Raw genomic sequence first — 72,089 nt, 5'->3', positions numbered from 1 at the left:
AAGTATAATGGGATGAGAAGTCAGAAAGGCAGGACAGCTGAGAAAAAAAACCACAAACTTTTTTTTTTTTTTTTTTTTTTTTTTTTTTTTTGCTTTTAAGTAGTGAGCTATTCCTATGTTCATGTAAACAAGATGAGAATTCTTTAAAGGAGAGGTGATTTTAGGTTGGCAGAGTGAAGAAAATACAGACATTTTCTGGTACATAAAACCCCTTTTCAGGTCTGAAGCAGTGAAGATATAAGTATAGTGAAGCAAAGTACAGTTTCTAATCTGGTTATGTTATTTAATGAGAGAGGCTGATACAAAAAGTTCTCTGGTACCTAATGATAAGAGAGGGATATTATTTAGGGAAGAGAGGATAGGGTAGGGTGCTACTGAGTGCCTGGGAGAATTAGGCAATAAGCAGATATTAAAAAACAAAATCCTGAATATGAAAAAACTTCAAATTTAAGTAGTTATAAATTCAGAATTTGATTCAGTAATTTGTCTGGACCTAGTAATCCAAAATGGATCATAATCCAAATCCAAATCCATATCCCCTTTTGTGCCATTCAAGGACCTGGGCATATATCTGTATTTTGTGACTTCCAATATCTGTATTGAAAATGAAAGAAGGAAGATAAGTATCTATAAGACCATTAAAATTCATGCTGGTTCCAAATGTCAAGTATGGGATTAAGTGGAAACATTGTAGGTTAGATTTATCTAGACAAGATTAAATCTCTGGATTTGAAACATCAGTGTGTTCTCCCCATTGCTGGTTGTTTTGTGATCTGAGAGGAGCAAATGTGAATAGGAGACTTTGGAGATAAGCTGTACCTGAACTAGACTTTCAAAAGTGTGCTTGTTTTCCCCTCGACAAGCTGTGACAAGATGATATAAAGCAGCATTTACCAACAACTTGTAAGAGATTAGGCAGTTGTCAAAAAGATGTCAATACAGGCTTTAGTGATTGCTTCCTGAAAGATTTCGGAGAGAACTACCAAGCTGCGGCTGAGTTTTGATAGCTCTCTACAGCTGTGCACAGCTGGGCAGATGCTATGTTTACCTGTATCTTTAGTTCTGGCTTGCTACGTGATGGCTGGCGTGACAGTGAGGTATAACAACCATTTCTTATATACATATATTATGAATTTGGTGTCATCCATTATGAATCACCTAATCACTCTCTCTCATTTTTCTTTATAACTGTGTGTCTTGATTCCCACAACTAAAACCATAATTACTGCTGCTTTTGTTTAACATGATTTATAATTGCTATAATGATAAGGTCTCCCTTGGTAACAGTAAGTACTTACCACTGACTTGCAGTACGGTTCTTCTGCAACTTGAGACACAGTGTCTCTAAAATAAACCTTTTTCTACTCTATAACAACACCAAGAAAGTAGATGACCAATGCAGTTTAATTTTTCCAGATTATGACAATAGTCTTACAAACAGTTTAAGCAGTTAGCCAGAACCTGGGATTGTTTACATTAGAGGAAATGAACAATACAAGATACTCTTTGAGAGAGGATATTTATTTATGAAGGAAGCACACTAGCTTCTATTTCTCCAAACACAATAGAAAAATACACCATTTTGGGGCTTATTTTCTGATTTTCTTTTTCTTGCTCATGACTTCTAACTGCCTCTTCTATCATACCTGTGCCTAAGGAGGATACCTGTCCCCTCAGAGGATTACATTTACATCTGCATCTTCAACTTCTCTGCTGCCCTTATTTTCAGTTTGCCAAGCAGTCCCCTACTTCTGATATTCTCAGTCCCAGAAAAAAAAACAACCAACAAACAGATAAAGGAGCAACTGGATAATACAGCTAAGCCAATATAACAATCGGCTGCCATTAAAAGGACGTCCTGTTCACCTCACTCCCTACTCCCAATCATCTGTCCTTACCCCTTCTTTAGACCAACACCATCACTCATCCAGGCCTACAGTGAGATTGTTCATGGAGTCAAACCAGAAGAAAACTCTTTTTAATTTTCTGCTTTAATTTTCTGTCATTTTAAGTTCCCAAATCAGTTCACAACACGGCAAGAGAAATGTCAGAGATGAAAAAAGGAGATCCACGTGAACACATAGTTACAGTTTGAGGGTAGAGAAGCTCAACAGTAACATATCAACAGAATGAGTGACGGCTCGATCATCTCCCTCTGAGCAATAGACATTTTGTAGATTTCTCACTCCACAACACTCTTTTCATTTAATAGAAAGATTATTTAGTACTCATCTCTGCTTCAGCAACATCGCAGAGTATCAGGGGTTAGTTGGTTCTCAGCTGGGTTCATCTCTACGCTGCACTGATGCTCAGGTGTTGGGATCACAAAGATTTAGCAACAGAGGTAATCGGTGGGAAGGAAGCTAGAACACAGTGACTCACATTTTCAGCAGCACTGCCGGGGAAAATTGAAGCCTAAATATTATATCTGACAAGGCAAGAGATTAGATCAAAAGAAGATTTAAGAAATAGAGTTTGGAAACTTTATTGTAATAATTTAATTATTGAGTACAGGTATACCGAGGCCAAAATCATCATATTTGCAGGAAGAAAAGTAAATTTTATTATTCAAGCATAGATTCAAAGCCAAACTTTTGTCTTGGCTTTTATTACAGGCCCAAGCAATATCCTTAAATATCACATTCTTTATGTAGCAGGGATTGAAAGCCTACCAGTGAGCACAGAGCCAGAAACTGTGTTCCACAGCTTGCTCTTACCCTAAGGGCCATACTCACTAACTTTGTAATTAAAGCACTTATTTGGTTGTCCTATAATACGATACAGCAGAAAGGCCTGTGAGTTCCTTTAGGAGATTGGGTGCTCAAATAATCCAACATTAGCTAACAAGAAGTTAAATGTAATTCATTAGAGTTTTCTTATGAACATTATCCTTTTCTTAAGGAAATGCTTTGCCGCTGTGTGTGATATTTTTAGATTAAAGAGTGTACAGCAAAAAAGTAAACCATTTGTTGGGGTTTGTTTTTTTTTTTTTTTTTTTTTTAAATTTAAGGCTAGATTATGTCTTCAGGACCAAATATGGTATGTGAATGTCAGAAAGAACCCTAAAAATTACACTGGGCAGCTTTCCAGTTTCCAGGTCACTCTGTTTTTCCTTCCCTTCTCTTTTCCTTTTACTATTACTTGTCTAGTAGGTGAGAAACAAAGCATAAATTTCTATAAATCTTTGCTCGTAAGACTTGTTTTCTAGACCCTTCGCCAACTTCATAGCCCTTCTTTGGACATACTCCATCACCTCAATGTCTTTCTTGCAGTGAGGGGCCCAAAACTGAACACAGTATTCAAGGTGTGGCCTCATCAGTGACAAGTGCAGGAGAACAATCACTTCCCTAGTCCTGCTGGCCACGCTTTCTGATACAAGCCAGAATGCTATTGGTCTTCTTGGCCACCTGGGCACACTGCTGGCTTATATTCAGCCAGCTGTCAACCAACACCCCCAAGTCCTTTTATGCCAGGCAGCTTTCCAGACATTTTTCTCTAAGCCTGTAGCATTGCATCAACCTCCATCTCTTCTCTGCAGACAGATACAGCAAAGTGACTTCAGAAAACCCTTCCACTTTGATCCATGATCAGAGAACTTTTTAAAAGGCAGGATGGTTGTGTGCATGGAAGCAGCAGGGAGAGAGCTTCTCCATATGGCCCTGTGTAATGCAAGCCAGCACATGCATTTCTTGCACAAGCAATAAGACTCACCCTGGGGGAATAACAATTTGGAAGTTCAAAATGACACAGAAAGGAAACATTAAAGATTTTTTCAAGTAACAAAAAAGATAGAGGAGATGTTATGATTCTTTGTCACAGCATCATCATACAGTGCAATTTCATACATTCCTTTGGAGGTATGGTTATGGATTAGCTAAGCGGGAAAATGAGACATGCTGAGTCCTTTTCATTGCTGCATACCTCAGATATTTATTTTCAGTAATTATTGACTTGGTGTGACGGTTTGATGGAGGGCGGGGGTGGTTCTGGTGGCAGGAGAGGGAATTTGCTCCACCAGATTGGACTCCCATCCCCCCTCGGGGTTGAGCCAATTGGTGCCTCTGCAAATTGCCCTATTTATGTTGGGACAAAGGAATCGGAAAGGTGTGCTTTGTTCAGGAGCGAGGAGAGGGGAGGAGGGCACTGCCCTCGCTCCCTGGCCCCCGGCCGGGCAGCAGCCTGCGCCAAGCCAGCGCCACCCACTCAAGATGGTGGCGACGGAGCCGCTTGGGGAACTCGGGGAGCGCCCCGCTCCCGGGGTGCCCACTGGACTGAGTTCACCCAGAGAGGACTGAGATCTGAGAGAAACAGCCACACCGACACGAGGTCAGTGAAGATGGAGCGGGACGAGGTGTGCTGCAGCTGAGTTTCCCCTGCAACCGGTGGCGAGACGGCAGGCGGCCCCCCTGCAACCAGGACAGACTCGGTGGAGCAGAGACCCACTCGCAGCCCGTGGAGAAGCCCATGTTGTGGAAGAGATGCCTGGGCTTGAGGACGGTAGTGAAGCATGGCTACAACAAGGTAGAGAAGCATCTAGAGTCCGTGGGATGACACATGCTGGAGTGAGTGGCAACAACTCTCTAAGAATCCGAGACTGTGGTAAAGCCCGCACTGGAGCAATCCAATGGGGAAGGATTGCATCCTGCAGATGGCACTCACGCTGGAGAAGTTTGTGGATTTTCCTTGTGAGTAGGGGATCCACTGGAGCAAGGGAAAATGGTGTAAGGACTCCTCCTCTTTTAAGAAAGGAGCGGCAGTAACAACATGGATGAACTGACCTGCACTTCCCCATTCCCTGTCCCTCTGCACTGCTGGGGGGAAGGTAGAGCCGGGAACAAAAGAAAAGGGGGGTGGGGAGGTGTTGTTTTTAAGATCTGGCCTTGTTTTCTCTTTATCCTCTCAAGTAACTGGTTTTGTTTCCCTTTGTCCTTTTTAAGCAACTGTTAATAAATTGGTTTTTTTAAGAAACCCGAGTCTGTTTTGCCCGGGACCATGGTTGGTGGGTGCTCCCTCTCTGTTCTTGTCTTGACCCTCAGTCCTTTTATTATATTTTTCTCCTCTCCATTTCACTGGAGAAGGAGTGAGAGAGCGGTCGTGTGGAGTTTAGTTGCCGGATCAGCCTAAACCACGACACTTGGGTAAGATTTCAAAGAATGAATTGGACCCCAGTTTTGCAAAGGATGCACTGGCACTGTTTAAATTGTTGGTCATTAGTACTTTTTACTATACAGTCCTAGTTTCATTTCTTCACATTTCTGTTTCCCTCATAAAACTGTTGTATTTTGCTACCATTCTTGGAGGAGATAATGATGAAATTAATTCAGTTATTGAATTGCCACTCTCTGGAAAGATCATTTCACATATAGGAAGGAATGGGAACAAATCAATCTTCTCATCGATTGATTGAAGGTGGGTTTTCCTATGCAGCATTTTTAGAGGGCAGAGAACACCAAAAGGACCTTAGGGAAGTCAGCATCTTCATTGCTGTCAAAGTGTCTACTCTTGTACCCTGACAGAACTGAATTGTTAAGAAGCCAACATTTCTGTTCATTTATACACTTTTTAACAAAAAAACCCTGTCAGTACTTGCTATCCTTTTACAAAAATTGTGAGTTAATACATTAAAATAAAATGTATCTGATTTTTTTTCAAGAAAATACAAAATATTTAACCTAAGAGACTTAAAAAATGTTATTGTTCTTAATTTCAGCTGAAATTCATATTTAAAGAGAGACTGAATTTAGACACCTAGATTCTGTCTATAGTCATGGAGTTAAATAGTCTAGAAGTTAAGTGAGAACTTCAATGGGATTTATTAATCTTTGAAAGAGCAATATTAATTTCTTCTGTCAGAATGTGAAAGAAAACTACCTCAGACTAGCTTGGCTCTCATAAATGCTCCAGTAAAAAAAATATTTCTGATGAATTGGCAGTTCGTTATATGGGCTCACCTCTTCCCCTCCACCTCATCAGTGAATTCTTATCTATTTCCAAAAATGAATGTTACAACATGTCTGAGAATATATTTCTTTTCGAAGGACTCCATAAGAATAATTTTGATGCAATACTGTATCTGTTAGCAAACACATTTACAAAATATAGAAAACTGAACTTTATAACCAAGTTTAACAAATGGGAAAACTTTATTTTTTACATTTTTATATAATTATCCTTGAGTGATACCTTGATGATGTTGGCATTTTTGTGTCAGTCTTTTACAAATCGTTAGTGTGCCTGAAGAACAAATTATTCGGTGACCAAACAAGATGAAGAATTGCAAGCAGAGTAACTGGTTGAGTAGGATTGTTTGGGACTGTGAAACCAAGATATATTTCAAAACCAATATTATTTTCAACAGTGGTCAGACTATGCTACATATAATCAACATTCATAGGAAAACATGGATAAAATCCTTACTTTGCTGCAGCCAGTGAGAATTTTGCTAAGAAATGCAATGATGAAAAAAAAATCTAAATCTAAAAAAAAAATCTACTTATAATTTTTACTCCCTGTTTTCTTTTCTCATGGATGGGCTTTTGTCACCTGGACCTGAAAATATTCAGTTTTTTTATATGGAGCATATTGATTGTTGGAAGAATTAGTCTGCATTACAGCAATGCAACTGAGGTGAAGAGAATTGGAATCTAAAGGTGTAAAGTTTGGTACATAAGGCTCATTGTACACAAAATTAGCATAATCATGTATGGACAGCTACATTATATGTACTGAATCTGACAGGCAACCCTAACAATTAGACAAAATGCAGATCAGAGGGCTGATGCTGCTTCTGTATGTATTGCAAAAGGACAGATTTTGATTGTACATATTTTTTCTCTTTTTTTGTTAACATAGGACAGTATGCTGTCAGTTAACGAAAATAATATTCTTAACTCACTATAAGATAGTTCACATTCAAAAAGAAGACCCTTCTACTCACTGTATGTGAAAGTGAGAAAAGAACACAAAAATTAAAATTCAAGCATTCAGGTCCCCAAGACTATATTTTAACATAAAAAGATATTGTTAAATAGTCTTTTAATTAATACATTATCTTGGATTTTGTTTGGATTTTTTTTTTTAAATTTTGCTTTGGAAAACTGTTGGTTGCGAGAACTTCGTAATAATTGAAAATGTATTAAATGACTTTTAGAAAAAGAATATGCTGTGAAATTGAAAATAGATTCTCTGACCAAAGCTGAAAACCACCTTAAATAAATATTGATCATTTCCCAATGAAGTGGCTTTCAATAACATTCCACAGATAATTGACATCTATTGCCAAATGTCTGCGGAGGAAATTGTCTTTAATAGAAAGCTTATCCATGTTCTCAGCAGACCTTAAGCATATGCTTCAAATTTACAAGTACTATCTTGAGGGTGCATGTTTTCCTTAACAGTCAACTATAAGAAGAGAAGAGACTGCAGGTTTTTTCTATCATATTTGTAGAATGCATAGCAAAAGGTAACTGATAGCTCAATTCAGACTTTGGACATTAATGAAATGCAGATTAAAATATGAGTAACACCACCACTTAGAACAAGTAACCATAATGATCTTTAAAAACTGTATAATTAATAGTACAGTCTAAGATAAAGCATCATTTAAAGTCTCAAAATTGTGTCTTTCCTCCTAACTGATAGCTAAAATGGATAGCAAATACCCTCTGGCAAGAAAAAATTGTACTGGAGTCATAAACGGAACACATAGAGTAAGAATTGACAAATACTGATCAAAACACAAGGCTTTACCTGGAAGCCAATGACTGGTTGGGAAATCTGAACACTGAAAGCTTTGCCCCAGGCTAGCAACCTCCTCCACTCATTATTTCCCTCAGGAAATCTCTTGTTCCAGGGGATGTCAATCCTGGAGCGTGTTTGGGTTTCTTTTTTGATCTAAGATAAAAATTTTATATGAATGTCTTCACATTGGTAATGGCAGTGACACAAGGTCACCCACTCAAGACATGAAGTTTCTGGCAAAAATGTTATCTGAGAACATGTCACTTTTCCTTATTTATCGAAAAATTAACAAAATTGTTTGTTTCAAATAGAATAAAGGAAAACTCAGTGTTTATCAATGTCGAAACATTTCCAGAATCATCCTGATGAGGTAAGAGCTCAGCTGTTGCTGATTTTACTTTGAAGTAAATGAGATTAGAATTTCGACCACCTACTCAACAAACCTGGAATCCTGCTTCCACAAACTGAGTCTCTGAAAGTGAATATATTTATATATATATATGAAAGGCTCCATTTTGCAGAATAAAGGGCACAGTTCTGAGTTAATTCCACTATGCAACTTGAGGTCAAGCATTCCTTCATAATTTCAATAAATATCACTTGGTTACTTGGGCTTACTCTCCTTTTATCTTTCACAGCTTCCCCACAAAGGGCTCTGAACATGCCAGTTCTTGGAAGCATGCTGAAATATGACTGGTGACAGTAAACTTAGATTAATCCTGACAGAAATATTCTGCTTGGGAACGGAATTGAATTATGAATTTTGATTGTGATCCAAATTTGCCAATGGAAATAATTTTTATATAAAACCACTACTTTTTGACACACTGTTTTCACACATCTTTATTTAAAAATAAAACAAAACTGCATTTAGTCTCAAGACATTACTTTGAAATGAATGGCAAAAAGTTTTCCCTTTGAAAATGCAAATAAATTATCCAGCCTTGCTGCAGCCAAGTTTTAGTAATTGATTCAATGATCTCCTAAGTCTGTAAATTCCACACATTAACTAAAAATCACAAAACAAAGTCAAACAATATTTTGAGCCTAAATCTCAAACATGCTTATGGCATTTAAACAACAGAAAACTTCAGACGCCATTAAGAAGGGGAAAAGAGGGGGAGGGAAGATCCACAAAGATCTCTTCATCTTCTTTTCAGATTTATCTCTTTTTTTTTTAGTAATTCAGAATATGTTACTCTTTTTTTCCCATTACAAAAATTGAAGTAGAATTCACCACCTAACAAAAGTGAATTGACAAGCCCAAAACTTTTTGAAAATATTGAAAAAGTTGCTGAGAAAAAAAAAATCAAAAAGGCTATAAAAGCTGTTAGTACCTCGTTTAAGTACTGTTAGCAAGTACAGCTAAAAACATTATTAACAAAGGTAATGTTATCTAAAAAATAATATGTGCTTAAACTTTTTAATCAAGATATATAATACATATTAAAATGACTGTATAAATTTGTAACGCATTATGAAGCATTATATAAATGTTAATTATTATGTTTGCTGTAGCAACATAGTCTCTTCTAAAGCTCACTCTTTCAAATATTTTCTACTTTAAATAGAAAATTCATGCCAAAAGGTATTTATTGGTTAATATTAAGAAATGGAAAATCATCCCCCCTCACTGGCTATTACGTATAATTAACTTCAGAGATTACTCTGTTTAAATAGCTTTGTCCTATGACTTTATGTTTCTTTTGCCCTACTAAACCTGGATCATACACAGAATGTAATTAAAATATAATCTACTTCAAACTGAGACCTAACAACAGGAATTTAGTCACTGACAATGTGGTGTGGTGTTATTTCTAACTGATGAGGCATTTTGTTTTCATTTCAAGCCCCCAGTATACAGGTGAAGGATGCTTTATTGGCATCCCTGGATGAGGGAAAGCTTCTCTCTTTTCCCAGAACAGACACAACGGACATAAACGCTGTATAAACATTTTCCACATCATCATGTTTCCCAACAGGACCACTTCTGAGCTGAGAAGTGTTGTCTTTTACTCTCGTTTAGTTTTTATGCTAAAATTTCCTGTAGAAAAGGGTTGCCTGCTGTATGCTGCGTACAGGTGGGGGTCTCTTCTTTCCGGTTCAGATCAAGTGCACCAAATCCTAGGTCTTCTCACATTATAATGCCTCAGGCTCCCTCTTCCTCCAAATCCTTCTTGAAGAAAAAATATTCCTCTCTTTCTAGGAAATCGAGCATGGTTTAGTCCTGCTTAATTTTTAAATTTTAATTTAATTGAAGTAAATGTTTTTAGACGGGACTGTCTTGTCTGAGACTAAACAAGACTATGTGTCTCATTTACTATTTAATGTGTTAGCAGAGATTAACACCAGGTATTTATCTTATAGTGATTACCTACCAGGTGATAATAAATGTGGAATATTGGACTTGATTACCTGTCCAGTGGACAAGATACTGAGCTTCTCAGCAATTGCTCTTCTTGACCTCCCTTTTTTTTAAAAAAAAAAAATGTCCCTAAACATGTTTGTAAATTGAAAAGTTACTAATTTATATAATGTGAGATTATATCTGTGTCTCTTACCACAGTTTCCCAGTACCAGCATATAAAAAAATAATAATAATTATACTTGCCAAATCCAAAACCTACATTTTTATGTCCCCGGGTGTAAGCTGAGAAATGTAGAAACACGGCAGAAACATGCATCCTACCTGAGAGGCAATAAACTGGCTAATGCACGAGACTTCTGTTCCATAGTAGTAGTACTGCTGTGAGTAGTTTGCAAGTCTCTTTACTTGAAAGTGTAAAGATTTCCTCAGGTGTGCGCTGGAAACAGAATCCTTCACTCCAATGTTGCTGTTGCGTGTAGTCCATTCATGTACTTATCACTTACAAACATCAAATTAGTTTTAAGTATTCTTACCACTATGGTTATTTCAGCAGCATCTCACATTTCATGTACAAAATAGTTGTAAACTCTTTCATAACAATCACTGACTTTTTAATAACGGTGACTGCTCATTTTTTATATTACCCTCTCTTCATTTTCTATTTTTTATTTTCCAGGAATGGTGAATTGCTATGTCCTCTAGATTAACAGGAAAATACAGGAAATAAAATTATAAATAATGAAATCTTTGTAAAAATAAACCATATTCTGGAAGAAGACATTTTCAAAAATATAAATAACACTGAAGAGCCTGAATGATATGGAATGATAAGGATTTTAGCCAGTGATGTTTCAGTGATGTTTTCCAGCAGTCTCACAAGACCTCAATTAATCTTGAAGAGAACAAATTATTAAGTGTATTCTGTCACTCAGGATGATTAGTCAGATATCTGAATTCTGGGCCTTTCCTACAGCACAAAACTAAAGGAAAGTGCACTGTTAGGGACATGGTGAATGCTTTCCATATTCTATGGGCAGGGCAGGGATAGAATGCTGTCCTTTACCTTTCCACACTGAAAACGACTTCTGACTTTTCCACTGTAGGTAGAATACAATATCCACTATCAAAAAGCCCAGACTAATCTGATTTGGTGATCCTTCCATCGGCATAAATGGTGAGCCAGTCTTGACCTTCAAAGGCTCCACATAGTCAAGAGAGTAGAAGACTGGTGAACCATGGTTGAACTATGGATACTTCTGTTTCTCAGTAATCCATCTTTCTTCACAACCCAGTCAGCTGCCCGCACTTAGTGCAGTACAGTTTTATGCACTCCGTAGTCAAGAGCTGATGACCACAGTTCAAGGGACACCTAGCAGAGAGAGTCGGTGCTCCAAGGGGACTTGCACTATTGCACAGTACACAAACACTTTTGGAGTGGAGATAAAGGTGTAGAACTCCTCTACCATTAGTTTGTGCAGTACTTCTCCTCTTGTCTCTTGCTGGTCATTGAGCCTCAAGTCCCTCACAAAATGCTGCTTCTGATGCCCCGAAGAGTAGTCTCCTGCCAGAATATAGCTTGTGAATTAAGGTACTGTCATGGAGATGGAAGTTTAATGTGAATGGGAGCTCTCTAAGAGAAATAACTGAGCCTGGATCTCTCATATCCTTAGCAAAAAAACCCTGAGCACGAGTTATGCATCACAGTCTGAAAAGGATTAGATTTGCAAGCTCAAAGCATGTCACTTCATATCTGCTGAATGGGGACAATCTGCTGATATAATCAAGGACTTCATATTTTTTTCCTTCTTTGTGCCACTATAATAAATCACACAAGAACTCCTCTCCATGAAATCATCCTGTGAACACAAACCTCCTCTGAGTTACATTTCTCCGCATGGAGAACAGAGGCACCCCATTGACCCTCTGTTCCTTGAGACTCCGAACACCCACACTGCAGTGGAAAGGGAGGCAATCTCCTACAGGAAAACTTCATCTGTGTTTTCAAGGAAAATAGGAACTGCACTACATTTTGCCTGGAGTGCCACGACTAAATATGCTTGAAGAATGCTTTCCAGAGCAAATTCAACAGGCTAGAGAGCTGTGAGACAGAGTCCCAATGTGACTACACTAAGAGAGAAGCCAGACTTTTAGTCTAATCAATAGTGCAGCACTTCTGCTCATCTACAAAAGCAGAATTTAAGCACCTAGGAAAACATCATTTAAAAATTAAGGCACTCTTGGACTCTCAGCACCTCAAGAGTTACATACAGTTGATCAGACTTTAAACTGTTGCCTAAACCTGATCTAAGTTTCTTGTGAATCCTCTTGCAAATTTGGGTCCAAGTCCATAAGGTTATCCAGGAATTCCTTTGCAGAGCCAGAAACTAAATCCCAAGCTCCTAAAAACCAGCTATGAAAATACTGGATATTTTAGTTGGAAAACTGAGCACATTTTTCAGTTTATCCTGATAGTAAAAATAGTTGTTAAAGGCTTTCAGGGATGCAGAGGGGTGTGCATCATGCGTGTTGAGAGAGAGCACGTCTTTTGCTGATCCCAACCTTTTTTTCAACTGAAAACCAATTTTTCAGCCAAAGAAAAGGTTATTTACCATGTCTTATGACTTTAACTGATTTTAAAATTCAAAACAAAAATATCATTTTAAAGTGCCAAAATATTTTGTTTGAAAATTGTCAGAATGAACTATTTTGACCTTTCCTTTTTTTTTTATTTTTATTTTATGAAGCCATTTTCAAACAAGAAGCTATACCCACAGTGTCATTTCCTGAAAACTACTTCTCATTAATTTGGTGTTCTCTAAAGAAACTTCACTGTTCTATGAGTCCAAAGATAGCTTCTTACTCATTGAACTATTCTTCCTCTCTAATAAGTTGCTGATATTAGAGTTTTTCTCCCCCAAAAAAGTTCAGCTTCACTCCCATAGCTAATATTGGCCTTAAAGGCCTTTTAACTTTTAAATTAAAGAGAAGCTTTTTAAAATGAAAAGAAAATCACTCTTTAATGCATTTGAAATTTTCTCAAGGAAGCCTTATATTAATTAAGACGAAAGAGTTCTATTTTTTTTTTTTTTTAAATGAAACCTAATTTTAGTATCTGAAAGTACAGCTGCTTTGAACTCATTTCATGGAGGAAGGGAGGAAGAGATCCTCTGTACTTTTTTCATGTGAAAACAAGTTTTGATCTAATCATGTTTGGTTAACCAATTCTAATGGAGTTTGTGCTTCTCAGATGTTCCTAAGACATATAGGAGAAAAATATTAGGGTAGCAGGGAATTGGAAAAAAAAAAATCCAGAAAGAAATGCCGTCCTTACTGTCTAATATCCTAAGGTAAATTGCAGGGGCGGTGGGGGTAAGGGGAGTGGGGTGGGGTGGGAATTACAGTAGTATTTATGAACCTTAAAAGCATAAAATACTGCATTCAAATGAGGACTCTGAAGTTCCTGTTTTTCTAGGAAACCTCCTTGATCTGCATATCAAGAGGATAATCTCAAAGGAAAAGTGTTCAGTCTTATCTGAAACTTCTGGATCTAGTCAGAATTCAAGGGTGATTAGAGAATCCTTCTGCTGATACTTCACTGTATTTATAATTGACACTGTGTTATCATGGCTCACAGCTCTCCACACAAAGTGATTTTTTATTGTTGTTCCAGTGAAAAAGAGAATTCAAAAGGCAATATCTATCAGGTTGGTTGTGCATTGGAAAGCCTGTTGCTCATCTCTGCAAACACTGTGCTCAGAGCACGGCTGCAGCACAAGACGGTAGTTGAGGATAAGGCATTTTATCATAGAATTATAGAATGTTTTGGGTTGGAAGAGATCTTAAAGATCATCTAGTTCCTCAAAGGTTGCTCAAAGCCTCATCCAACCTGGCCTTGAACACCTCCAGGGATGAGGCAGCCACAGCTTCTCTGGGCAACTTGCTCCAATTTTTCACCACTGCCATTGTAAAAAATTTTGTCCTTATATCTAATCAAAATCTACTCTCTTTCAGTTTAAAGCCATTACCCCTTGTCCTATCACTACATGCCCTTGTGAAAAGCCCCTCTCCAGTTTTCCTGTAGGCCCCCTTCAGGTACTGGGAGACTGCTGTAAGATCACCCCGGAACCTGCTCTTCTTCAGGCTGAACAGCCTCAACTCTCTCAGCCTGTCTTCATAGGAGAGGTGCTCCACCCCTCGGATCATTGTCATGGCTCTCCTCTGGACTCACTCCAACAGCTCCATGTCCTTCTTTACTTGGGGGCCCCAGAGCTGAATGTAGTATTCCAGGTGGGGTCTCACAAGAACAGAGTTTTATGATCATGTACCAAATCACTTTCCTTGTATTCAGCCCTGGACCAATATCCCTTGTTGGCGCTCATCTCTGCCTCTGCTAAATATCCCACCTAGTGTCTTCCAAGACCCAGTGTGGTGATGCACTCTTTCTATCCCAGGCAGGAACACTCTCAAGCACTGCCACCAGGGCAAAGAGTACCATACAGATCTCTTGGGGAGCCACCACATGTTTACAATAACGTCTACACTTCTTATCTGTTAACATTATGAATGAAGGCTATTATTGAGAGCCCTGTCCCCACCAAAGACTTCCAGAAGAAAGAGTTCTGTATTAAAACCTGAAAGGCATTGAACAAAATGAACTGCCAAGTTTGAAACACTCTGCTGAAAAAGAGGCAGTCTGAGGAAGAGGGAAGTCTTCATAGTGGAATCTTTTAGCTGGTATACCTGACTTGTTAAAATGTCACCTCAGCCAAAGGCGGCAGTCTTTGCTCCCAGGGTGACAACAGTTATACTCCAGACAAGAAGGAAAAGAGGTCTGCAGAGGTCTTCAGAGAGGCTGCACCTGCCAGCAGCAAGGGTCCTTCTCTGAGCTGCAGATATGAGTTCAACGGGAAACTGAGAGAGACCATCCACTCACGTCACATTGGCATCTGAATAGCCTGCAAATTATAAACCTGAGTTACTAATGAACTTGAAAGTTAATTAACTTCTTCCAAGCCTGGGAAAAAAAAATGTTACATTTTGACTTATAAAGTCCCCAGATGAATTCTTTTGGTGACTTTTTCTGCTGTGAGGGAGCACCTTTGCCTGCATTTACTCACCTGTGTAATGAGGTTGATGTTACTTAGAAGTATATCCCCCAACAGCTTGGTCTTTTAAAATGCCACAATGCCACAAAAAGCTAATTATAATCATCCTCATGACTGTGTCCACCCCAAGTAATTATCACTTTGCAGGAAAAAGTACTCGTATTGGAATAAGAGCACAACTTATTTATGAAGGGATTGTTTTCTACATGTGTCTCAGTCTTCTCCAAATAAAAAAATACAGTGAGCTGAAGTTATTCCATATTTATCCGGTTTGAATTTTAATGAACAATAGCACCATAAGTTCATGAAATTTTTAAAACTAGAAGATGAATTAGATTAATTCACTTCACAGCCCTTCATGTTCTGGCAAAAGGTATTGTGCAAAATTTTAGGTAAATAATGTTTAATTTAATTTAATTATTTAGCTTTACAGTGCATCCATTTAGCTCAAGAGAGATAACAATTAAAATGCAGAGGCTGGGAATCCTAATATCACTACGTAAATTTTCAACATGCTTTTAAACAATCACATTAAAAAAACATAAACTAACATAATCTTCTGAAGAGTCTGAATTTATTCCCATTTACAGATGCCAAAGATGGTCTTACAGCACAAACATAGTTCCTTCTTCTTTACTGCTGTCATAGAGAGGCACAAAACTAAACTAACAGCGCAGCTTTTGTAAGATCAGAGGAACTGTTAGCAGGTTTGGTTGCTGATGAGAAGAATGAAGCTGCAGATAAGGGGAGAATGGCACTACCTGGGCTGCGGGTAGAGCCTTTGGCTGGAACAGCAGAGAGTACAGAAGGTGGGGAGTGCTCTAGTCCATTAAACACATTAGGATGTGAAGGTTAAAACAACCCGATGTCCTTGCAGCTGGTGGCAAAGGGGATTTTACTAGGGGAAGCATGGCAGGGGCTGGAAGGCCACTGGCACTGCCCATTGCAGTAAAGGTGCCGTATGGCCTCATGCTGCTTTCGGTCCTTCCTGACTCCTCCCTGCATCCTCATCTTCTCCCCACCGAGGTGAGAGGCTCTGAAGGCTTTGCTGCCAAAAGCCCTCTCCTTTTAGAACGCTTCTAATAATTTTCTCAAGTTCTGGTATTTTTAGATGCCAGGCCATAAGTTTCACTGCACAAGAAAAGAAAGCAATTTACAGCTTCGCGTAGAAACACAGCCACTTCCAGTTCGTTTGTTTTTCATCTTGATTATCAACACGTTTGTCATCTCTCTGTAATTTATTCATTATCTTTAGTCGAGGAATGTGAAAGGGAGGGGTAGGAGCGAAGAAGGAGATAAGTGCACTTGTCAAAATGTGAAACAGATGCTCTAACAATGATTGGAGACAATTAATGTTCTCAGTAAGTATCAACAGGCAAGGTTCATGGATTGCTTCAAATTTTTCCAGCAAACAGCCTTCTGGAAAATGCAAATACAGAGGCTTTATCTTCCAGGCACGTGAGAGCATGTCTTGTTTGTAATGAGCTGTCCTAAGAAACTTCACATTGCTGCTTGAAAGCGTGGCTGTTCTGATCATCGCTGGCCTAAATAATAACATAGGGATGAAGGGGGGGAACTGTAGGGCCGGTGACAGAAGTAACGAACCTGTCACAGCTCCCTCCTTCTGCTTCAGGCTCAGCATGCAAAGCAAAGTGTTTAGCACGTGTTTAACCTTGAGTTACTCAAAGTCAATAGCACATAAGTAATGCACTTAAAGCTGAGCACATACTTTGTGATTGCCAGGGTAGGCATGCCACTAGCAAAGATCTTTGCTGCACTGAGGTCTTTCGTTTCTTCCTGAGGAATGAGCCTCATGAGACAGCCCTCAAGGGAAGGCCACTCGGCTCCTCTCCCATCCAGCACCAAAAAAATTTGTACAGCCAAGAAGTTAGCATCAGGCTTCATTCTGGATCACTTCGAAGAATGCTGCTGCAATAGCCAATTACCATAAATAAATATAATAAGACAGAAAAAAAATCAATAACTTATAGATGTGATCTAATTACGAACATTTGTAATAATAGTTTATTGTTCTGTTCCACATGTAGCTTTCATCTTCTCTCTCTGCACTCTGTCAATTTAATTTTCCCTTCTGCTGTTCTGTTATCTAAAATGATCAAACACCTACCATGCCCTGGAAAGCAGACCAATTAAAAGCTGCATTTAAATCTGCTTGAGTGTGCCTGTCACAAAGTTAATTGGAATAAACACATATTTGATATGATATTGTTTGAATTCTGCTCCAAGCCAGACTATCACCCATCACAAACTTTCTTTTCACTCGTTCACATTCTTTTTCTGCTCATTTTTCCTCTTTTTATTTTATTAATGATGGAGTAATGACAGCAGACACCAACCTGATAGGTTCTTCCTCTTCTTCTGCCCCTTTCTGCCCAGCAGCTCCTCTCAGTCCCTCTCCCTCAGCTGGGGAGGAAGGGCAGGAGTGTGCACAGGGCAGCTGCTGAATCGTGTGTCCTCTCAAGCACCCACACAGCTCGGGGAAAGGAATTTCTTCACCAGGGAGCCACACTCAGGCTGTCGAATTTAAAAAACATCAGTAAGCCTATCCAAATTGCCACAATTTATGGCAATGAGTTCTATGTCAAACATAAAATAGCCCATTTTTGCATGCTATGAAAAAGAACAGTTTTTGTTTGTTTGTTTGCCTTAGTCCTGATACTACGTCTGTTACAAACAGGAGAAAATATACGTCAGTCAGATCAGACCATATCCAGAGTTTACTTAGTGGCAGTCAGCAAATACTCTAATTTTCTTCCCACTGCAATGACTTCAGCCCAACTAGGCATCAGCACTACAGGAATTTAAGACAGTGTGTACATTAGTCTATGGCCACTATTTCATAAACTCTGGAGAGATTCACAGTCAATTGGTATGAAAACCTGATGTCTGCAGCAACAGGAGCACTAAAGTTTGATCAGCATGTAAACTGATTGCTGCTTGAGAAAAGTAGGGCAAAACAGAAAACCTTGTCATTCTACTGCTACTGAGTTTTGGGTCTTGGGGGTTTTCTAAGGTGACAAGATTCAACTAATCTAAAAGGAGCCAGCACGCTAATTTTCCTCTCTAGCGGCTTATCTTGTGGAAAGAATCAGCTACCCAAGTGCATGGCTGATTAAACTGCATTGCTATCACTGGACCTATATCAGGAACAAATTTGATTCAGGGGATGTATTATTCATTTACATGCTGGGATATGACATTTTTAACCATGCAGATGTGACTTAAAAATATTTACAGAGAAGCCATCTGGAGAAGGAAAGTGTATAGTTTTTCCCAGTCATCATGCATATGTGGCATCCATGCATCCATCCATGCATGGCATGCAATATGAAATCAGTGTGAAAAAATCCACCTCATCATTCATAAAGGACATAGCAGTTCCTCTGCATGCATGGAACGTGTATTTCTTCTCTGACAGTAGTTTGAGTATTGAGGTAATCTGTTTTTCATTTTCAGCACAGACACATTTATTAGCAGAGTTAATAAGACGGTCTTTGTCAGAACATATTGTCTGTTGTCAAAATCTAAGGATTAACATTGTATTGCATGTCTGAATAGAATTACTTTCCCATAAGATTTGTTACCAAGTTAGTTACATGGTCCAGTAGGTCTGGTGCCCTGCCAGATGGCAATAAATAAATGGCAAAAAAAAAAAAAAAAATCAGGGAAAAGTTTAATTCTAGGACACGATCTCACTCAAACATGCATTATGTACCTTGACAATTCTTGCAGTACAGCACGTAGAAGGAACCACTTTCTTCAGACCTCTGCAGGCAATTAGTTTATGGCCTGAAACCTGGCATTTGATTACCCTTATCTGCCAGGCATAGCTGTAAACACCGTTATCGGAGATTCTTTCAGGATTACAGCAGCCTTAATCACATCTCCGATTATGATAAGGGAACAGTAAAGCATTCAGAAACCTCCGTAGTAATCCAGATGAATTAGATTTCAGTAATAAGAGCTGGATAAAGGAGCATGTTCTCCTACCCTCAATCATTCATAAATATGTAGACTCTAATAACTAATTATCTTAGATTTTCAGGAGATTATTTTTCTGGGAATCTGTCAACAACGATTTTCTTTCAGATGTGGTCCTAACTTCTCAGATACAGTCAGTTCATAGTTTCCAGACGTTTGGCAAATGCCTGGAGGAAGGTCTTTTTTTCTGTCATGTGTCTCCCTCAGTCTGAACTAATTAACTGCTACAAACGCGGAAAATATCCATTTTGCCATGGTGTTGAACTTTTCAAACCTTTCCATTTGGAAGATCAGAAACAATCCAATCAAACTGCTTGCCACCTGGCTCCTCCATATCACTTTTAGCAGAGGAATTAAATAAAATTATAATTTCCAATTTGAAAATAAAAGTGGAAAATAATTATTCAACAGTGACCTGGATTGTCCTTTAATTAGTGCTTTGTATTCGCCCAAAACACAACTAGTTTGATTTTTGTACTGAATTTCTGCTCTTAAAAGTAGCCAAGCGCTGTGGGCTCTCCTGGAGAGGTCTGTTGGGGGGCAGGGGCGAACAAGGATTGATTTTTTTACCCCACAGCATCCCCTACTGTTGTTTTTAGGAATGGTACTGATTCACTTAAAAGACACTTTCCCTGGGTGCCCAGCCAGGAGGAGAGCAGAACGGTTTCCCAGCGCTTTTCAGCAGACCTGGAGGGGCAGGAGTGGAAAAATGGAAAGACTTAGTGTCCCCAGGAGACTCACAGGTGACTCTTTAAGGGAGAACTATTGCCCCAATAATTCAAAATAGTGTATGTTTCAGTACCATAAAAATCTCAGTGACTAACTGAAGCAGCAAATTTTTAAGGAGCCTTGACCACTGCGAAAGACATTTGCTAATTTAAAACAGACCATCTCAAGCCATTGTGGTTTCTCTCAGTGAGCCTTATTCCCTTGCAGAAGATATGGCCATGTTTCCCTCAGTTATGTGACAGCTGTCAGCCCCAAATCAGCTTGCAGGTGTGCTTAGAAAAAATGAGTCTTTGAGTACACTCAGGATTTTTTGTCTTGTCTTGTTTTGCTAACCTCTATGCCTTCTCAAAAATTTGGAACATTTCTGAATGCCTTAATACTGAGAGATACACTCACAAAATCCTTTTCTCCCAAAGGAACCTGTAAACACAACTTTTTATTTGCATTTCTAGGGGCATTGAATTTTTTCTTTATGTATGAACAGAAGTTTGCAAAATATATATGCAGGTGAAGGCAGGGGTCTGAATACGCATCTACTGATTTCTCTGCATCTTGCTTTCCTTATCTATTAAATTGGGTTAACAGTACTTCTGCACCTCCCAGGAGTGTTATCAAACCTTACTCATTAAAGTTTGTATGGTATTTTGAGATCCTTGATGGCGGATGCTACACAAGTGCAGAAACACATCACTTGATATATATGAATGGCAATTCACTCACAGCCTCACCGGTGTTCGGTGAGGGAGTAACTGAAGGATATCAAATGCTGCAGGCTCAAACGAAAACGAGCTCATCAAAATGAGCGATTTACCAGAGGCTTCCAAGCACCCTGCTTCCTACAGATGTGATGAAGAGTTCATCCCCTTCTCTGCTTGACAACAGAGAATAAGCCATAGCATTGCACACCACAAACAGTGATTGTAGCATTCTTCTCTGTTGGAGAGTTTCACTTTATTGTACGGCCCCATTAGCTGATGAATTGAGGTCAGAATGGTTCATGTTATCACTGTGAGTATAGCAAAGAACTTGGCCCCAACATGGAAAACAAACAGACTTTCATCACAAAAAAAGGGCTCAGGGATAGTGATGCCTGTCAGTATTGCCTTATAAGAATGTCTTTTTCTCCCCATTTGCTATTCTAATCAAAGGAAAAAGCTTGTGAAGAAAAAAAAAATTTTTTTTTTTTTTAGTGGAAAGATCCACTTGTATTTCTATCTGATCTACAGAAGGAAAGACTTCTGCAATCTCAGTTCTGGGAAAACCAACCAATCCGAACTCTTCTCTAATTTTAGGGTTTTATACAGACACAGTTATCTGAGCCCCTTCTGCAGACAACCTAGCTCCTCAGAGCAGCCAAATGTCTAGCAGATTCATGAATCCCCAGGACTTCTCAATTTATGGAACAAAAAGTTTTCATGAAACAGGAATTTTGGTTTTGCTAAAGCTGTTCAGCTTTTTTGTACTTACAAACCTGAAACTTAGACTGTACAAATTGACCCAATTTGCCTTTTGAACAAAAGAAGTCTGATAATGAAGTTTCTAGCACTCACTTCAGCTGGACTAGAACTAGTTCAATCACATCCTATCATCTTGTGACAGGCCAGCTATCTTACATCTCAGTCCAACGAGGCTAAAAGAGCAGCTGCAGCTGCATAATTAGAAAAGAAGTGGGAAAAGAATTTTAAACTGGACCAGGACATAGAAATTTTGGAATTAATTTTTCTTTTGTCCAGAAGCAGTTAGTCCAACTCCAGGACAGTCCTGTTTCTGCAGCCAGGTTCTGCAGCTTGAACCGCCTTTCATCCTGAGCACATTAGCCACCCAGTAAGGCAAATACCACTATGTGGTTTAAATAAGGGTGCTGCCCCTAAAACCTGATCCAAACTCCTTTTAAATCTGTGGCAACCTTTTAAATACCTTTGGATCAGGAGTTTAGCTTTTAACTAATTTGCTAAGCATATGCAGCTTCAGTAGTCAAACTGACTGCTGAGAGATGCTACTTATTTCCTGAGCACCTTCTGCTCCCATTGATTTACCACATCAGGTTGAATAAATGCTTTTAGCTTGATTCTTACCCAAAATGCAAGTTGTCTGATTGAGATTTTTACCAGAAAGTTGGCATAAATGATTTGTAAACAAAAGAAAGTAATCCTGAAAACCAAAGAGGAAGACAGCATTATCCTTCCCTTCTAGCTTTACTTTAGAATGTTATTTATTTTTTGTCTTTTTTGATTCAAACAATTAATGAACAAGCAATCTATTTCTTTCTAGTCCTTTCTTTAAAGGAGATTAATTATTTCCATTGTTAACTAAAAGGCTTTCTTCTAATTAAAAGAAATTATAAAGCATTCACCAGTGGCATTATTCTAGTCAATAAACTAATTATGGTTGTGGCAAATGAAGGAAAAGCCATCAACCAATCTTAGAACCATGATTTAGAGAACTTTAAGGATGTGATTTTCACATTCCTTGAGAAAGCAAAGAAGAGCTTACATGCACTTTTTAGTCACTATTTAGAATGTGCAGAAAAAATATTAGTCCTTTGAAACGAGCATAGCGCCTCTGGAAATTTCCAGCTGCACTACCTACATTCACTTGGTATATCTCTGTAATGTCATTTCAGTTGGAGCAGGAGGAGAGGAGAGGGTTGAATCTTCCTTTTTTACTTCACTGTTGCCCTCTAAAATTCCATTCCAGTTGAATTGAAATCATCCCAAATAAAGAAAGTGGTATTATTTTTGCTTTCATAATAATACCAAAAAATAAATTTCAAGTGCTGTAAAGACTTTCATGACTTGTCCCTTAAAAATACTATTATAGTGATGATCATTACAGCAACAAAACATGTTCTTCATAACTTGGCAATGAGTTAAGAGAATTGCATTAACTCTACTTCGTAAATAAAAATTTTGAGAGCTAGCATAGTGTGATGTTTTGCTGGAAACCAAATATAAAGTCACTAGCCAAGTCAGACTTTAATTCAAAGGCAAGGACTTTACCTTCTACTTACTTGTTTTCTTGCTTTTGTCTATCTTCAAGTCTTTTTTTTTTTTTTTTTTGACACAAGCTGAATGCATGAGAACAGGCAAACGTTGCATAAAAACTTACGAACCTCCTCAGCAGAGGAGGGCATTGCCTGCCCAGGTGTAGATTTATAGTCTATTGCAATGTACAGCAGAATTGGCTAGTTGTTGGGTTGTGCAAATGCTTTTTTAAAATTAATATTTAACTCCAGTGCAAATGCTGACATAGTCCATAACTGCTTCTCGTTCCTGGTGATACTTCCTGTTAGAAGTCATTGTGGCAGAGTTACAAATGCTGACCTGATAATACCTGATAATAAGGAGCGGCTGAGGGAGCTGGGACTGTTTAGTCTGGAGAAGAGGAGGCTCAGGGGGGACCTTATCGCTCTTTACAATTACCTAAAAGGAAGTTGTAGGGAGATGGAGGTCAGTCTCTTCTCCCATATTATGAATGACAGAACAAGAGGGAATGGCCTCAAGTTAGGCCAGGGGAAATTTAGGTTGGATATCAGGAAAAATTTCTTTACAGAGAGGATTGTGAAGTATTGGAACAGGCTGCCCAGGGAGGTGGTGGAGTACCCATCCCTGGAGGTGTTTAAAAAACGTGTGGATTTGGTGTTGAGCAACATGGTTTATGGACCCTGACAATGCAGGGTGAATGGTTGGACTTGAGGATCTTGAGGGTCTCTTCAAACCAGATGATTCTATGATTCTATGAATACCCTCAACTTTGGGGACCTCAGAAATGTTTTTAAAAGGGATGTGATGAAATGAGAGATGGGAAAATATTTAGTCTGGATTTTGAAGACAGATAACACAAAATTATTCCTTATAATCCAAAGCAATCCAGCCATGTCACTAATACTCTCTTAGGTAAACTACCTCCCCCATGTCCTCATGAAAATCTTCCAAAAGCAACATGCATTAGAACATATTTTAAAGTCATTTATACATTCAAACTGTTTCAGATAACAGTAGCAATACATGAAATCATAATTAATACTCAATATCTATTTGATAATTTATGCATCAAAGCACAAATTTCACTTTTGCTCTTCGAGTTTTCTGCTAAAGTTTTAGCATCCCTTTTTGAGACAACCAGATAGTACAGAGAATGAGGTGCTAAGGTTGCTAAAAGTTCAGGAAATTTGCTGGGTAACAAGCATTTCTGAAAATCTTTTGGGGCATATAGCACACTCTTTGACCCACTAACTGGCTCTTTGTACCTACATAAAGTTTTGGAGTGGAGAAGAAACTAGAACCATTGCTAACTTAAGGAGGAAGATGATGCTATTACTCTATTAAAAAATGTGAAAAATAAGCCAATTTTTTACTGTACCAAGTGGCTCCTCCGTTTTCTGGGTTGCGTATGGGACTAGCTTGGATGACAGGCTGGAAGAAAACAAACTGAGATCTAATTTACTTCAATCATTATGAAGTAAAATCACAGTGAGGATCAGATTCTGTGGTTTTCACACGAGAAAAGAAAAAATTAAAGACAAGCTGAAGTTTGTGGCATCTCTGGGTCTTCTTCATAGCCACAGTGGCATGCCACCAGCAGATCCAATGAAGACCAGAGCTGTGTGCTTTGGCTGCTCCCTGGCTCTGTGACAAGAGGTCACATAGCACATTCACAATTTCTGGGATGTTCCAGAAAATGGGGAGGAACAGAACTTGTCTCTTTTCCTCAGCCTATTTTCCTCCACTCTCCTCATTTTCCCGTTGCATTTGTCTTTCCTGCTCTACAGATTAATCATTTCAAACATTTCTCCGATGCACATTGAACTTGCAGCAGTGTCCATGGTGACTTTTCTGAAGCTGTTCACTGTTGCTCACAAGGTTATTTTCCCTTAAGTGGACCAGTGTCTGCAATCTCATCCTGGATTACTGGCCTTATTTACAAGGCAATGGCAAACAATGTGGCCTTTGATATTAAGCAATCCCTTTGGAATGCTGTCAGTCAATGTCTTTCTCCATATTTATTGGCTTTCCTCTTTTCCTCTTACCTTCCAGACATAGTTCAATTCTGACCCTTTCTGTACCTCATCTCTCATCTGACTGTGTTTTTCTATTCCTTCCTACTGTTTGCTCACTTATTGTTGATCCTTAGTCTCTTCTAACTCACAATCTCTCACGTCTTGCTTTTTATAGTGTCTCCCTGACCCTATTACAAAAACCTGTCAGCTCTGTCCTCAGAAGTTACAACCTTAAATCCCGTCTAATCTAGTTCCCACTGACACAGTAGATCTCATCCCTGTCCTGACACAGTCGCCAGTCCTCTCCCTGTTGTGTCTTGATTTTCTCTCTCTTGACTTCAGGGGGGAAGTGCAGGGATCTCACATGCAGAGAGAGAAGATTAGCTGGGATTTATGTCTCCGTTCAGACATGATTCTCAAAATACTCAGTCGGTTGGGACTTAACTTTGGAAGAACACAAATTCCTTGGGAGCCTCTGAATTAAACTGTGGGGCTTCCCAAGAATTGCAAGCTTTATGCCACTCAGCTGAGTGGATTTGTCAGTAACTCCTAGATAAACTTTGGGAAGATTCACATATAAGATATTTCTTTTGCCTTTCCTGCTCAAGCAACCTTGATCTAGTTGACTTTCTGAGGGGCAGCTGACTAGATCACAAATTCCAGGTTGTAATGCTTTATTCTAAATAAAGAAATCCTAGGTTCTCCTTTTTTTTTTTTTTTAATAATATCAGCAGGAGGGAGAAATATATTTAATTTTGTGCTCCACCTCAAAGAATACAAAGCCACATTTCCCACTTCTCAGAGACTGCCTGAACAGAGTTTACTGAGTAATCTGTGATGAAGAGGCATGAATTCTTGCCATCGCCAATCTGCTACATAAAGGATTCAAATCTTCTCTGAACAAAGCCTGAAAAAGATGGAGGTTGTTTTGAATATTGATCCTGCTTTCAGTGCAGCCCCACACAAGCTTGGAGCATCCAGCAGAGCAAGGCAGCCCCTTGTGCTGCAGAGATGAAAAGGAAGCGGTGGAAGAGAAGTAAGAAATAACCCCGAGCTATTGCTCGAGTTCCACTTGTACAATGCCAGACTGTCTTTAAGATCTTATTTATGTACATATTGACCAGTTCCCTGCCCATCTTTATATAGGAGATTTCCTGTAGGCTTCAGAGTGAACACAAAACTGAAAGAAGGCTGTAACAACAAAGTCTCCACTGACTGCTTGAACTGCTCTGTGAAGGAGCAGGTGGGCAAATGAACACACAGGGAGATTTCTGTGATTAAAAAAAAAAAGGCAATTAAGCCAGCCTTATGGAGCAACGCAAACTATTAAAATCTAAGACAGGGGTGAAAGAGCAAAAGCAAGATAGGGTTCAAAGTTTAGGACAAGAAGCTTAAAATTATGCTGGATTATGGCCCGTCTGTTAAGGGTGTGAAGAAACGACACTATCCAAAAGCCAGCACAGCCAAAACGTCCTGGCTGCTCTGGAGCATTATTATTTCTATCACACTCCTACCCAGAGGCTCTGTGAGTATCAGGGACTCGTTGTGCTACATATTGCACAAACAAAGCAAACAACAGTTCAAGCCAAAATCACAGGAATATACGGAGAAAAAGCATTGGCACTGCAGCAGGTAGGAGGCAGAGCTCTGGATAAGCGGGGAGCAAAGTGAAAAGGTTTTATGCCAGAATGACTCTGGTTTTGCTCCAAAGGATCATGAACCTCTCAACGAACTTGCAGCCCAGTGAGTTCCGTGTAGTTCCAGGTGCTGTAATGAATGTTTCACAGAGAGATGATTAACCCCCCTCACCCCAAAGATCCACAGTGCTGATGCTTTCCAGCACAATCTGTCCATGACACCATGGTAGAGTGCAGAGCCAGCTTTATTATTTCAGTTTGTTCTGTTCCTTTTTACTGCTACTGCTCTCTAAGGTTAATTGTATTCCCTGTGCTGATGCACAGTGGTATCTATACATAGACCTCACTGTATGGAATCTTTCTTCTCTTTTTCTTTTTTCCACTTTTTAATCAATAAGGAGTTCAAACACTATGCAGCTTTCTCAATAAAATGCCAGGAGTCACCCAGTGAAGAGGGAGAGGGCAAGAGTAAAGGAGCAAACCCTTGACCCTCTCTGACTTGGCCCACTCTTCTCTTGGTTCAGAAGAGGATTCAAAGTAGATGAAAAAAAGACACAGAATCACCCAAATGCAAACCTTTTCCCTGCCAAAGGTGGCAAGTAGTATTTGGTAACATGTACCATTGCCCTGGTTCCTGTATCTCAGTCTGCTTCCAGACTGAAGTCCAAGATCTGTAGTTGGGCCATTCCTCCTTTCTTCAGACTCCTAAGTTCATGTTATCCTCAGAGCTATTTGGGACATCAGATCAGTAGGAGCCTCATCAAGGATTTGGAGATATGTCACAGCCACATCCATAACAGCAGACCCAATCTTTCTCTGCCCCAACTAATCCTGCAACCAAAAGTATAAGGAGAAGCAGTAAGGACAAGACAGGTGCCTTGTAAATGTACAAAATCTCAGCTCTGGGTCTAAGGTGGAGGCTCAGGTTTGTTACATGCCAATGTAACTCATCTGCTGGTTCAGCTATCTTCTCACATTGGTCTCATGAATGTGTACATCACCACAGCATACAAGATGAAAGAGAACCGATGGTGCCTCTCAAGATTAAGAGCCACCAATGGGACTGAGTCACAAAGTCACCATGTCCTTGGCAGCCCACAACCAGCTGAGGGCAGGACAGAAGTACACCTTTTACCATCTTGAAGAAGGAGACGAGAATTCTGTCTTGGACAGCGGTCTGTCCACATGGCTGCTCAGCACTTGTGCTGCATAGTGCCACTGTACCTCAGGCATGACATCCTGCAAATCTGTGGCTCTGGCAGGTGGTTTGCAGTCAGTCTCTTACTTTCTGTGGGTCACTTTCTCAGGGGTCCACAAACAGGCACAAAGACTACCAAGTTCATGCACCAATACGCAATGCTATCAGAAAGTGCAAAAATGTGCAGATTACAGCAGATCCTCTTCAGCCCAGTGACTACTGCAGTATTTGTACTTAACCAGTTAGGTCAGGAAAAACTCTTTCTCCTATTATTATAGCACACCAAGGTGCATTGTGAGAAATCTATCCCAGTCTCTAACAAAACTATACTAGGGTCTGAAGGAGGCTAAATGGACCATCAGACCATTCTACTCTGATGACTGTTACAGTATATTTCCAAGATAACCAATTAACACTGCTCACCATTAGCAAGTATCTTTGATTTATTTTTTAATTTCATTTTGCGGGAGAAATTATTGTAATTTAACAGAGATCCATAACATATTAATGGTCATAAGCAGGGAAGAGGTAAATCAAATGATTAATTTCATACTGAAATCAACCCATGCTGAAAGTAAACAACCACCTTTGCTCCCTTTCAGATGATCGAGCTCCCTTGTTTTGGAACAGTTAATACGGAACTTGAACAAATCTCTCCTTGTTTAAAAGTTTAGATTTGAGGAACAGACCAAGATAGATGGTTTCTTTCTCTGTAAGCTATTGATTAATGGATTGTACTAAATGGTGTGACATGCCCTTTAAATGGAATTTACAAGTAATATATCGTATGGCAACTGCATTATTAATGATTTTGATACCTGGTATTTGTGTCTTCCTACTCTGAGCTCTTCTTATTTATCCTGGTGAAGGTGGAGGGCAAAAGCTGGCTCCCCTCAGGTTTCTGGGCTTTGTTGTCACAATCATATATATTCCCAGGCTTATTCTCATTATTCACATTACATCTAGCCTGACAATTTTCCTGACTATATGCCAGCAAAAGGAGGCAAAAAAAAAACTCCCACAAAACCTTTCTTTGCAAGGCAATCGCCAAAGCCTTTAGATAAATACATCTATCTAAGAATCGAAGATGGCTGGAGAGCTCATTCTCCTCATTATTAAAACATGTTTACAGTCCCCCCAAAAAAGAAAGTAGAATAAATTGTTATTTATTTTTTCCATTTAAAACATTCTCTGCTTATTTTTCCTGCACTTTTGCGACGTAGCTTGCATTGCAAATGTACTGGTGTGTTTACCAAGATGTAGACTTATGTACAGAAAACTGAAATGAAGGGCGAAGGGAAATTAAAAAGCAATTAAACAAGAAGGCAAACTCAAACAACAGTACTGTTTTGTTCACGTTAGTCTTTCAAGAGGTAGAGAATCATGAACTCACAGAAACAGAGGCATAATTCACAGAAAATAAAGACATTGCAGGAAAAGATGTATTTAGTCTTCACCAGTGAATGCATCCGGAAGATGTTTATTTCAGATCATTTCCTTTCATTACAGTCAAAGAAAGATATTATTAGCAGCTGAGACATTAGAATAGAAAATATACTATCAAACTGATAAATTAAACAACAATGAATCATCAGAATCTGGTGAAACTGCTGAGGAAACTTCTGAATGAAGTAACTGGCAAAAACATGAGGGGTGCAACCTGCTCATTAAGGTATTTTATTGTTGCTCCATCAAAACCAAAGACCTGGCTTACAACTGGTAATAACATTAAGCAGTTTTACTGAATGCTGGCTGATGTCAGATATTGAAATCAGTCTTTGCTTAAAGAGCTCAGAATGATCCTACGAACAACAGATTAGAGCTGCCACCTGTTCAAACCATCCTAACATTAGCATACGTATCGAGATGAACAAGATAAAAGGACTGGAGGTAACTGAAAGTCAGAAGTTCTATTCTTTGGGAAGCTGTGAACTTGTAAAAATACTTTATTCAATTTCAGAATGAATGTTGCAGCTTCTAGAATGAGAGAATGGAAAGTAAAGTCAGGAAGTAATGGTCTGAAATAATCAAAACATTCAGTGTCATGATTTTCCAGGAGATGCTGGACTCTCACTGGGGCACAGTATCAGTTCATCTCCGTTTTCAAGTTCCAACCTTGCTGGATCTAGGGAAAAGACTGGAAACCACATGGGTACAAACTCTGGGAGCTGCACCCAGAGACGAATACCAGAGTCAAGAAGTTAGAGATCTTCCATACTCAGCTCTGCAGCAGGGAGTCAGGGTGCCGCACCCCTTGAGCCAGTCTGCGTGGTGATTTTGCCTCAGAATGGAAGATGTTTGATGCTCAGGCTCCAGATGAGGAAGCCAGACAAGCTAGAATTATTTATTGAAAACAAAGTTCCTCTCCCATCCCCCAAAAAATTCTGTGGGTTTTTTTTAAATGGAAAAAGCAAGTGTTATTGAAGGACAGATTTTTTTTTTTTTAAGCCTTGCCAATCTCCCTGTAATATTTCTCTTGTTTTTCCAATAGAGGAAGGGATAATGAGGAGAGAAATAATTACCATTCATGACCAGCTAGAATGAAAGTGTGGGTGTGCTCTCTGCTGAGCATGTCAGTATGCAAACTTACATCCTATGTAATCATTATCTTGTTCTACCTTTTGCCATGGTGTGACATACAAAACTTTAGCATGTCAAAAGACTGATAGAAGAAGAATAAATATTGAACAGGTCTGTAAAAGCTTTGAACAATACAGTAAAAACAGATACAATTCAATATTCATCAAAGTAATTTTGGGAACAATTGTGGCACTCCAAGAACAAATATTACTTACAAGCATTTAATTTGTCTAGGGAGAATTTCTTAAAATTTTAACGTCTTAGCAAAACTCATGAGAAGTACATCTTTTAAAAATTAAACCAGAGAAGCTAGATTTTTCTCAACTAGTTCTTTAGTCTCCAAGCAGTGCTTGAACAACAGTCCACTGAAGCCACTGGAAACGGTTTCATGAACTTCAGTGAGACTCTTCACATATTATGTAGCACTGCAAGCAAAGAAAGCTTGATAGCTAAGAAGATGGGCTTTTAAGTTTAATTGGCTTCTCAGGTGCTTTCATGCAAAAGTTGAATTTTCTTAAATCCATTTATTGAGTGGAATGTATTGAATTTTCTTAAAGCAGAGATTATTTTGGCCTTTGGTTTTGCATCGTTAAGCAGGTTTGTTTTTCTGTTTAACAGGGATTTCATACCAATTTCAAGAGCATTTTAAGTGTCCTTCACATTCTAGTTCAATGTCAATCTACCTGAGATATCCGTTGTGTTTAGGGACACAAAACTTCATCTGTCAGAGATATACACAACACCATGGTCAAAATAAAGTGTTACTCCCAAAGCAACAGTGTACATGAAGGTTTAGATAAAAGAATCCCATTAAGAAAAAAAGTTACTGTTCTTGGAGACTCCATAGGTAGAACTGGATAAAATAGCAAGCCTTCTGATATTTAAGCCCAGACTATACAGAAACTGATCCAAACTCTTCTGCAAGTTTTGAAAAATTGGTTAAAATTTGTCTGCAAGTTATTTAATTGATATTTTTTTACAATCTGTTTATTTATCTCCAAACAAACAAACCAAAAATCTTAGGAGTCTTTCAGTTTGTTGGGAGACAGTAAATATCAAATGGTGTTTTTTTTTAAATAAACACGGTGTCATGGAGTGTTCACATCACTAATGAAAATACAACACAAATCATGCTTTCTGATCTACCAATGAAAAGAAACAGAAAGAAAAAGCCTTGCAAAAAATATCATGAATGTAAGAGTATCTAAACATCTGAACATCTTGTTAAGCATGGGAGTTTTGTAATGTTGTATCTACTTATCTGCAGTTTTTTACAGTAACTCATTATTTTGAACGCATTTCATTGATTTTTGAATTAAAGATAAATGGTGAAGTTGGAAACCCTCTTTTCCCTCTTTAAACTGAAGTAATAATACTAATAAAGGAACACGATAATTTTTCCAAAAATGTGTTATTTCCTTGTTATTCACAAGATTGGTGTAACAGAAATTAAACTGACAAAAGAAAACATTGCAAAGAAATAAAGTAAATTTACCAATGGAATCACTTTCAGAAACAAGTAAAAATGATCAAGTATATTTAATTACTTTTTCAAAGGCCAGAAAACAGAGTGAAGAAATGTATTTCTTTCATTAACCTATCCAGTCCTACATTCCAGGTTACCACTAAACAGAGGTTAATATATTTGTGTGTACAGTCCAGAGCTTGCAAATGCCCACAAAGAAAAATAAGAAATAGTCTTCTCTACCCAATTTTTCTTATTTGCTTATTAAATCAATGTGAACAGTCAAATTGTTATCTTCAAGAAGTTACCTGCTTAAAACTATTTTAATTCTCCTGATTAAGCAGTATTGTGAGATAAACATACATGCAAATAAACCAAAATTAAGCGTACTATAGACCTCCCTATAATTGGTTGTTTCTATTCACCTATAATCCACTCCTTTGACCCAAATGATCTCTTTCTAAACTGATTTTTGTTCATACTGTCTGAAGATTTCTTTTTCAAGGAACAATATTTGTGAAGGAGTGAAGATTTTCTGAGGCTCAGCTTACGCAGAAGACAATAGTATAAATTCTACACAAATATATACACCAACTCACACAGATATACAGTCAATATACAATAAACAGAAGTTTTTGGATACTTCATTGAAGAAATAGTGATGTTTAAAATTCAAACTCCTAGCTTTGCATCAAACGTAGCCTTCTGTGGGCAAACTCAATGTCCATGAAAGCAGGAATCTCATCATCACCATATCAGTCATGAATGTGGCACAGGGTAAACCACAGGTCTCATTGCCACATAATTTGGCAGTGAAACACATACAGTGTCATACATTCCCAGTCCTATTCCCACAATACAGGAAACTATATCATAGTAATGCATGGCCATAGTCAGCACCCCAGTGACAAGGTCTCCTATTCTGCGAAGTGGCCAAGGCAACTGGACTACTTTTCAATTCTTCCTTTTACCTTGTCATAAAGCATTAGCAGAATTCTTTTTCCGTGGTACTTTCTCATTGATAAAAATGTTGATATCAAAAGGATCTCGTTTTGCAGAGAAAGGAGTCAGCACATTTTGAAATCATGAGAATGTCCCATTTCTTTCAGCATCTCCAGAGGGAAAAGTTTCCTCTTTGGAGTTAATATATTTTTGTGTACCTTTGAAAGCAAAAATACAAAATCAAAAGAAAACACTCAAATTAACCTAAGACAGTCACTTTTTCTTTCATGGATGTATCAAAACAAAGGCATATATATATATGTCAAAATAATAAAAATAATATATATTTTATCCCCTTTGGGAATAGGAGAAAACTATGAGCTATGACCAATGCATAGCTAACCAGGATAATGTAGGAATGAGATAACTCTGACAAAGCAATGAGAATTCAGAAAGACACGCACCCAATAATCCCAAACACGCTGCCTATGGCTTGCAGAAGGACAGCTCTGACCTGATCAGGCAATCCCCCACAGCAGGGCTGTACAAGGGCAGCGTTATTTCTTACTGGCCTGTGTTGGCTCTTGTAGAGTTGACACAATCAATTGACCCATTAAAGGCCTCAACACCCACCAACACCCAACCTTCATGCACAGGCTGGACCATGAGCCCAGCTATCGGGAGCAGAGGATGCCGTACTGCACCATCGCTGACAGTGGGGGAAATCTGCTGCTCCACTAATTGGTCTGTCACAAGTGATGAGCTTTCTCATTGGGTTTGAGAAAAGCTGTGGGTGAAGGTGGATCAAACCCCATGTTTGCAAGGGGTACCAAGATCTATATGTAAGAAATATATGATTGCATTTAAAACACAAGCTCAGTCCCAGTTTCTTGCAGACCTCAAGCAGATGTTTGGCCTTTCCTCCTCTCCACCTCAATGAAGCACTGCATTGAGCCATTGACTTGCACTGAAAGGTAGCCAGCAAGTTACTGCAATATCGTCATAATTAACACTGCACTGGCAGTGATGCGCCTGCAATACTACTTAACTCTAGGAACGGTGCTCTGCCTGTCTTGCCTACAGCATTGTCCAGCCTTGTCAAAATACCTGCTCTCCTCAGGGGTACCCAACACTCCTCAGTGGGGAGAAAATGGCCCCATGATGCTCTGCCCACAAGGACAGGCTGTCCCCCTCCTTTGACTTCGAGAAGAAGGAGTCATCTCCCTTTCCTCCAGAAGCAGAAGGTCAGGGAACATCTGCATTTAAATGGAAAACTGTTAGTGGTGTTAACACCAGGAGCAGCTCATAATTAGGGATTATTAGCCCAGCAATATGGAATGATTGATACAGAGTTAAAGCTAACGACTTTAAAGATGATTAGGCCATTTTGTCACCAGTCGTTTACTCTGTCTATAGACACAAAAATCCATTCACTTTAACCACTGCAGAGCTCTATATGATGCCTTACGGTGTAGGAAAGAGAGTGCAAGCTGTGATGCTGTAATACACTCTATGATATGAGGTGAGCATGTAGGAAATATATGTTGAAATCGAAGAGAAAGCCTAGCATTTATTTAGGTAAGCAAGCTGCAGCACAACTGAGGATTGTTTTGACTGCCTATTTTAGGAATTTCTGCAACAGACTCAAGTGCCACATCTGAAACCTGTGAGGTTTGAGCTGAATTTACTGTTTTCAATTGTTACAAGAACTTTCTTTCCATTCCATCTTTCCATTTGAAGAAAAGACTTAATCACCTACTTAAGATAAGCGTTTTCTCACTTGCTTCCTTGAATGCAGGGGGAAAAAAAATTACTTCTCTAAATGCCTTGTTGAACCAGATCTTCAGTAGTGAGCTTTGATCAATTGCAAATGGATCCTGAGTAAATTCTGAGTCAGCAGAACTCCTGGAACTCCTGGGCCAGCTTCTAGAAATCAGGCAGAAAACAGTAAAAGCCAGCTTTTCTACGTATGTCTCAAGGGATGGGTGATATCTTATCAGTCTCACCTATGAACTCATCAATGCTTAAGATGTGCCACACACCCCAGTTGCTTTGCATCCTGAGCTCAGGAAGATATGTGAGCTGCACATTAGCATCACACATGAAGAGTTCTCCACTCCAGCGATGGGGAAGTAATCAGAGGACATGGCGCACGGGAGGGAAGCCTCCAGAGGAGGAAGGGAAGAGGCAGAGAAGGAGCACAGGGCCATGCCCTACGCTGTCTGTCATCACTGTAGCCGCCTCACAGGAGACAAACCTGTAATAGACGCTGCCTAATTTCTTTAGAAGTATCTCATTAGCCCCTCCCTTCCTGAGCTGCCTCTCTATTAAAATGTGATAAATGAATTCTGCCATTCCCAGTTCCAGCCTGTCCCCTTAGTGAAATGAAGATGAGTCATGCTGGCCAGGACTCAAGATAGAGATAATTATATAGGGGCCAGGGGAAGCATTTCATTTGCCTACTGCAGAGCTGCTCTATCAGTAGTAGAGACGGGATCTCCCATCCTTCCCATTGCTCTAGGAAGCTCTGGACAGACAATAAGAGGGTATGGAAAATGCGTGTTTCCTAGTGAAAATATTCTATATGCATTTTCTACCTAACGCTTTTATTTCACCTACACGTGACCGACTGGGAGCAATGAACATGAGGGGTCTGATACTAGGACCGGATTCCAGTGTTGTGCAGGTCGTCCCTTTTCAGTTCCCAGCTGTGGTCATGCAATAACCCCTGTGTGCAGGACAGTGTCTACTAATGCTACCCAAAGTCATACACACTGGCATGAGAGTCATCTTTGTCTGTTCAGGAGGATGCCTGCCTGCTCGGACTGTGCAGAAAGGACATGCCGGAGGGCTGCCGCCAACGCTCTGACCTCCCTCTCTGCAGTGAGCAGCTGCTTCTGAGAGGACAACTTCTCCCTCTCTGTGCACCGTGTGGATAGTTTTGATGAGGGAGTCAGCACATAAGGAGATGCCCTTTGCATCTCTGAACAAATAAAGGAGGATCAATATTAAAACCTATAGATCAAGTTGTGATGTTCTTACGATAACTCAACCTGAAACACTGAAATATACTAAGAAAAACTCTGTTCAAAATTAAAGAAGAAAGCAGATTCTACCCGGCATATAGGATTGTCCTTTCTACCTCTGACCCTGCACCTGGCAACAGAGGGGAATTTATGACTGAAATTTCAATTTCTACTTTCCTTCCTCCACTTGTACACACAGAAACACATTTCTGACTTCCATCACACGCACACACTCACACACAAACACACTCTGCTGACTTCCATTGGGCATTTCATTTCTGGCAGGCAGCTTATGGGTCATAATGAATCTGAGAATTTGACTGATTTTTCTTTTAGCACTTTGCCCTCTTAAACACTGACAGCATCTCAGAGCCTTTGCTACTTTTCACAGCCAGCTAAGTGATGCATTGATGTCTCGCCAGCTATATCTGAATTCAGTTTTGTACAAGACAGAAGCATTTTTTGGATGTGCTGGATTTTAATAGAGTAAGGAAAGAAAATCAAAAAGTTATGAGTAATCTGAGAAACAAATTGCCATGTTTTATCCGCTCTAACTTAAGTTAGTGTCAGCATAAATAAAACAACCCTCTTCCCTCCCATAATTACTATCCTCCCTTCTTTTTTCTCAGAACAAGTACTAGCTGAGATTAGAGTTAAAAGATACGTACTTCTATTTTTATTGCTTAAATTTATATGTTATGTTTCATCTATATCAGAAAGACAGCTACCTCAGGGAAAGTCTTGGTATTTTTCACTGTGCGATAGGAGAGGGAAAATTAAATTAACACCAAATGTTATATATGCTTGAATAATGGCCATTCCCCATACTTCCCACTCCCTGAACTTTGCCTGTAAACAGAAGCAGGGTCATTCTGTGCATGTATGCTGCCTGTAGCAGGCAGGGCCGTTAGCGTATGTCACACAGCATACTCGGACAGAATCTCCTAGAGAGGAGTCTGCCCGGGAAACCTGGGTTTGTAGCAAATCTCTGGTAGAATTAACATTGAAATCTGCAATCAAGAGATCAAGCAACTTTGAAAATTTTGTCTAAGAGATACAAAAACCCAAACCAACAATAGTACTGGTGTACCCCTGCCTTTCCAATTTGCTTTTTTTTTAAACTATTCTTCCATACAGAAAGAGTGTTTCAGTCATTGTATTACAGAAGAGGATCAGCACATGCAAAGAGCAGGAGTGAGGTCCCCTGTGAGAGAGCATGGTTCAGGTGGGTGATTCACCATGTAACAGAAAGGAAAAGGAAGAAGACATTGTGAAGGCACATGTCTCTGATCCTCTCAAATATGTCTCTCCATCTGTCTGTCCATCATAATCATTGCGTTTACCATCCAGACAGCTGCTTCAGCAAGCAAAGAGTAATTGTGCAGCCTGCAAAGAGTAACTGTGTAGCTTGTCCAAGAATGCATAGAGGTCGAACTCTTCCTAAGATCCATGACAGCTTTCCCACACCACACCCAAACTGGCCAGTTGCTGGCTGGCTGAACCAGGGTCACAGCACAGCAATCTCATTGCTGCCATCTGTAGAAGCGAAGACCTGCCTAGTGAGCCCTAGGGAATGCAAGGCGTAGGAATCAATGTCATCATATCTGAGCAAATATAAAATACACAGCTGTGTAAATGGAATGCAAAACTGAGAACAGAGGACATAATCTGTTTAGAGAAAGAAAGGGAAAGCTATATCGGATGGGAGGAGGTTGCTACCGCTCAGACAATTCATCTGGTTTAGAGCCTACACTCAAATTTGCCCTTGAAATGAGCACAGCCCAGACAAATTGTTCCAATGGCTCACAAATTATTGACCTCCAGTACTCAGATGCAAAGTAGAAGCCATGGGTGGCAATGCTCTGCTGGTTTCAATTAAAGGCTTGAACACCGTTTCCATGCTCTTCCATGATAATATCCTAATCACTGGCTTCTAGGAGAGCTCTACTCCCACCTCCAAATCTGTTTTAGATGGTACAAAATAGCCACTGGGGTTCGGAAATGAAATCTTGTTTCAGTTTGCTAATTCCCCAGCTGCTGAGCTATTCGTACTTTCTGAGTTTTCTTCCATATCTGCTTTAGACAATGCAATACAACATGGCTTCTCTACAGATACTTAAAGAACTCATTATCTTTTTGTGTATTTGCATACTCCAAATTGAGGTTCCTGGGCTCACATTTACCAGAAGAGAATGAGGAAAGTAGAAGGTGATGCATTATTGCAAGGTATTCTCTAACTTGCACGTATGTTCAATTTAGAAAGAGGCTGTGCTCAGAGGTGTTAAAAGGTTGCTGGCTTCCGAGTGCATTTGATAAGTTTGCAACAGAGAGTTGCTGTTTGATCTCTTCTTGAAATGTCTTTTCTGTCTTTAATAAAACTATGCTAAGAATACAGGTAGGTGATTTGTGAATTTTCAGTCCACTGCTGCCTCTGTTAAAACTCCACAAGTTAAATCTGCAATTTTAGATTCTCTCCTCATATTAACATTCCTAGGTGTATGTCATAACCCACTACTCACGTTTTCATTTAGTAGTTTCACTCTATATCCGCGTTAAAAAGGTTTCACCTAAAAGACATGCATACACAGAGAACTACGTAGAAATCCATTTGTCTATCTCAGGAGGATGAAGAGGCAAGAAAATGATGACAGAATATGGGTCAGTACCTGAAAAGTGCCTGAATATTATGAATCTGATTGCTGAAAGCCAGGTGCCAATCCCTTGATTCAGAAGAGAACTTGTGCATTGCATTTGGGCTGTACGTTATGCTTTTTTCATCAGCTGCACAGAAAATACGGTTGAAGAGATGCAGACTGAGTATTTTTAAACTAAGCTTTTATAAGAAATTCCATATAAGAATTTGAGAATTGTTTGTCCCAGGTAACGCAGTGGTCAAGAACACGTGTGTCCTGCATCTCTTCATCTATCCCTTCAGTTCTCCCATACTGTCCAAGAGATCTGCAACATGGAGGCAGCGTGAAGGAGCCGTATGAAATATCCATGAGCACAAAACTCTCCAATGGGTAGGAAACTCCATTCTAGTCTCAGACATCACAAGCTGACTCTTGCCCTGTGCTTCTCCCCTGGCCTGGGAGAGGCAATATCTCAGAGACAGAGGCTGTGACAGAGAGGGCTTACACTAAGCATTTTAGTTGGCACAGAGTCCATTGAAGGATTTCAGCTAAGCAGTGGAATTAGAGCTGCCCAGGTGAGTGACATCTGAATTTGGGCTGGCACTGCTCATAAGGGAAATGTAAATGAGCTTATCAACACTGCAGTAAGATTACAGAAGCTGGGTGGAGTAAGCATACCTTGAAGTGTCAAAGAAAATCCCTCGATTTTAATTATTTGCAAAGAACTTGCATCAGTATTTATAAGCAATTCCATTTTTATTCTAAAATATTGTGACCGATGTGGTCACACTGCCTCTGTTCTCTCTCCATGCCTCTCTGCCTTTTCATGGAGCAAGATACCCTCAAGTGGTTATAAGAACAGAGAATCAGCAGTGAATTAGACAGTTTCAAAAAAAAAAAAAAGGACAAAGGAAAAAAAATGTTTTGTGCTACATTTTATCATTCTTATTCTGCAAATGCATGGATAGTCAAGAATCACTAGAAATAAGGAGTAGATACTGAGTAGAAAAAAATACCTTACATACATATGTATATGTAGGTGTGTTTATATATGTGTGTGTGTGTGTACATTTATTTTGTAAGCGAAGCTGCTGTCATTTGCACTAATCACAGCCATTCCAGGTAGAGGTCCAGCCTGTGGCCAGTTCCACTCCAGGACAGGCTGCAGCTATTACCACCTTGAGAAATTACCATTGCCACAGTCACTAACACATTTTTCCAGTTAGTTTGAGGGAGGAAATGAGACATTTTTCTTCGTTAATGCCTCTCTCTCTTCCTCTCCTTGCCCGTCCATTTTACACTTCCTGACGGTGCTCAGGAGGCCACCGGGTTCCCTCCAGCACACATCCTGCTTCCACCCAGTAGGAATAAACTGTTACTGCTTTGTTTGAAATGATTCCTGAGAAGTCTGATTCCTCTCACCAAAATGTGAATAATTGTAGCATTTGACTCTCGGCTTCCTCCTCAGGGATCCTTCTGAGTTAAACAGTTATTGAATTTATCCTAACAGAGATTGCCAAAGAAAACTTTATTTGAAGGACAGAGGGGGGAACAAACTGTTTGCTGAACTGAAAAAAGTTTGAAATACTATAAAGGGAGAGAAAAAGTCCTGTAATGGAAGGTGGAAATCTGGGACAGACAAATCAGGCCATAAAATGTAAGATCAACACAGCAGTGAGAAGCAGGAAAGCATATCCCGGGCCAAACATACCAGGGGAGACTATTACACACTCTGACCTCAGATGTCACATACAACATGCATCTGCAAACCACCTCATACTTCAAAGTCCCACGTTGCACTAAGCTCAACAATTCCATGCTGGAAAGGAAGAGGGCCTGAGTTAACACTGTTAAGTGTTCCATGTATGAATCTAAGATACAGACATCTTCAACCCCAAGTATCCCTTCATTTCTAAACTAAGGCCACTGCCTTTTCAATTTTAAACACCAAGAACAGCGTTCTAAGTCAGGAAAATGGGGTCATCTTATTCAACATGTCTGCTTAGTGCATGCCTGTCAATCACACAACATCCAGTGCGGTAAAAAGGCGGAACAGCACGGCAGAAGCAGCACAGCTCTAAGAAAGGCAGCTTGACTCTCTTGGCCCATGCACCATCAAGTACTAACAAGGCTCCTTGAATAACATTACAGGTGACTTTAAATATCACCCTCACTTACAAGTACAGAGCTCAGATGTGATTTTCATCCTTTCTGGTTTGCATCTGAACAAGATGAGCATAAGTTCTTGAGAGAAAGTTGCTCTCCAGGTGTTCTAGCAATAGTTGTCTATAAAAGGCCTCAAAGATTTTACAACAAAGCCTGCTTTCTGTTACATTTTTGGCTTAGCTGTGAAATTCGTAGGTGGTCCCCTACACCGAGTAGTAACGTCATGCTTTGGCTTGCACATAAACCTAATGTCACCTGCCAATAGTAATGATGCAGTAGCAAAAACTGAGTAGAGAATCGCTTTTTTCAAGTGAACTGGTCAAATGATAGTAGGTAACATACAGTCCTCCTGCTACAAGTGACTGTGAACCACAAGACTTTCAGCTGTATTTCAGCAGCCCATCTTTCCAGGTGTTTCCCCACAGTTACAAAATACACATATACGCGACAACGAGCTGTAAGACTTTTCTCTACTTTTGCAGGAATACCATAATCATTATACACATCACCATGGTAGCCATGAATGGCAGGTACCTTAGTGACTGACCTACTTCAGACCAGCATCACCACAGACTTATTGAAGTATGTATTCTCACATTTCTGTAGTGATGTAAAGAAACACTAATGTCAGCCTGGAGCTTAGCCTAATGAGAGGAAAAAAATGCACCATCAAATATGGGCCTTATCACCAGCCCCATTCTATGTACTAGAACATCAGAGGTCCCTCTCACACCCCATCTGTAAGCACTCACAAGAACCCTGACCATCAACAGCTGGGTCTCTGTTGGCAGTCAGGTGTTTTGCATGATAAGAACCAAGCCTATGTCCTGGTCACCAGGGTAGCAGTCAACATCACCACTGCCCTGTTCCATTCCCATGGCTTTTCAGAGTTCCTGACCTGGGCTGGTAGCTTCAAGCCAATGTCCTTCCTGCTACATTCACAAGTGAGTTATTTTCCTCTGTCACAAGGAACTGGTAAACACACCCCAAAACACTTTGCAGAAAAAGGCTTCCATTTTTCTGCTTCTGAATTTTCTGCACCAGCTGATGCAGCTCATGAGAAATACCTTGTGTCCTCACTGAAGTTTAGCTAAAGAGTAGGAAGCACAAACCATTGTCAGAGCGAAAACAGTGGCAAACATTATTACCTCTGCTGACCTTTGCTTTCATATCTACCTGTAGTCTCCTGGTATTTTACTTAAAGAGTCGCATCCTACTTCATTTTCATGTGTTCCCTTTTCCTGTTAAGGAACGCTCAGCACATTGTGTAGACCCTGAAAAACCTCCTCCATTGGGAATAATTAGAAATGTCAGCAGTGCTGTCTGATCTGAGAGAAGCACAGACCTCTGGGGAAAGAAAAAGGGTAGGAGTACCATTTTTACTGAGACTGGAGATATGAAGGTTTGACAGTTAAGCCCACAGAACCCAAAATTTCTTCCTACTCCTTGAAGTTATTTCTTATCCTTCTACTGAGATGTAACCAGGCCGTGGACAACCATAAATAGCTGGACTTTATAAACCATAAAGTTCAAAGTTCTATTCTGTGACATATTTTGTAATTTTTTCAAAGGTTTTCATTAAGATTTCAAGGGATCTCTACAAAGAGTTGTATTTGTGCATGAGAGACACTTAGTGTCAGTGGTCAGAAAATAGAGGCCTTTAGGCCACTAGGGGAAGGAATAGAGGTAGGAAGATGCTAAACCAGGGTTTGGCAGTCTAGTGGTAGAAGTCACATATGAAATAAAAAATCAAGATCAGGATCAGGCATACTTTCAAAAGAATCATTTCACTATATACAAAGGTTATACTCCACTGATAATCAGATGCTTTCCACAGAATAGTCTCCTATATTATCCCTTATAATCTGAAGTTTCCCTTCCATGTTCACCTGGAAGAATGAATGAGAGTGCCAAGGTGGGCAGAGGCAAGGGAAGGGTCTGATTTGCTCTCTGGTCAGTTTAGAGAATTCATATGTTAGGATCTCACCTCACAAATACCCATGAACCAGAAGTAGAAATACAAGCCAACGTCATGACCTGGTGACTTGCTGAGCAATGGACTGATAACAGAAGAGTATCCATAGCTGCTGTCCCCCTACACTACAGCATCCTCATGTTGATCATTACTTTGCCAAATAAGAAGGACATTCAAAACCAATCCTTTTTTTATCACAAAGCAATCATAACAGTACACAAAAGTATAAGAGCAGTCATGCTGCATGAGATGAAAGGTCCTCTCTCTGCTGATACCTAGGGAAGAGTGTAAGAATACAGCAAACGTAAATTATTTCCTCAGTGCTTCTTGGAATCTTTAGTAATGTGAGACTCAGAGGCCTCTGAAGCCAAGCGTGGTTTCTATGAATACAGTGGATCTCAACAGACGTCTCTTCCAGCAATTTATCCCATCTTATCTTGAACATATGCAAGCTTTTAGCATTCATTTCAACTCGTAGCAGGGAGCTTTGCAGCTTACCCTGCTCTTGATAAGAGAAGAAATATTTTTCTATTACTGATCTTCCCATATTTCCACTAGAAAGCTCTACTGTTAGTCTTCTCATCTTTCACAGACTTTGGAGTGGTTTGGGAGATACAACGGTATCTTATTGTAACTTGCCCCCTTTCTTCCTCGTTCATACAATACAGATAAATGCCATGCCATGGCACATCTTTTAATGTGCCATCAAGGACATTAATCCTACAAAAATCTTCACACAGATCTTTACCAACTAATTCTGCTAAACATTGTTGTAGACACTACTAACCAAGGCTAGCAAATGACACCCTGGCAGTTGCAGGTGAATTTTCTGTGGCTTTTTCCATGTTAGAGGTTGCCTTTGGAAGAATTAATTTGGCCCCTTAAGGAACTCGCGAAAACCAAGTACATGGCAAGAGAGGTGACATTTCCCAATGCACCAGAGAAGACCAACTGATCATGGTCTGCAGCTTAATCCAGTATACAGAATTTTTATGCACAGCATCAACTTGTACAAGCAAGATCTCACAAAACCTCCCAACTGCCCGTTTCTGTCAGGTTTGGTAGACTATGTATATGAAACAATTTGATAGAATACAGAGTTGTCACTACCTGTGGATCCGGTCTTTGTGGGCCAACGCTGCCTAACTTTAACTCACTCCCTCCATAGCCTTCCTCCCTCTGGGACTCAGCTCTGTGCTCCAAGGACTCAAGGCTCAACTCTGATCTGACATAGCTCTTCCATCTTGGCTCGGACTTCTCATGAAATCACTTACCTCTGAAAAAGAACTGTGAGAAAGTCTGTAGAACAGAGCTCTGCAAAATAAGAAAGGTAAAATTAAAGACAGAATTAAGATTGTTGGGCCAGGGACTGCAGGTAGCTGACTCAAGAAGAAAAACATCAAAACCAAAAGGTATAAATTCCTAAGGGAAAAAAACAGGGAAATGATATCTCATCAATACTGAGGATTAACTCAAGGGAGCAGCACAGATCGACCCTTTTGCTCCCAACTGATACCTGCTTGGCCAGGAAAGGATCTCCGAGTGCTTTACCGACCAACGTTTAGCCTAGTAGCTCTGTAAATCCTCTCTCTCTCATTCGTGTTATCCAATAAATATTTGGTTTATGCTCTTAAGTTCTGCTTGCAGAGTCTCTTCGCTGACAACTAAGGTGTCAAAATAAAGTGTCTCAAAGTGGCAGGGTTGCACTGTTCAGGGCAGAAGTAAGACACTCAGAGATACCTGCAGCACGTTAGCAGACATATGGGAGTGAGCCAGGCTTTAGCACCTGGGACTTTTTCAGTGAATGAGTCTGGTAACATCTTCCTTTATACCCAGTATTTCTTCGTTATTTGTTTGTATAGTCACCGTGCACAAGTAACAGCCGTATTCTTGTGCCACTATCGAGACTGATGAGAGAGATGCGCAATACATGCAGGCTTTAAGGTCAAACTCTCTTCGCAGGGAACCGATACTGTTACGGAAGCAAATACAGTATTTTTGAGAATGAACACCACTTTCATAGGGAAGAAAAAAACAGGTAAGACACAGGGAAACTGTCACTCTAATGTACCCACACTCATCAGATGGAATTATCTCAGTCATTTGGGATAACATCATAACAGAGCACTGTCAGAGGATGAGTGTCTCCTGCTCTGACAATAAATGCTTTTGTTGTTATGTAGCAGCAGGGGATGATCATCTGCCTCAGATACATTAATGCCGTAGTCCATTCTCATTATCCCTCAACTCACGAAAACATTAGAGCTCTTCTCATGGTGAAACTCCTAGTGAAGTGTCTGTGGTAAATAGAGATGTGTATGCGGCATAGCAGCAGAGAAAGGGGAAGGGACTGTTTTATATGCCAGCAGAGAAATTGTTTAGTCGTATATGCCTCATGCATGTGGTAAATGTTACCATAAAGTCCCTTTCAGTTAATAATTGATTTTCTAAATGCAAACACTTTCTTTTCTCACCAGAGACGCAGCACTCACTGGAAAGCTCGTGACTACTCAAAGGTTCCTCTTCACCCCACTTGTACATCGTGTCCACTGCAATTCACTTGTAGCATCAGTCTTTAAACAAATATCCTTGTGCTGCTGTTGTCCCCATGTACAGGTAGGATTTCAACCAGCTGTTAGCCATGGAGGGCATGTGTCATGTAGCGTAGGTATATAAACACTTGTCAATTCATTATGGTATCTGCCAACTTGCTTTCATGCAATTCTTCAAAAACGATTCTTCAGGATGCCCCTGGATAATCACTGTATATAGTCAAGAGAGAAAACCCACAGAAACATTAAACGTTAGCCTCAGTACAGACTTGAAAATGTTGTTACCGTCAGTAAATGTTGTTAGTAATTCCAGCAATAAAAGAAAGAGAATCAACACGGTATTTAATAAGTTTTTGCCTTGTACAAAAGTATAGGAATGTAGATACTGGGCATGGAGTTGTATGCGAGACAAGGCATCAGCCTGCAAGCCCATGGCATCCCACCTGGGGTTTCTGACTGTGATGGAAAGTAATAGGAGTTTGGCAGCTTTGGCCAAGCATCCAAGTGCTCTTGTAATTGCTTCACAACCCCTCAGTCAATCTGCCACAAATGTGTGTCTGGAATAGCAGAGTCCCAGCACTAAAGCAGCAGGGTTGATGTTAAGTCAAAATTGACTTTCACAGCTTCTGGCTACAGTGACCCTCATTCTCGCAGCCAAGACTCAACGCCCTACCAATAAAAAGTACTAAAATTCATCTTCAAAGTGCTAATACAAACTGAGGGAAAATTGCCAGCACAGTAGACCCTCAGCACCTTTAAAGTGCACAAGACCTTCCTTGACAGACCTCATGTACTTTAGCTAGTGATCTCTTAATAGTCATTCTCCTGCCTTTGTGTTATGGAAACCATAGTCCAATTATAAGGGGTCAGACTTCATGATAGTTGTCTTGAGTTCAACAGTTTAATTTACAGATTTGAGTTGCTTTATGCGAAGCATCCGTGTGTCCTCTGGGCCACTCAGGCTGAAGCAATGCATAGGCAAGGCTTCTCAGCAGTGGTCAATGCCTCCTGCCAGAATGATGAACTGAAGCTTGGTCGAACCATTTCCTCTACAAAGATAGATGGAGATGGGATGATATGAGGTGAGATGAGGGAGAACCAGGATAGGAAGTGGGGGCTAGGAGGCCAAGGCTTGCTCTTCCTCTAGGGCCATAGCTGCTGCTGCTGGGAAAGGTCAGCACCCTGCCAGTGGCTGTCCTGTCTCCCTCAGCAGGGATCTTTTCAGGCATCAAGCACAGGCAGCTCGTTTGTGTTGCTGTCAACAACTGCTGCTTTAGCAATTGTCTGCTTTATCTGTTCCTCCCTTTGATACTATGTGACTGTTTCCGACTTCTCTGAAAGGACTGTTGAGAAGATACTGAGTAACTGAGTATTATTTGAGTATTTTTTTAAGTTACCGAGTATTTTTTCGAATCTATGTAATATCATTGAGCTATGAGTTTTTGTTGCCATATGAGGACGGTTAAGTTAATGACAGAAACAGAGGCTACCTAAAGTGCAGATATAAGCAGAAGTCTCAGCAGACAGCTACGCTTGGTTTTTTGGTGTCCCTGTAGTTCACAATTTGCAACTTACCCTGGTTTGAAAATAAATTTTTATTTTGTAATTTTAATTTTCAGTCAGATCAGTGTCCTGAAATGGTTCCCTGTGTGGCCACAAGAAAACTAAATACCAGCAGTGGGGAGAGGCAGGAACATGTGAAACAGCTGTCGTGGTTCTGCCCAGTGGCAGCTCAGCCACCACGAGGTCCCTTGCTCACTCCTCCCCTCAGTGAGGTGGAAAGGAGAAAAATGTAACAGAAGGCATTAGGGGTTGGGATAAGAACAGGGAAGGATCGCCCACCAACCATGGCTGCGGGCAAAACAGACTCGGCTTGGGGACAAATCAGTTTAACTCATTAACAGTTACTTGAGAGGATAACAAGAAATAAAGCCAGATCTTAAAACATCTTCCCCCCACTCCTCCCTTCTTCCTGGTTCTACTTCCTCCCCCAGTGGCAAAGGGGGACAGGGAATGGAGGATTACAGGTCAGTTAGTCACATGTTGTTTCTGATGCTCCTTGCCCCTCAGAGGGAGGACTCCTCACACTCCCCTGCTCCATTGTAACCCCTCCTCACAAGAAAATAGTCCACAGACTTCTCCAACATGAATCCTTCCCGCAGGATTCAATCCTTACCCATCAGATTGCTCCAGCATTGGCTTCTTCCCCACAGAGTCACAGCTTCTTAGGGAGCTGCCACCCACTCCAGTGTGGGGTTCTCCATGGGTTTCAGATGCCTCTCTGCCTCATCATCAGCCTCTAGTAATGTGGCGTCCTTCCCACTGAGACAATCTATGACCTCCCTTAGGTGCAGGCATCTTTCTTCCAGCATGGGGTTCTGCAGGTGGATCTCTGCTCCACTGTTCATCTCCACGGATGGCAGAGGGGCTGCTGCCATCTCACCACAGGCTGCAGAGGAGTCTCAGCTCCGGCATACCTCCTCCTGCTCCGTCTTCACTGACCTGATGTCTGTGTGGCCATTTCTCTCAGGTCTCAGTCCTCTCTCCACTGCAGCCATGCCGGGCCTGACAAACCTCAGCAGTCTGGGCAGGACAAACTCCTCCCAGCGGGTGCCCTGGGAGCGGGGCGCTTCCGAGCTCTCCAACCTCGCCACTGCAGCCATCTCCAGTTGAGTGGCACCAGCCCAGCACGGGCAGCTGCTTGCCTGGGAAGCCGAGCTGCCAGCCCCCCACCTCCCCTCTCTTCTGTGTAGGTCCAGCCTCTGTTCAGACTCCTTTGTCCTCATCTTAAATCAGGCATTCGCAGAGGCACTGACTGGCTGAGGCCTGAGGGGAGGTGGGGTTCGACCTGTCCAGAGGTGGTCTGACCAGTTTCGGAGCCAGGGAAGCTTTTTGCAGCTACTTACAGGGGCCATTTCTGCAGCCCCTCCCATGCTACAAAAACTCCCGTCGCATAACCCAGCACAGTAGTCCAGGCTTGTACCAGCTTACGCTGCTGTAGAGACACACATGGTTATATACAAAAATTCACCAAATTACTGTTTTACAGTCTTCAACCAAATTTAAAGACATGCTCCACTAAAGTGAAATCACCCTACTGCTCATCAGCACCATCAGGCCTCAGACTGCCTGGAATTGTACACGTGCTTTAGAGAAATGAAAACATTTATACACTCTTGGTCAACAACTGGTGAAACTGCAAATATCTTTCTTGCAGTTATTTCCACTTGAGGGTTTTACTAATGGAGGATTTTTTTTTTTTAATGGACGGATAAAGTAATGTTATATGTTTGTTTGACAGATGAAGGTATCTGAGACTGTCACAGGTGTTCAGTCTATGTGCTCTGCTCTTGGTGCATTTTCTGCCCAAATAATTGGAAAAAAACAACTTAATAGGTTTTTTTCATGGTAGGAGAATGTGAGACAACTTAACCCTAGACTTTCTAAAGGAAGAAATATTGAGAAAAAGAATGAAGACTGAAACATAGGCACATTCCTCACTGGATGAAGCTGCTTTTCATCAGTAGCAAAACAGTATATATGGTTTGTAAAATTGAATAATTTGTAAGTAGCAGATGTCATTCTCTGTAGGGATCATCATGCTCTTTTTCTTTCTGCTTATAGGTTTTATAATCTTTTTCCATTTCCAATGTTTGTTAAAAGAAGTATGACAGCAAAAGGTTCATCAGCTTTTTATTCATCCAACCCAGGTAATCACTTGAATACATTAACTGGCCAAGGAAGGAATATCTTTTTAAATTGATCTTGATTTCCACAGATAAATCTGGACCTATGAATTGTACATAGGTTTCCCTTCATGCTTGTCACTCACAGGATGTGGTGGATAACTTGAATCTCATGGCATCCTTTCTTATCCCTGGTTGAGTGAAACTTTAAATACGTGAATAAGGAATACAGGAACATTTCTATGCACACACACGCTCTTGCTCACAACGCAATACCAATGATCGTCTTAGAAGCAGACTTTCTTCAGACATCAGGTTGCCTGAATATTCATGAATAACGAGAAGTGGTGTGAGCGAGCTAACCCACCACCATGAATTTTTGATCCAGCTGCCTTGACTGGGCCTGCATTTAACAGCCTCTCCATCTCGGCATTTCCTAATACTCTCATCACTGTGACATGGAGCTCATTTTTGGCTTGCTGCATTGCTGTGAAGAGGGTATATTCCTTGTTATGAAAGTCTTGCTGATATTTATGGTTTTACACTGAGTGGAATAAGCAGGCACATTATTAGCCAGATCCCAGACAGGACATAAAAAGAGAAGAAATCTAACTCTCTCCTCTCACAGCATTCAGCTCTCTGGAGATCCATTTATTTCCTCCAAACCTAAGCTGAAGCACAAGCAGCTACTTGAGGCTTGTAACACAAATGGTTTGCAAGTAATGACCCAGTATCTCCCTTTTCAGCTTTTGGACCAAATGTAAGTGCAAGTTAATGTTGTTTCCCACCTCTTTTGGCATGGCATGGCACCACAAATCATAAGTTTCCCACTCCCCATCTAAGCTCTATTGTAGGTGGCTGGCAACAGAAATAAGAATCCTAGGGCTCTTTACATAATTTCTCACAATGTCAAAGGAGCATTAACAGAGACAGAAATCATAATGGACTATTCTTTTCCAGCTGTGCCAGAAACCTATATATTCTCTTGATGCATTAACAGTGGAGCGTGAGGATACTAAAGAAATCCATGGATTACAACTGTCAAAATGAAGCTGCTTTTAGGAAATGAAATGGAAGATCGCTAAAAGTCAACAGGCTAGTTAGGCCAAAAGAAGAAATTACTCAAACCTTCTTCCTGAATCAACTGTACTACACAAAGAGCTTTAATAGAAAATATTTTTGTTGTCTTTTGGCAGACAATAGAAATAAGGAAGGTGCATTAGGGCTGCCAGTGCATCGCAGCTTCCCTGGCTCCAACAGTATTGCTCTCTACATGAGATTCCCTAGTATATCTGGAAGCCCAGTTTTAAATGGGCCAAGTAATGGGTCTGCTGCAGCAGCTTCCTTTGAGAAAACAATTTCACAACCCCAATACCATTAAGAATGTTTCCTGACCTTCACAGTGAATTTTCACAGGCCTTGATCTTCATACACACAAGGAAGTTCACTTAGTTTTTTTTCTTTCCTCTCTTGTGCAAATCACAGTCAAAACAAGAAGCAGAGGTTGTAAAATAGGAAGGGTTTCAGAGTTGGGGTTTTTAGCATCTCTAATCCCACAAAAACAGAGGAATTGTGTCCCTTTGACCACTTCCACTCTATCATCTCTGCCTTGAAAGTTCAGCAAAGCTATCACACATTTTATCCTCATTTTCTGAGTGATGTTGCTGTCATCAGCCTTTTACTTCTTTAACCCACTATTACCTGCACAGCTTGGCTTTAATACCTAAATAATTTTTCGTTCTCAATGCTCTGGGCCTTCATTAAATAACATTCAAATCTTTCTTAAATACTTATTTCCTTGCAAGATTTTAAACTTTAATCTTCATTAGTGTATGGCATGTACATAATTGGATGTGACATACAGATAGATATCTAGCATCCCAAGATAACACCTCCCCAGAGACATCTCCATGTATTTTTCTTCTTTCGATGTATTGATTTTAAATTTCCCCCCAGGTACAGCCTCTCATTATTTGCTCCTTTCAGAGGGGCAACTATTTGTTTACTAGACAATAAATAACATCATTAATACAGACAATAAAGACAGACTTTTAAAGAAAATGAATGCAACCAAATTGTTCTGGCTGCAGTCTGAACTTGCCATGGATGTCACGTGTCTGTCTCATTCCTTCTTTGCTCCAGGAGGGCAAGAGTCAACAGCAACAACAAAAACAGATATGTTAGTTGTGTCTGGTACTAAAGCTTTCGCATTTCATGATCTATGTCTCTCTTCCCTTGGGTTATCAAAAATATAAAAGGCAATATGATGTTTGTTGGGGAATATTGAACTGGTGTCACCCTAAAGAATCTGGTCTTATCTGTGTGCAATTACTTTCCATTTTTCTGTCTTCTCTCTCTGCACCCAAGGAATGTGCTTTGTGACTGTAGTCAAGAGAAACCTAGTGTCAGCTGGAGGGGAGATAGGGGCGACACTACCACCTACTCAGAGAGGCATATCTGAGCTTTCATTTAAACTTGTCAACAATCATAAAAGCTTCTTCATCATTTTGCAACTTTTCCTTCTGTAAATTTCTCTGTTATTCTGTTCTGCTCTTTTTTATGCACTCCTCTTCTTTCAGTGAAATTGGCAATGGCTTGAAAAAAAAAGTCTATTTGATGTTTTGGGCTGCTGAAACAGAACAGATGGTAGCAGAGACTAACAGGAGACCTCTGCAGACGGTTATGAAAAATAAGGGTGAAAAACGTTGTTTAAACCACTGGTATTAATAGAAAAAGAAAGAAAAAAGTTCTTAAAATTTGCCTTTAAAATAAGCTGTTCACTGTAGACACACGTTTGTATCATATTACCAGTAATTTCATCGTGAGCAAAGCTAAACTATCTCAGATTTGACATAGTCTAAAAGCAAGAGCTACCCTAGCTCAGCTGACTTTTAGGAGCTTGTTCAGCTGTGCTAAATAGTAAGTTTAAACTCCAACACAGATTAGTTAATCCAATGCAATGTTTCAATGCACTAAACTGTGCTGGACTAGAACAGAACAGAAGGAAAGGAGCCCTGTTGACCTCCATGACTGACAATTCACTAGCATCTTTGAAACTGTCTGCCTATTTTCTTACACTGTGCAATGCAGTTCAGAAATCTTTGACTCCAAGACAGATTCACATTACTCGAGTCCAGCAAGAAAACAATATTAGTAGAGGAAAAAAATACCTACTCTCTAAAAAAAAAAAAAAAAAGAATTTACATTTCCACTACATATAGTCTGATAATTCTTCCTGTGTACCCAGTCTTATTTCTGCCATATTGTTCCTAAGTGACTTTTTCTTATCCTTATTTCTAATTGCAAGTATCATTTTAGACCTGAAAAACATAGAATCATAGAACAGTTTGGGTTGGAAAGGACCATAAAGATCATCTAGTTCCAACCCCTCTGCCACAGGCAGAGATACCTTCCACTAGACCAGGTTGCTTAAAACCTCACCCAACCTGACTTTGAACACTTTGAACATCTCATCACAATTTTCATTGAACCAGATAACTTCTTATGAGAATTTTTACCTCAAAGAACAAGCATTTTCTGACCAACAGAAGAGTTTTACTGGATCATCTGTGTATTAGTGTCATAACTTTTCAGCCTCAAATTGTGATGAGGCAACATATCAGACCTTACACTGTGGAAAAACATATAGCTGTTGCGCCTAAGAGAAAGAATCACAGAATCATAGAATGGTTAGGGTTGGAAGGGACCTCAAAGATCATCTAGTTCCAACCCCCCTGCCATGGGCAGGGACACCCTCCACTACACCAGGTTGCCCAAAGCCTCATCCAACCTGGCCTTGAACACTTCCAGGGATGGGGCATCTACAACCTCTCTGGGCAACCTGTTCCAGTGCCTCACCACCCTCTGACTGAAAAATTTCTTCTTCATATTTAATCTAAACCCGCTCTCTTTCAATTTAAAGCCATTGCCCCTTGTCCTATCACTACACGCCCTTGTAAAAAGTCCCTCTCCAGCTTTCCTGTAGGCCTCATTTAAGGAGGGAAGGCTGCAATAAGATCACCCCGGAGCCTTCTCTTCTCCAGGCTGAACAGTCCCAACTCTGTCAGCCTGTCTTCAAAGCAGAGGTGTTCCAGTCCTTGGATCATCTTCATGGCCCTCCTCTGGACCCGCTCCAGCAGCTCCATGTCCTTCTTGTGTTGGGGACTCCAGAGCTGAACACAGTATTCCGGGTGGGGTCTCACGAGAGCAGAGTAGAGGGGCAGAATCACTTCCCTCGACCTGCTGGCCACGCTCCTTTTGATGCAGCCCTGGATATGGTTGGCTTCCTGGGCTGCCAACACACATTGCCAGCTCATGTTGAGCTTCTCATCCACCAGCACTCCCAAGTCCTTTTCCTCAGGGCTGCTCTCAATCCATTCTCCGCCCAGCCTGTACTTGTGCATGGGATTGACCCAAACCATGTGCAGGACCTTGCACTTGACCTTGTTGAAATTCATGAGGTTCTCACAGGCCCACCTCTCCAGCCTGTCAAGGTCCCTCTGGATGGCATCCCTTCCCTCCAGCGTGTCAACCACACCACACAACTTGGTGTCATCTGCAAACTTGCTGAGGGTGCACTCGATCCCACTCTCCATGTCGCTGACAAAGATGTTAAATAGCACTGGTCCCAGTACTGACCTCTGAGGAACACCACTCGTCACTGGCCTCCACTTGGACATTGAACCGTTGACCACAACTCTTTGAGTGTGACCATCCAGCCAATTCCTTATCCACCGTGTGGTCCATTCATCAAAACCATGTCTTTCCAGTTTAGAGACAAGGATGTCGTGTGGGACGGTATCAAATGCTTTGGATAAGTCCAGGTAGATGATGTCAGTTGCTCTTCCTTTATCCATCAATGCTGTAACCTCATCATAGAAGGCCACCAAATTAGTCAGACAGAATTTAAAAAGAAAGTTCAAAAGCTGACAATTTGGAAGTAACTCTCACTCTGTCTCTGTTATGAGACCATGAGGTATATGAAGTATCATGGCATGTAGACCTTTTCTTTCCATCTTTGGAGTGACCTACAAGAACATAACTCTTATACATAATTCAATTGTATTGTTATTTTTTGATTTCCATGGAAGTTATTTTGCAGGATAAATTTAATCACGCACAATGACCCAGGCTTCTTTCTCCACTTTCACTCCTTGTGAACTTCTAATCTGCACACCTATTACCAATAAATACAACTAATTGCACCTGGCCAGAAGAGAAAAATTATCCCTCAGATTCTCAGACATCACTTTCTTTGAACTTTACCAGAAGACACCCAGAGAAACAAACACATAATAGATAACCTCCAAATTCCAGGGGAGGACTCATGAATATGTAACCTCCAGGCATCTAATGATTTCCAGGTGCACATCAGCAACTAGCTCATCCTTAATTAATTAGCCAGCTGGCCTGGTTTGTCAGGAGCAAGAGAACAGTACAGGCACATCTTCAAGGTGGGTTTTGTGGTTGGACTTCCATCTCATAGATTCATAGATTCATAGATTTCTAGGTTGGAAAAGACCTTAGAGATCATCGAGTCCAACCATCCCTAATCCCCATTAAACCATATCCTCAAGTAGCTCATCCACCCTATTCTTAAACACATCCAGGGATGGGGACTCAACCACTTCCCTGGGCAGCTTATTCCAGTGGCTGACAACCCTTTCAGAGAAGAAATACTTCCTAACATCCAACCTGAATCTCCCCTGACTAAGCTTATGCCCATTTCCTCTTGTTCTATCTCCCATCACTAATGTAAAGAGCCCTTCCCCTACCTCCCCACCATCTTTTCTCAAGTATTTATAGGCCGTAATCAGGTCTCCCCTCAGCCTCCTCTTCTCCAGGCTAAACAGCCCCAACTCCCTGAGCCGCTCCTCATAAGTTTTATTTTCCAGCCCCTTGACCAGTTTAGTCGCCCTTCTTTGGACTCGCTCCAGGAGCTCAATATCTCTCTTAAAGCGAGGGGCCCAAAACTGGACACAATATTCCAGGTGCGGCCTCACCAGTGCCGAGTACAGGGGCAGGATCACTTCCCTGCTCCTGCTGGTCACACTATTCTTGATACATGCCAGTATCCCATTGGCCTTTTTGGCCACCTGGGCACACTGCTGGCTCATATCAAGCCGGTAGTCAACCAACACCCCCAGGTCCTTTTCCGCCAGGCAGCTCTCCAGCCACTCCTCCCCGAGCCTATAGCGATGCTTGGGGTTTTTATACCCCAAGTGAAGGACTCTGCACTTGGCCTTATTAAAGCTCATGCCATTGGCCTCAGCCCAACGATCCAGTCTGTTCAAATCCCTCTGAAGGGCCTCCCTACCCTCGAGCAGATCGACACAGCCTCCCAGCTTGGTGTCGTCCGCAAATTTACTGAGGGTACATTCAATCCCCTCATCCAGGTCATTGATAAAGATGTTAAACAGAACTGGACCCAGCACTGAGCCCTGGGGAACCCCACTGGTGACCGGCCTCCAGCCGGATTTAGCCCCATTTACCACCACTCTTTGGGCCCGGCCGTCCAGCCAGTTTTTAACCCAAAGGAGGGTGTGCCTATCCAGGCCAGCAGTTACCAGTTTCTCCACCAGAACACTATGAGAAACTGTATCAAAGGCTTTACTGAGGTCCAGGAAAACTACATCCACAGCCCTTCCCTCGTCAACCAGGCGGGTCACCCTGTCATAGAAGGTGATCAGGTTTGATTGGCAAGACCTGCCTTTCATAAACCCATGTTGACTGGGCCTGATCACCCGGTTAACCTGTATGTGCTCATTAATAGCACTCAAGATAACCTGTTCCATGACTTTGCCCGTCACCGAGGTCAGACTGACAGGCCTGTAGTTCCCCGGATCCTCCTTCCGCCCTTTTTTGTAAATGGGGGTAACATCCGCCAGCCTCCAGTCCAGCGGAACTTCCCCAGTGAGCCAAGACTGCCCAAAGATAATGGACAAGGGTTTGGCAATGACATCCGCCAGCTCTCTCAGGACTCTCGGGTGGATACCATCAGGCCCCATAGACTTGTGGGCATCCAGCCGAAGGAGCAGATCCTTGACCCGTTCCTCTTGGATCACAGGAGCTTCGATCTGCTCTCCCTCCCTGCACTCAGACACCGAAGGCCAGCTCACCTGGGAACTGCTGACCTTATTATTAAAGACTGAGGCAAAGAAGGCATTAAGGACCTCAGCCTTGTCTTCATCCCTAGTGACTAACGTACCCCCTGAGTCCAGTAGGGGCTGGAGGTGATCTTTAGCCCTCCTTTTGTTATTAATATATTTATAGAAAGACTTTTTGTTGTCTCTTACGGAGCAGGCTAGTCTAAGTTCCAATTGGGCTTTTGCCTCCCTGATTATCTCCCTACATGCCCTAACTTCCTCCCTGTATTGATTCCTGGATGCCTGCCCATTCTTCCAAGACTTGTAGACATCCCTTTTTCTTTTGAGATGTTCCCAAATCTCCTTTGTCATCCAAGCTGGTTTTCTACCCCGGCGGCTCGACTTCTGGCACACAGGGACAGCTCGCTCCTGTGCCTCCAGAATTTCCTTTTTGAATAGTAACCATCTATAGTAACCAATAGTAACTATATGTTACTATGAATAGTAACCAATTATGTTACTATAGTTACTATGAATAGTAACCAATCTCTATCTGAGATCAGAGAAAGTAGGCAAACTCCTGCTATGGAAAGAGTGTTTTGTACAGGTAGAGGCATGTCAAAAGTCCAGTTACATAATGAAGTACAGCAATAGTCTTAGTCAAAGGCAAATGCACCACTTTCATCTTATTATCTCAGTAATCGGGCCAAGAAACATAGAAATTGCAGTAGAATTAGCTGAATATCCTTCAGGTTAAAATAAAAACTCCCCAGCAGACAGCTCACTTTTCTTTAGAATGTGATTAATGAGAACATTTGTTGAGTATCCTCCTTATTCAGTTTGTTTATTTTCTTTAGTTTTAAATGTCTGCATTTCTATTTGTACATCATGATACAATCTGAAGCTAGAAGGAAGTAATTACCACTGGTTTTAATGTTAGAGATGAACCACTACGAAAAAGGACCATATCGCAAATCTCTCAAGAAAATGTTTTTGATGATCCACTGGAGCATAAGCATCTGAAATGAGTATAGAGAAGGGGAAGTGCAATGAAAGTTTTTGGAGCAACCAGATCTATGTTCATTACTCAAAAGAGAGCATGTTGTTTAGAATTATCAGGCACTGGATACCAGTGATTTACCCCAACCACAAATTAGAAACGATGCTGGACCAGTCAGTTAGCAAAATGAGTTTGCTGAACTGTAGAGGACGCAGCTGGGCAGCATTAGAAATCAGCAAATTCAAACCAGTCATGTCGCATTGTGTTTGATACAACCAGAAAGCTTTAAATATGGGAGCTGGAAACATCTTTAGATTATTTAGCCCTTTAAGGACTTATTCTTTTTAGTTACTAGTTAAGAGAAAAACACAGACTTTGAGCTAAAACAACATGTGACAACCGGTTTGTGTTTTTACTACACAAATCCCAGATCCTATCAGAACCAAGACCTGGTTGTTGTGGTACTGCCAGGGTGTTTAGTTTCCAGTAGAGCAAATATGTCTTGCTACTTCTGGTTTTATTTTGATCTGAGCTGAAATGGATCCCAACAGCTTCTCTTTAACTAAAGCATATTTTTGCTAAAAAATCATTCCAGGAAGGAATATAGTCTTGCTTTTGAGACATCAAGGAACAGAGAATGCACTACTGTCCTTGGTTATTTTTTCTTGCCACTCACATTTTTGCTTCCTGTCTGATTTGATTTTTTTTTTTTTTTTTCCCCTGGCTTCAGTTTATGCTTTCTGACTCTCATTATGTTTTCCTCCACTAGATTAAAGAACTCTTTACCATCAGGCATTTTCTTCTCAGGAAGGTACTTACACACTGCAATCAAGTCACTCCTTTAGGAAAAACTGAAGAGATTGAGCTCTTAAGTCTCTCGGTATAACGTTTTTCTCTAGCACTTCAATTATTTTTTCAATGTTCTCTTTAAAATGTATACACTTTGACTGGACTCAGTATTCTGATATTGGCTTTCACTACACTGTGTACACAGTAAATCCCTCCCTAATCCTTCTTGTTACTCCTTCTTACATTCCCAGGGACTGAGCATTTTTGTTGTTTGGGATTTTTTTCCCCACAGGAGTGTTCTGGGAGTCTCATGTCACATTGCTTTTCAACTCTAAGCCCTGCGTCTTTTCCTGTGTCACTACTTTCCTGGGAACAGAGTCTGATTCTGTAACCCCTGTGTGCATTCAGTTTTATAGACCTACATCTCTGACTTTGTTTATTTGAACTTTTACGTCTCTCAGGAATGGTCCTTATTTTTCAGGTAATTCAGACCACTTCTCATGACTGCTCTCTTCTTACTGTTGTTTACCATTAATCAATTCTTTGTGTCATCTTTAAATTTGAAATCATCAAGGATGGATGATGATGATGCCAGTGACTTGCATCTAGTGCTGATCGTCACACAACCCCACCAGAGATCATCTAAATATAGATGTAGGCTACAGGTGAGATAGTGAAAAATGAAGTGTTCTATCGTCCGCTTAACTTTGGAGTGGAGGCAAGGCAGAAGCAGAATTTACTTTAATCCATAGGAATGGAGTCCTAACTGTGTTTTGATTTCATAGCTTAAGTGAAACAAAAGAAGCAGGGAAAACAAGCAATTGTGTTTCTTCTTGTGTTTCTCATTACCTCAAAAACATTTTGTCATGAAGATTCTTCTCCATCACAATGCTTCTGAATTAGTGGAGAGTTTGAAAATATCTTTCAGTCAGTATCTCGTACCTGGAATGTTTTCCGCAAAGAGCTGAATCTGAATCCCATTTGTCCTCTCCCTTTGAGGCACCAGAAATCTGAATCTAAATTCAGTACCCTGTTGTAAGGAGAGGCTTTGTATAACAGAATAAAGTGCAATATGAATTAGACAGACAGCAATTGAAGGACATAAAAGTTTTCATCAGCTCCTTAGAATGAGAAAGTGTGTATCTTCCATCTATCATGAGACTGCAACTCTAAGGTGATTCTTAATGGAACTGGCTTGAAATTGAAGAAAATATTGTATGAGAATTCTCATGCTTTTGGGAAAAAAGTCTCAATTCACAGTGAAGATTTTGTAACTCCTTCTCTTGTCATAATTATAAAGCAATAGACTTTCATGTGGAAGCAACCAAAAAGGAATCTTCTGGCTTGCCAGCTGCTTATCTAGGAGGAATTTACAATATGATTTTGCTTACAAAAGACAGAAAATAAAACTGGCTTTTGCCAGGTAACTCCACTGCAGAAAACGTGAGGTCCTGGGCTTACCCTTCATCCTTCATCTTCAAGCCTCAACGGTAAGCCAGAAAGAGAGAGCTAAGACCCCTCCAGTTGGGCAGCTCTTGAAATTAGTGCTGGTATATACTCCCACGAGGCAGCTCTTGTCCTTTCCTGAAGAGTATCTTCTATAGTAAATCCATCTGGTTTTATTCTAAATTATCTGCCACTCTGCAAGAACATTAAAACAGGCAATATTTTCACTGGCTCTGTGAAGAAGACTAAAACTTCTTATTTCAATGGAGACTGATCACATACGTTGGTACTTCGGCAGCTTAATGCAGTGTTACTGAAAAACTGAATTTGGCAAACCTGGATGCAGATTCAATCTCTTAGACAATTTTGAAAGGGATTTCTGGTTTTGAGAGTAAGTGAAAGATACTTAATAAAATCACAAGGGCTGGAAATCCAGGAGATCTTAGTCCAGTTTACTGTGAAATTACCTGTTACTGTTCACATATTGATCTTCAGTACTGCTTGAGAAAAAAGCTCTGTCACTAAGTAAAAGATAAGGCTTTTTCAGAGATTTTGATTACAATCAGTCTTGGCAGTCTCTCTTTAAGATAAAAACCTGTAAGGCTGATTTTCAAAAGTAGGTTCCAATTTCAGATTCACCAATTTCAGCTGATAAAATGACCACTGCATTTCTGGACAGAATATCCTTAACTTCTGCTGTAGCTGAGCATGATCAGCAGTCCTGAATTTCTGTCACTGAATTCTCTGAAGATGAGCACCCAAAACTGAACCATTGAAGTTTAGTGTTCTCATTTGAAAGTCTTGACCTAAGTGTTCCTGTGTCTTTCATTCTCCATCTGCAAAACGATGCACAAGGATTGTCCGTAACCTACCTTACACTCACCTCCCCCATCTTAGCTTAATCTATTATTAATATGAATAAATTATTTAATCTGAGATCCTAGGGAAATGTACTGATACCAAAACATTATTAGTTTATCTCCTCGGGCAAAGAGATGCTCACTTCTCTTTGATACTATACACATCTTTTTCTTTGCAAAGAACAGTTCTCGTGTCTCATCATGAAATGTCCAAAAAAGGGTTAAAAATATCACCAAACCATTATTCTAGCCATGTCCTACTAATAAGGTATTCGACTGTTACCTATGGGAGTAGTTATGTGAAATCAATGGCTAAAGTACAACTTTCAACTATTAGTGTCTCTGAAGTGTAAGGATGGTTTTAGTTTAAATGTTCAGCTTTCAAAGCTTCTGTGCAGCATGAGAAATAATTTCCATGCTTAGGTTTGTTAGAGTGGTATGTTATCTGAAAGCAGAAAGCAGAATAAAATGGGCCAGAAGAATAAAAATGGCTATTAGGTTCCATTGACAGTGGAGCTCTAAGCTGAGGAATGGCCCCTTATCATTTAAAACTAATTTTTCCTTTGATTTTAGCAGAATTTGAAAAGATACAAATATATATATATAAAAAAACAGATTCATGTTGCTGTTCACCTTTCCTGTGGTTTTATTTTGCTTAAGTTCCTGATCTTTGCTGTGGTGAAGAATTAATCTAACACACTTAGTTCACCCTCTGGTTTTCATGTAACATTGCTGTCACCATCAACAGTGCAGGTGGCAAGCAGACCAAAGCTCTGTCGTAAATATTCTTGCAGATGAAATTTTTCTAGTGCCTCCATTGTTGTTCATTCCTGCTTTTCTTCCTGAATATGCAAGAGAGAGCAAGACAATGCTCACAAAGATCCCCTCTTCCAAGGTTTTCCTTGCTCTCAAATTCATTTGGAAATCTGCATTCACTGATGGCACAGCAATGCATCGCATGCTCTGCCAGTTTGCAAATAACTGCAGAGGCAAATGGAGATTCTCTACATCTTCCAGGCTAAACCACATGACATTACAGGTAAATATCACAACGGAAGGGAGCTATTTGCCCACCTAACCATCATGTTTATTTTCAATGCTTGAGTTAGTGCCTGTTCCTGTTTCTAGTCCACATCAGCTCCACATGATCCAACTCTGGGTTTTCTGTCTTCTTCAGCAGATGCTCTATGCAGTCCATTGACTCTATAGAAGGCTAAGGCTCTAATTTATGCTTGCAAGTTATACATAAGAGTAAATTAATCAGAGCAAATCTCAACCTCTTCTCCTCCCCCCGATGACCCAACTTCTTTGCAAGTCATCAAATCCTGCAGTGAGATTTTTAGCCATTTCATCAGGTTTGGGACTCAGCCTGCAGTCAACCAGAAATCTTTTTCATGTCTTTTTCCAATATGCTATTTTGTCATGACAGCCTGGCAAGTCCTGAAGAGACAGATCCCTGGCTTAGCCAGTAGAAGAAATCCCCCTCATGATACCCTCACAGCATAAACCCTTCCTGAATTTTGAGATTTGGATAAAGCTATTTTCAACCCTGCCAGCAAGGGACACTGCAAAACAAAAGTAGTTTCCCCTAAAACACTTCATGTGGATATGCATGCAAGTGCCTGCAGATAAAGCGCTCTCAGCCCTGGGGAGGGGGAAACAAACCTTGGGAGGGGGAAGCAAACTGGAACTATACATTGATATCAGACAAGGTAAAAAATGTATGTTGGATTTCAGGCAGATTGTATTTTCCTGTCTTATTTAATCTCTTTTGGGGGAGAGAATGGACATTTGTGCCTGAATTGTTTGCTTTTCTCCTTGTCATTACCCATATAAAAGCTTAAACTCTCCCCTTCTTAATCTGAGGTGACTTACAGAGGTTTCCTATCAAACACAGACACTATACAACACTATATTAGATTACACACTTTGTCAGAAAATTGGCACTTCAGATACTAAACGATAGCCTGTGCTCTGCAACCATGCTATCATTCTTGCTCTAAGATCTTGTCAGAGCCTATAAATTAAGCAGGATTTGGCCCTGGAGTCACATGAAAGGAGAGCTGTGGGAAACAGGAGGATGCTGCCTCAACTCACAGGACGTAATCTCTTCCATCTGACCCAGGACAGGACTATTATCCCAGCACAGGTTGTCTGTTTTAACCTATGCATGAATGAATGAGCTACCCAATTAGGATGCTATCGAATGCTATTCCCTAAAGACTCTGTCATGGGTGTCTCCATCCATAGGAGCTGCATCTCCTACAGTGGTGCTCTGGTATCCAAGCTATAAGAGATGCTGCCCAAGTGTGCACAGACTCTGAAATGATAGCTCTGACAACAGCTCATCTCCACAAGGCAGTAGATCACTGCTCTGAGAAGCTGAGCTAGCATTGCCCAGAAACTTGAGTTACTGCATAAAATGGAGGCTATAGTCAGCCAGGTCACCCATCTGCCACATTTCCATGTACATTTCAACCCCAGGGATGAAAACCAAGGAATCCCTACACTTCAGCCCCTTGCTAGCCTGCTACTGAGGAGCAGGAGGAAGCCCTTAGACACTGCCTGTAACTATGAGCAAGGCTCAGTCAGAAAATGGACAAAGAATGATGATCTGGTGCAGTGTTCTTGGGATCTCCAACACTATTTTCATCCAGTGGTGAATATCCCACAACAATTAGGCATAAAACTAAAGATATATATTGTTTGGTCCGGCAGCCTTCCCAGAAGGTGTACTTAAATGCTGTCTTCACATCTGCAGGTAGGTCTATTTCAGGGACAGGTAGCTGTATCATCTACGAAGTTCTTTCCTACCCCTAAAAAGGAAGACATTCAATTTCGATGCAATTATTAGGCTGCATGGTGTGGTGGTTTCAGACAATGTGCTGGCAAACCCCATGAATGATGGCGGAACACCCCAGCAGCGCTACGCTCCTTCGCTGCACAAGGACTCCAAGCATCGCTAGCTTTGCTGCAGCCGCGTCACTGCAGGGCGAAAGCGAGGCTGCGTTTGTGGGCAAAATAAAGGCAGAAAAAACACCAGGCAGTTGGGTGGTTTGGGGTAGCTGCTGCATTGCCCTTTCTTCTTGTGTTTGAGCAACAGTGAGGGCTAGCAGCGCGAGGACAGAATGACAGCAATGCCATTTTCCCAGCCCACAGACAGATGCATTCAGGCCATACGCTCTGGTTGCAAGCTTAAAGCAAAGGGCTGTCCAAGCTGTCGGCTGCCCTTTGACAAGACGGATTTCTTTCTTTCTCAGCACTTGCGACAGTGCGACAGCCTCCGTCAGCATCGATTCATGGAGCAAAAAACGAGGATGGAGGTAAAGCAGGCACAGAGCCCTCCTGCACTCGGTCTCCTTTTAAGAACCTTCCTGCTGCTGCCAGCTCGAAGGGAAAGCTGGTGACAGAAGCAGGCGGCTTCAGGCAGCACCTGCCCTGGAAGCCGGCCCGGCCGGCTGCAGCGTACAGTTGCAGTGCGCTCTAGTGGCGGATGAAACCCTCACCCACCTTCCCAGCCGGCAAAGAAAGGGGTGGATGTGCTGAATTTCGAGCCTCTCTTTTCCGTGAGTACTGGCTGATGGAGCCTAGGAGCGTAAGCAGATATACAGACAAGCACAGACAGGCATTTTAAAATCCGCAGAAGAGTCGGGCGGATACAACTCCAATAGAAATTCTCAGTACAGCAACAGTGTTTAATAGCTTTGTGAAAAGTTCTGTCACACGGGCACATTTTTTGTATGGAAAAGGGTGCCACAAGCAAAACTTGTCTCTAATTGAATGTCCACATGCCAGTTTCACCAGCGTGAAAACTCTTGGCACAGCTTAACACAGAACAGTCACGCTTGTAATCTGCACATTTCCAAACACTTTATGCAGCTTTCTGATGAAGTTTAGAGTATCGTAATAAGGGAAATATTCGTATATCTGGGGCACAGATGTAGAGAGGCTAAGAGACTTGCAAGCTGAAATACAGCAGGCAATATGGGGATTCAGTCTCAGCCTCCTACCAGTGATGCCAGACTCCTGGTGCAAACACCAGGAGCCACATGCCAAACTCTTAGATTTTCTTCTATTGAGTCAACAACTACAGGCCATGAAGGGTTTATCATCACTGAATCACAGAAGGGTTGTGGTTGGAAGGAAGCTCTGGAGGTCATCTAATCTAACCCGCTGCTCAAGCAGGGCCACCTAGAGCTGGTTATCCAGGATCATGTCCAGATGGTTTTAAAATATCTCCAAGGATAGAGAGTCCACAGCCTCTCTGTGCAGCCTGTGCTAGGGCTTTGTCATCCTCACAGTAAAAAAGTATTTCCTGATGTTCAGACAAAACCTCTTGTGTTTCAGTTTGTGCCTATTTCTTCTTGTCTTGTCATGCATGTCCTTCCACCTTGCACATGTACACCAATATTCCATATTTCATAGCACAGGGGCCTTTCCTGCATCCAAACTCATCTGCACTGGCCAGTGGGATTCTTTAAAGGAGTTCCTACTTCTGGGTACAGAAGCAGTTGACCAACAGCCCATTAGAGGAGGTATCTATCCATCACCAGGGGAGTAACATGTTTTGCTTGATTTATATGGGAGATAGACAAACAAGACGACTTTTCAAGACCTGAGCGCAAGCTTTCCTTGCTACAGTGGGGACGATTTCTAATATAATAATAATGATTATAAGTAAGTATTTTTATTTCTCACTGTCCAGTGTGTCACCTCTTCCAGGGTTTTGCTGGCAGACCTGAGCTTATGCTGACTATGCACTGAATCAAGGAAAGGCAACCTGGGCCATAAGCAGAGGCTGCATATGCATGCTTAACACAACACCAAACCTCAGCAACTAGGTTACTGCTACAGGAATCATAGAATCATAGAATGGTTAGGGTTGGAGGGGACCTCAAAGATCATCTAGTTCCAACCCCCTACCATGGGCAGGGAAACCCTCCACTACACCAGGCTGCCCAAAGCCTCATCCAACCTGGCCTTGAACACTTCCAGGAATGGGGCATCTACAGCTTCTCTGGGCAACCTGTTCCAGTGCCTCACCACCCTCAGAGTGAAAAATTTCTTCCTTAGATGCGATGACTTGATATTGCTGGTTTGGCGGGCAGGCAGACAGCACCTGCCCTAGACTTCAGTCTGTACAGAATTAGTCATTGCAAAATGAAGACATTTCTATCAGGACACAACCAACAATTTCTGAGCACAATCATGTAAATTTTACACCACATAAATTCAGTTGAAACCATGAGACAAGTAACAGACATCATCTGGATTCGCTGTAATGAATAACATGTAACTGAATGCAGAACTTTTTCTCTTCCCTCACCTGTGAGGCTAAGACTGATATAAGCCAGCTGGAGAGCAATAATAACAACAATAATAATAATAATAATAATCATCATCATCATCATCATCATCATCATCATCATCATCATCATCATCATCATCATCAAGTTGAAGGTACTTTCCAACACCAGTACCCAGTTCAACTCCCATTTTAAAAGTCCTAAGAGTTGAATCTAAAGGCTTAGACACAGAGTCAGTTCGGACTTAAGCTGCCACATAGCATCTGCGTCCCAGTGGCTGTTCAGATACAGGCTCTCAGCTCAAGGCAAATGCAAGAGAGCTCAATTTACCTCACAGTCAAAAAGATTTAAGTTACATCAGAATATTTTGTGTTCGCTGTAGGCTAAAAGAACACCTATCCTAGCTGATTTTTGGGAACCTTAGCATGTATGTGACTTTTTTTGCCTCACCAGGTCAGTCACATTCCCACTGAACTCCCTGAAGGGGATCTAATTAAGCCAGGCAAATAGTTTTGTATGAGCTGGATGTCCCTTTTCAGTCCCCACAAAACACACACACTTCTTCAAGCATTTGTGTGGTTCACTTCGAATACCCAATATTAAAAATTAAACATTTCATATCGATTTCTTTTAAATAAGTCATATAAAAAATCCACAGCCAACACACGAGCAATCTAAGAAAATGAGAACAGAAGAAAATTGCAGTATAAGCTATTTGTTAGATACTGTTCACTTGTTTTTATGTTCATCTCTCCAGTGTTAACTCGGGAGGGATGGCGTGGAGGGGAGAGAACAACACCACACAGAAGAGATACCCTTGACTAGCTCCTTGATCCCCAGAAGTAGATATCTGCAAGACTTTGTGCTGTAAGATTCACAGCAAGTTTTACTGTTGCTATGGTTATTCAAAATCTTCTTTTCGACAGGAGAAAAAGAAATTCTCCAGGTCTCTTCAATACATAGTAACACAGCCACTGCACCACCAGGCTCTTCACATGGGGCTAGGCTTCAACAGCATCGCCCTAAATCTGAACATCAAACATCAAATTAAAGTAATTAAAGAATTAAAAGTGACAATTACTTAAGATAGAAGACAGAATTAATGTGAGAAGAAAAGAAAGAGTGGGAAGGAAGGGAGGAAGGGAGGAAGGGAGGAAGGAAGGAAGGAAGGAAGGAAGGAAGGAAGGAAGGAAGGAAGGAAGGAAGGAAGGAAGGAAGGAAGGAAGGAAGGAAGGAAGGAAGGAAGGAAGGAAGGAAGGAAGGAAACGGAAGGGAAAAAGGAGGGAGGGAGGGAGGGAGCCCACATCTTTAGAAAGTGTCCTTTTCCCAATTTTACAAATATAGTCCCAAAACACCAAGTGGGATACAGATCTCAGGAGGTACAGAACAGCATTTGAGTCCTGTCGCTGGCTGTAGTGTTTTCTCGAACATCTATATTGTAAACTCAATAGAAGTGCTAGCATCTGAACGAAAGTATTAACCACTGAAGTCAGTGCTGAGCACGAGAAAGCTCACAATACATTTGTTATCCCCTTAGGTGGCTGATTAGCAATGTAACGTGATTAATTATTTAGCTGATGGATGCTTTTCTTCCCCATTCATCCTTTTACATTCCTCCTCACTCCTTCAAACAAGCCATTGGCTTGAGGTTTCTAGAATATGAATCAAATCAAGAATCATGACTTCATCACTTTTATTATTTAGCAGCATTATATTCAGTGCTGGACAATCCTGTTTTTTCTTCCCTATCTGAGACTGACACCTCAGAGCAAAAGCATGGGGCAACTTGGATGCTACCGTTTAAACACAGACTGTATCATGCTAAGAAAGGCTGCAACTCGAACAGGTCTATGGTGACACAGAACTTCCTCCAGTGTCTTCACTCCAGCATATCAGGTTTAGAGGGCTGTGCTGTGCAGTGTTCTCACCTCCCACAGTGTGGGCTCAAGTCCCAAATCAGGGATCCATTTAACAGTCTCATTCAAGACTCCAAAAGAACACATCACTATGTGGAGTCATAGTCTCTGTCTTCCTGCTCCTATTCAACCATTTTCTGCTTATTCATCCGAGGTCACAATAGCTTTCAGCCACAGCATCACACTGAGAGCTCTTGTTCAGCCAATTAGCCACCCTGACTTCTAATTCCTTTCAGGGTCACTGTTTCCCTGGAAATAAGTACTTGCTCTGCGTGTGTAGCCGATCGTCCTTGTTCCCAAACACACCACCTTGCATTTGGCTACATTAACGTTTGTGCGTTAAACAAGACCCACTTCCCAAATGAACTAGATTGATCTGTCAAACTGATCCACTTTACCACTGTTTGCTCTTACTAATACTGTACCCTCTGCAAGTTTTACAGGCACTGATTTCCTCACTTCTGAACCATTAATAAAACTACTGAATTGTATTAGGCTGCAAAAGATCTCCATGGAACCCTGCTGGAAACACTCTCTGTGGTTGATACTCTCATTTACAATTCCTTTTTTGAAATCCATCAGCCAATTATAATCTATTTATTATGCGCTACATTAATTTTGCATAGTTCTAATTTTTTAATTGGAATATAATGTGGTATGAAGTCAAATGCTTTTGAGAAGTGCAGGTAGATGTCAGCACAGCTCCTCTTACTAGGCAACCTTGCCAAAAACAGTTATGTTTGCTTAAGCAGATCTGTTCTCCATGAAGCGAGATGTGCAACAGTTGCTGCTTAAGAATGTGGGTTGAAACAAAATGCTGTATCTGGACTCTTAATGAGCAATGAGGAGCTTCAGAAGTAAGATTTTAAATGGGAAGCAGATCAGTTGCATTTTCTTACTGCCAAGCCCAAAGGTTTTCAATCACTGTCTACTGCATTTATTTGTAATACATACTATGTTAAAATTCAAAGTGTATGTGGAGAAAGGACTCTTTGGGGATCTCTCAGCACTCCAAGTCACAAACCCATACCTTCCTTCGTGGTATAATGAGATGAACTGAACAGCACATTTTCTTACTCTCTCCTCATTCTGGTTCACTAGCTTCTGACTGTTATCTCCAAGGAGACCTCATAGAAGAGTCTGTTCAGCTTTTATCTCTGTGTAGAGAACATGTCCTGGAAGGATGCAGTGGCTTGACCCTGGCTGGACACCAGGTGCCTACCAAAGTCACTCTATCACTCCTCTTCTCAGCAGAACAGGGGAGAGAAAACATAGTGAAAAGCTCATGGTTTGAAATAAGGACAGAGACAGATCATTCACCAATTACCATCACAGGGCAAAACAGACTCAACTGGGGAAAATTAATTTAATTTATTACCAATCAAATCAGAGGACGATAACGAAAAAAAAAACCTAAATCTTAAAACACTGTCCCTCCACCTCTCCCTTCTTCCTGGGCTTAACTTTACTCCCAATTTTTCTGCCTCCTCCCCCTCAGCGGCACAGGGGGACAGGGAACAGGGGTTGTTCATTCATGGTCAGTTCATCACACATTGTCTCTGCCACTCCCTCCTCAGGGAGTCCCTCCCATGGGAGACAGTTCTCCACGAACTTCTTCAATGTGAGTCCTTCCTGTGGGCTGCAGTTCTTCATGAACCGCTTCAGCTGGGTCCTTTCCACAAGGTGCAGTCCTTCACAGACTTCTCCTGCCTGGGTTCCCCACTAGGTCACAAATGCTGCCAGAAAACCTGCTCCATCATGGGGTTCTCTCTCCATGGGTCCACAGGTCCTGCCAGGAGCCTGCTCCAGCACAGGTTTCCCATGGAGTTGCAGTCTCCTTCAGGCACATCCACCTGCTCTGGCGTGGGGTCCTCCATGGGCTGCAGGCAGATATCTGCTCAACCGTTAACCTCCATGGGTTGCAGGGGGACAGCCTGCCTCATCATGGGCTTCACCATGGGCTTCAGGGGAATCTCTGCTCTGGCACTGGATCACCTCCTCCCTCTCCTTCTTCACTGACCTTGGTGTCTGCAGACTTGTTTCTCTCACGTATTCTCACTCTTCTCTCTGCTGCTTTTTCACCACAGATTTTTTTTCTCCCTTCTTAAATATGCTATCACAGAGGTGCTACCACCACCACTGATTGTCTTGGCCTTGGACAGCAGCGAGTCCGTCTTGGAGCCAGCTGGCACTGGGTCTATAGGATGTGGGGGAAGCTTCTAGTAGCTTCTCACAGAAGCCACCTCTGTAGCCTGCCCACTACCAAAACCTTGCCACGCAAACCTGATACAAAGGAACAAAGAAAGCATCATGTCTTGATGAGACTTGATGAGAAATCGAGAAGATAGTTTTCAGCTTAAGGGTGTAACCAAATTACTGTGTGAGAACAACAGAGGTGGGACCTTCACAGATCAGTTGATCTCCAATGCTCTAGAGTGCTGTCTCATCTATTTCTGCATCACCTTCTAGAAGAACAGGCAGATTACACAACAGCTGCTGTACAGTCTGAACCGCTCACAGAAGTCTTAGCAACTCAAAGAATAGTTACTTGAAATGAGGTGACAGGACCACCTCAAGCTGAAAGGGAGGGCTCCTTCTCTTCCTGCTCACTTCTCTCTACCCATATACACCCCAAAGCAATGCTCGTTCGACTCGCAACTAAGTGATTCAGTTTTCAAGACTGCAAGACAACTAAGCTACAGAAAAGCATTAGCAAGTTGGAGTACCTCACTAAAGTATTGGTCAGAGGGAAAAATGGGACTGCATGACAGAGAAGGTGAAGGTGAAGAGAGAAACAGAAGAACCAGAAAAGGGAGAGAGAGTTTTTCCTCCAGTGTCAATGAACTACTAAAGCCTTTCAAGTACTTCTAAAACGACAACGTAAGCTGGGCTGGTTTGGTGCTGATTCCTGAACAGCATGGTGACTGCCAAAGGACAAAAGAAAGTCATCTCCTCCTTTTCTTACCATGACCCTATAGCAGCTGAAGAGTCCCTCATGAAAGGAGAGGTCTGCCCACCAAACTGGGCAATTGCAACTCCTCTCTTGAGCACCAGAAGATAGTTGTGATGATTCAATAAGCTCTTGTGTTCCTCACTGCGCTGAATCATTGCCTTAGAGTAAGTAGTGCAAGGGGCTTGAGGCTGGTAGAGCTGCTATGCTCTTCCACAGCTAAGGCCCAAAAGAAAATCGATCATCAGTGCCTTTTTTTTTGTAAAGAGACTTCAGACTAGCAGATATTACATTCTGTCACAGCCTAGATAACTACATCTGTATCTCTGAATTCCCATGCCTTTTAATTGGATAATAATTTTCTCTCATTTTTCCAGTATCAGTAAAGAATAAAGTTGGGTGCCATTTAACAGCTGCTGTATAAATAAATATTTTAACAAGAGACTGCTCTTCATAAGTAAATTGATCTCTATGTGTATGCATGTACTTCCATACATAGGGAGTCAGATCCTCTGTCACTTCACAGATGCTGCCAATGGGCTACAGTTTGCAATATGACTTGGAATTCTTTCTCTGAAATTGCTAGGCAGTCTGTGGAATAGCAAGGAGTAACAATAATAACAAATAAGCACATGAGAACTTATGTAAAATTAATGTTTTCTGTAATAATTTAAAGATACTGATTTCAAGTACCAAATTTCTTTCAGTTGTTTACCACGATGACAAATTCTTTTTTTTTTTTCCCAAGGAAAATGCATATTTCCTGACCTGAAAGTCAACATAAAACAAAATGACCAAAAGCATTGTAAATTATCTGGACACAGAAATTAATTTGTCGATAGGATTCAATTCTGGAAACTCAAGTCATGGTATTGAATATCTCAGATTCAGTATCATGTGATTCTACATACTATCAGTAAGCAAAGGACCCACATGACAAATACAGTACTTGTCTTGACGAATCAGATTGTCCCAGTTAGTTTGAATCTTTCTGTGTGATTTACCAGGTGCAATTACAGTGATACCTATGCAATCCCATTGAAATCAGTAAAGTAGCAGTCATCATATAGAAGATATCACTGGCAGACACTGTACATAAACTTGAAACAGATAGCTGTAACATAGGACAGACTGATCTAGTACTGGAAGTCACTCCTTCTAAATTTAATACCAGACCTGACTGTGATTTGCTTTAGTTCTGTTGGATATAATAGCAGCCTTGTGATCTCAAGATCATGATGCTATTAACTCACTTAATACAGATTTACTCACTTTTAAGAATTGGTAATAGCTCCCTGTGGTCGTTTCGGTCACCTCTGAAAATCAAGGTCTCTCTGGACGTTCCTTCAAATAATTTATGAATGAGTCAACGAAACTGCTAATAATTCCAGCTGTCTTCTCTCACTCTCCTCATGTTTCAAAGCAGTGAGCTTTACTCCCTTCTAATGTGGATAGCAACATTTCTTGCTTGGCTTAGGATGAGGGACTGCTATTGTTTCTGAACTATTGCACAAATAAGAAGATGTGGATTTGGAACAGACTTTTCTGAAATCCTACAACATACCATTTAAGAGACATTTAAGACAGAAGTGGAGGACACACTTAATGTTGCATAATTCACTGAGATGCAAACCTGTACCATTGCACATGCCTGTATCAGTGACCTTTAGAAGTAAAGAGTTTTAGTTCTCTGCTAACACTGCTGCAACGCTTTTTGTTAAAAGCTGCTTCTGTAGTTTCAGCTACCTTTGTAAATTAGAGATTTATACAATGTTGTGTTTGCTAACCATTGACAGGACCTGCAAAATACTAGGTCTGTACTGCTATAAAGAAACTGGTGTTTGTGGTGGCTGATCTTTAACTAGCTGCTGTGTTAACTCAGTTCAGAAAGTGATTGTGCAGCCACTAATGCTGCCCATCAGTTCAATGATCTG

The sequence above is a fragment of the Tauraco erythrolophus genome, chromosome 6, assembly GCF_009769465.1.
Source record: "Tauraco erythrolophus isolate bTauEry1 chromosome 6, bTauEry1.pri, whole genome shotgun sequence".
NCBI classification, from domain to species: Eukaryota; Metazoa; Chordata; class Aves; order Musophagiformes; family Musophagidae; genus Tauraco; species Tauraco erythrolophus.
The sequence above is the reverse complement of the archived record's forward strand: the minus strand, read 5'-3'. Positions refer to the sequence as shown.